At 45.0% G+C, this 68,208-nt stretch overlaps 2 protein-coding genes across 6 annotated transcripts; one reads left to right on the top strand and one right to left on the bottom strand.

Annotated features, from left to right (window-relative positions):
• Positions 1-35,859: 35,859 nt before the first annotated feature.
• Positions 35,860-47,571, bottom strand: LOC145351963 (nucleophosmin-like). Its single transcript, XM_080201802.1, has 11 exons — positions 47,466-47,571; positions 45,730-45,812; positions 44,369-44,488; positions 42,958-43,051; positions 41,561-41,694; positions 41,109-41,146; positions 39,860-39,908; positions 38,831-38,926; positions 37,908-38,006; positions 37,112-37,183; positions 35,860-35,978 (listed from the first exon to the last, which is right to left on the bottom strand). Exons 1-11 carry the CDS (start codon positions 47,521-47,523, stop codon positions 35,931-35,933), a joined length of 891 nt encoding a protein of 296 aa, XP_080057928.1. The 5' UTR covers positions 47,524-47,571; the 3' UTR covers positions 35,860-35,930.
• Positions 47,572-57,876: 10,305 nt separating this feature from the next.
• LOC145351962 (nucleophosmin-like) lies at positions 57,877-67,681 on the top strand. 5 transcript variants are annotated; one of them, XM_080201799.1, is made up of 11 exons: positions 57,877-57,965; positions 58,367-58,449; positions 59,305-59,424; positions 59,884-59,977; positions 60,428-60,540; positions 60,889-60,926; positions 61,332-61,374; positions 62,372-62,467; positions 62,828-62,953; positions 65,412-65,486; positions 67,545-67,681. In XM_080201799.1, exons 1-11 carry the CDS (start codon positions 57,905-57,907, stop codon positions 67,590-67,592), a joined length of 897 nt encoding a protein of 298 aa, XP_080057925.1. In that variant the 5' UTR covers positions 57,877-57,904; the 3' UTR covers positions 67,593-67,681. The 5 variants fall into 5 exon arrangements, with proteins under 5 accessions (XP_080057925.1, XP_080057924.1, XP_080057926.1 ...); XM_080201798.1 differs by having other exon boundaries at positions 61,329-61,374; XM_080201800.1 differs by having other exon boundaries at positions 61,326-61,374; positions 62,855-62,953.
• The last annotated feature ends 527 nt before the right edge of the window (positions 67,682-68,208 follow it).

The raw sequence follows: 68,208 nt of genomic DNA, 5'->3' as shown, positions 1-68,208 counted from the left end.
GTCAGAAACTTAATTTACATTCGCCACCCTGTCTAGCGTTTAGAATCAATATAAGAGCAGCGTGTAAAAGAGCTAGGAGTCCCACAGAGATCAGACTGAGAACCAGATCATACTGAGAACCAGATCAGACTGAGAACCGGATCAGACTGAGAACCGGATCAGACTGAGAACCGGGTCAGACTGAGAACCGGGTCAGACGGAGAACCGGATCAGACTGAGAACCGGATCAGACTGAGAACCGGGTCAGACTGAGAACCGGATCAGACTGAGAACCAGGTCAGACGGAGAACCGGATCAGACTGAGAACCGGATCAGACTGAGAACCGGGTCAGACTGAGAACCGGGTCAGACTGAGAACCAGGTCAGACGGAGAACCGGATCAGACTGAGAACCGGATCAGACGGAGAACCGGATCAGACTGAGAACCGGATCAGACTGAGAACCGGATCAGACTGAGAACTAGATTTTAAAGAGTTTAAAGAGCGGGAACACAGAGCATCGACAGTTGGGAGTTTGGGTGGTGAGGATGGCAGGTAGGGAGTTCAATGATCCTCTTGCAGAATGTGGGAGATAAGTGACCCTGCTGACTTTGTGTGTGGGTGGTGCACCCAGCTCCAGCTCCAGCTTCTCACAGACCGCCTTAGGGAATTGGAGCTGGAACTGGATGAACTTTGGATCATTCGGGAGGCAGAGGGGGATAATAGATAGCAGTTATCAGGAAGTAGTAACACCTAAAAACGAAGCTCGCTGGGTGACCGTCAGGAGAGAGAGGAGGGGAGGAAGCAGTCAGTGCAGGGACCCCCTGTGGTTGTTCCCCTCCAAAATAAGTATACCACTTTGGATACTGTGGGAGGGGATGACCTTCCAGGGGTAAGCCACGGTGACCAGGTCTCTGGCACAAGTCGGGCTCTGTAGCTCAGAAGGGAAAGGAGGAGAATGAGCAATAATAGCGGGGACTCAACGTTAGAGGCACAGACAGGCGATTCTGTGGGCACGAACGAGACTCCAGAATGGTAGTCTGCCTTCTGGTGCCAGAGTCCTGGATCTCCCTGAGTGGGTAGAAAGCATCCTAAAAAGGGAGGGGAATCAGATAGACATCATTGTCCACGTTGGTACAAATGTTGTAGGCAGAAAGAGCAGGGAGGTCCTGCAAGAGCAATTTAGGGAGTTAGGTAGAAGGTTAAAAAGCAGGACCTCTAGGGTAGCAATCTCTGGATTGCTCCCTGTGCCACGTGCTCGTGAGGCTAAGAACAGGGAGATTGTGCAGCTGAACACGTGGCTAAAGAACTGGTGCAGGAGGGAGGGTTTCAGATTCGTGGATAACTGGGAAGTCTTTCAGGGAGGATGGGACCTCCCTGGCTGGGAGGTTTGCTAATGTGGTTCGGGTGTGTTTAAACTAATATGGCAGGAGGGTGGAGATCGGAACAATAGGTCAGCAAGTGCAGAGACTGGGAAAGAGCATGGGACCAAGACAAGGCTATGTAAGAGGAAGAGCAATCTGGGGGAGGATGAACTCAGTGGGCCTGGAGGTCTGGAGTGCATGTGCTTCGATGTAAGGAGCATAATGGGCAAAACAGATAAACTTAGAGCCTTAATGCATGATTGGATGTGATTGCAATGACAGAGATTTGGTTTAAAAAAGGGCAGAACTGGCAGCTGAATATTCCGGGGTATAAGTGATTTAGGCGAGACAGAGGAGGGGTTAGAAGAGGTGGGGGAGTAGCAATATTCGTTAGGGAGCATATCACAGCAGTACAGAGGGTGGACAATTTGAAAAGATCATGTAATGAGACAATGTGGGTAGAGCTCAGAAACAGGAAGGGCGCAGTCACTATGCTGGGGGTTTTCTACAGGCTCCCAACAGCCCACGTGAAGTTGAGGAATGGATATGTAAGGAGATTCTGGACAGGTGTAGAAAAAATAGGATTGTTGGAGTGGGAGATTTTAATTTCCCTCATATAGTCTGGAAATCTCTTAGGACTGCAGGTCCAGATGGGGAGGAATTTGTAAAATGTGTCCAGGAAGGTTCTTTGGAACAATATGTTGATAGTCCAACTAGAGAGGGAGCTATACTGGACCTAGTACTGGGGAATGAGCCCAGTTTCAGTGGGGGAACATATGGAGAACAGTGACCACAATTCTGTAAACTTTTGGATAGTCATGGAAAAGGCTAAGTGTTGTCCTGTGGGTAAGGTGCTGAATTGGGGGAAGGCTAACTACAGCCAGATTTGGCAGGATTTGGTGGCTGTTGATTGGGAGAGGCTGTTCGAGGGTAAATCCACATCTGGCATGTGGGAGTCATTTAAGGAGCAGTCGATAGGACTGCAGGACAGGCATGTGCCTGTAAAAAGGAAGGATAGGAAAGGTAGGATTCGAGACCTGTGGATAACCAGGGAAATTGTGGGTCTAATCAAAAAGAAAAAAGAGGCATACATAAGGTCCAGGCAGCTAAAAACGGATGGAGCACTGGAGGAATACAGAGAGAGTAGAAAAGAACTCAAACGGGGAGTTAGAAGGGCAAAAAGGGGTCATGAAATATCCCTTGCAGACAGGATTAAAGAGAATCCCAAGGCATTTTATATATACGTTAGGAACAAGAGGGTTATCAGAGAAAGAGTCGGACCTCTCAAGAACAAAGGAGGGGAATTATGCTTAGAACCCAAGGAAGTAGGTGAGATCCGAAATGAATACTTTGCATCAGTATTCACAAAGGAGAGGGACACATTGATTGGTAGTGTCTCAGAGGAATGAGTAGACCCGTTAGAACAATTACAAGGGAGGAAGTGTTAGGTGTTTTAGGAAGCATTAAGATAGACAAATCCCCAGGGCCAGATGGCATTTGACCTAGATTACTGAGAGAGCCAAGAGATGAAATTGCTGGGCCTTCATTGAACACAAGTGAGGTCCCAGAGGATTGGAGGATAGCAAATGTGGTCCCGTTGTTTAAGAAGGGTAGCAAGGATAACCTGGGTAATTATAGGCCAGTGAGCTTGACATCCATGGTAGAGAAATTTTTGGAGAAGATTCTTAGAGGTAGGATCTATACACATTTAGAACAGAATAGTCTCAGTAGCGATAGACAACATGGTTTTGTACGAAGGAGGTCATGCCTCACAAATTTGGTTGAGTTTTTTGAGGAGGTGACGAAAACGATTGACGAGGGAAGGGCCATGGATGTCGTCTATGTGGATTTTAGTAAAGCATTTGATAAGGTCCCTCATGGCAGGCTGGTGCAAAAGGTTAAATCTCACAGGATAGAAGGTGAGCTAGCTAGATAGGAGAACTGGCTTGGTGGTTTCTGTGGATCACACTGGCATCCATCATATCCCATATGCTACAGCTGCAACCCTAACATCTTAAATAAAGATCTTGTTTTCAAGTTTTGAAATGTCACTCAAATAAATAAATTGTTAATCTTAACTCTATGCTTTTAGGTCCGTACTGTAACATAGCCCACAGTCTGTATTTAACCTTATTTCTCTGTTTGAATGTACATAAGAAATAGGAGCAGGAGTAGGCCATCTAGCCCTTCGAGTCTGCCCCGCCATTCAATAAGATCATGGCTGATCTGTCGTGGCTCAGTTCCACTTTCCCGCTTTCTCCCCATAACCTTTAATTTCCTTGTCTGTCAAAAACCTATCTATGATGTGGGTATGCCGGCGTTGGACTGGCGTAAACACAGTAAAACACAGGCGGCCTTCATGACACACGACAGCGCAGAGTCGCTGAACAGAGACTGATAGCCAAGTTCCGCACACATGAGGACGGTCTCAACAGGGATCTTGGGTTCATGTCGCACTATCTGTAACCCCCGTGACTTGCCTGGGTTTGCAAAACCTCACTTACGGTACTGTCTGGAGACAATACACATCTCTTTAAACTGTGATCAGTGCTCCTTCCACTCACATTATCAGCCACTTCAGGTCTTGAACAGCAGGTTAGGTGTAAAGATTCGCATTCTAATCAGTAATCTCTAAACTGTCTGTGCTTTATATGCTCTGTCTGAGGCCAGAACTCTCCCTTCACCTGACGAAGAGGGTGTCCCTCGAAAGCTTGTGAGTATATTATCAAATAAATAGGTTGGAGAAAAACCTATCTACCCATGACTTAAATATATTTAGCAAGGTAGCCTTCCCCACTTCAATGGGCATAGAATTCCAGAGATTCACTACCCTCTGAGAGAAGAAGTTTCTCCTCAACTTTGATCTAAACTACACCCCCCACCGCACCCCCCCCACCCCCTTATTTTGAGGCTGTGTCCTCTAGTTCTTGTTTCCTTTCTAAGTGGAAAGAATCTCTGCCTCTACCCTGTCTAGCCCCTTCATTGTCTTATATGTCTCAATAAGATCAGCCCTCAGCCTTCTAAACTCCAACGAGTACAGGCCCAATCTACTCAATCTCTCCTCGTAGGCTAACCCCCTCATCTCCATCACAAGCATGTAACAAGAATGTAAAAGCAACTCCGCATGTGCCCACCTCACTGAATTCCCTCACTTGTCAAACATCTGCTGAAATATGCTGTCAGGGGAAGCTGCTCTGTACGAATAATTTTACTATTAATACATTTCCTGTTTTATCCCAGGTTGAAATGTTTAATTTCCTGGCTCTTAGTTTAAAACACGGCCTGAGTTTCATGAGAGGAATGTGAACCAGTCACTTCTTTCATTCTCCCAGGAGATGGAGCTGCGCCTGGCGATCAGTGTTGAAGCTGGTATTTATTGCCCATCCCAAATGGGCCTTGGGGAGGTGGAGGTGAGACACTGCAGTCAACCAGGTTCAAATATGGTGGCACAGTGCTTAGCACTGCTGCCTCACAGCGCCAGGGACCCGGGTTCAATTCCGGCTTTGGGTTACTGTGTGGAGCTTGCACACACAGTGTCTGCGCGGGTTTCCTCTGATATGAAACGTTAACTGGAATTCCCTCTCCCACCTACTGACTATTTCCAGTGGACAATGCTGCCCTCTGGTGGGCTTAGTGCCCAATGACAGCACATCAGAAATCTCTCTCACATTTTCCAAGTTACCTGGTCTCAGTCAGTGGGGCAGTGGACGGGTCATAGTTTGTCCTTGTGCCTCTCAGGGAGAAGGAAAATCTGCCAGAGTTCTGAAAATGCCCAAACGTTGGCTAATTAAAGGGACACACTTTAATTAGAACCATAGAACTATAGAAAATTTACAGCTCAGAAAGAGGCCTTTTGGCCCTTCTTGTCTGTGCCAAACCATTTTCTGCCTAGTCCCACTGACCTGCACTTGGACCACATCCCTCCACACCCCCCTCATCCATGTACCCATCCAAGTTTTTCTTAAATTTTAAAAGTGACCCCACATTTACCACTTTATCCGGCAGCTCATTCCACACTCCCACCACCCTCTGCGTGAAGAAGCCCCCCTAATATTCCCTTTAAACTTTTCTCCTTTCACCCTTAACCCATGCCCTCTGGTTTTTTTTCTGCCCTAGCCTTAGTGGAAAAAAGCCTGCTTGCATTCACTTTATCTATACCCATCAAAATCTTTAATTGTGACTGAAATTCCTGTCAGCATTCACTGTCTCAATTTGTGCTTCATGAAATGTTCCAGTGGCTGACAGGCCACTCAGCCCATATTCCTCATGTTGTTCACCCTAAGCCACACAGTCTAATCCCACAGTCCCCAGGTGCTTTCTTTTAAACATTCTCTCCCTCATAAAATAATTTACAGACTCAATCTCTATCATGGTTTTGGCAGAGAATTCAATATTCTCACTATTTCCTGAGTCAAGGAATATTTTCTAACAAAGCTTTTATTTATTTTTTTGAGGTGAATATCAGGAGTTGTGTGGCTCAGTGAACACTCAATGCCTCTGAGTCTCGACGTGGTGGGTTCAAGTCACCCCTCAGAGAGATCAGCACCGAATCCGAGCTGACACTCCAGCTACAGCTACTAAGGGAGTGCCACACTGCTGGAGGTGCTGGTTAAACCAGGCTGCTGTTTGCTCTCTCAAGTGGATTCAAAGCTCTGATGACACAGTTTTGAAGATGAGCAGAAGGTACGCTGCCTGATATCCTGGGCAATATTTGCCCGTTAACTAACATCATTCAAACAAGTTACCTGATCCTCTTTGTATTGCTGTTTCTGGGATCTTGCTATGTGCAAATTGGTTTCCAGATTCCTTCTAATTACGTCAGTGATTATTCTTCAAAATGATATTTCATTGCCTGAAAACCTCATTGGGCCATTCTGAGATTGCGAAGATACTTGCTTTCTGAAGTAGTTATGATGAAGGTGGCAGTGTCAATACAGGACTGGACATCCATTATAGGAGGAATCAGAAAATTACAGCATTTTGGGAGTTATTAGCCCATCAGTCATCTCTGCTTCAATGTGATTATGGAAAGAACCCAGATATTCCCAGACTAGACAAACCCAAAGAGGACAAACCCTGGTATGGATTTTTTAAAAATTCTTTCTTGGTATGTGGGTGTCATTGGCAAGGTCAGCGGTTCATTCCTAGTTGCCCATGAGAAGTTGGTGGTGAGCTGCCTTCTTGAACTGCTGCAGGTCTAGGCATACCCGACAGTGCTGTTAGGGAGCAAGTTCCAGGATCTTGACACAGCAAAGTGAAGGAACGGTGATATATTTCCAATTCAGGACAGTGAGTGACTTACGTTCAAGTGGTGATGTTCTCAGGTATCTGCTGCTCTTGTCCTTCTCGATAATCATGGTTGTGAGTTTGGAAATTGCTGCCTAAGTAACCTTGGTGTTTTCCTGCAGTGCAACTTGTAGATGGTACACACAGCTGCCACTGGTGGTGGAGGGATTGAATGTTTGTTGAAGGGGTAACAATTAAGTGGGCTCCTTTGTCCTACATGGTGTCGAGCTTCTTGAGTGTTGTTGGAACAACAGTGAATATCCCATCACACTCCTGACTTGTGCCTTATAGATGGCAGATAGGGTTTGGGGAGTCAGGAGGTGAGTTACACACTGCCTTAGACCTGCTCTTGTAACCACACTATTCATGTAGAACATAGAACATAGAAAAACTACAGCACAAACAGGCCCTTCGACCCATAAGTTGCGCCGAACATATCCCTACCTATTAGGCTCACCTATAACCCTCAATCCTATTAAGTCCCATGTACTCATCCAGAAGTCTCTTGAAAGACCCTATTGAATTCACCTCCACCATCACCAATGGCAGCCGATTCCACTCACCCACCACCCTCTGAGTGAAAAACTTACCCCTGACATCTCCTCTGTACCTGCTCCCCAGCACCTTAAACCTGTGTCCTCTCGTAGCGACCATTTCAACCCTGGGAAATAGCCTCTGAGAATCCACCCTATCTATATCTCTCAACATCTTATACACCTCTGTCAAGTCACCTCTCATCCTTCGTCTCTCTAAGGACAAAAGACCGAGCTCCCTCAAGCTATCCTCATAAGGCATGCCACCTAATCCAGGCAACATCCTTGTAAATCTCCTCTGCACCCTTTCAATAGCTTCCACATCCTTCCTGTAATGAGGTGACCAGGACTGAGCATGGTATTCCAAGAGAGGTCTGACTAGGGTCTTATAAAGCTGCAGCATTATCTCCCGACTCCTAAACTCAGTCCCTCGATTGATGAAGGCCAGTACACCATACGCCTTCTTAACCACATCCTCTACCTGCGAGGATGATTTAAGAGTCCTGTGCACCCGGACCCCAAGATCCTTCTGATCCTCTACACTGCTGTGGTTAGTCCAGTTCAGGTTCTGGTCAATGCTAACACCAGGATTGAGTTGAGTATAGGGCTAACGGGAGGACTTTGAATAGAGTGGAGGAGCAGAGGGATCTAGGTGTATGTGTACATAGATCCCTGAAAGTTGGGAATCAAGTAGATAAGGTTGTTAAGAAGGCATACGGTGTCTTGGCGTTTATTGGTAGGGGGATTGAATTTAGGAGTCGCAGCGTCATGTTGCAACTGTACACTACTCTGGTGCAGCCACACTTGGAGTACTGTGTGCAGTTCTGGTCCCCACATTACAGGAAGGATGTGGAGGCTTTGGAGAGGGTGCAGAGGAGGTTTACCAGGATGTTGCCTGGTATGCAGGGGAGGTCCTATGAGGAGAGACTGAGGGATTTGAGGTTGTTTTCACTGGAAAGAAGGCGGCTAAGAGGGGATCTTATAGAAGCATATAAGATGATTAGAGGTTTAGATAGGGTGGATGGTGATAGCCTGTTTCCTCGGATGGAGAAATCTAGCACGAGGGGGCATGGCTTTAAATTAAGGGGGGGTAGTTATAGGACGGATGTCAGGGGCAGGTTCTTTACCCAGAGGGTGGTGAGGGACTGGAATGCCCTGCCTGCTGCAGTTGTAAATGCGCCTAGTTTGGGGGCGTTTAAGAGATTGGTGGATAGGTTTATGGACGAAAAGGGATTGGTTTAGATTAGAGGGTCAATGTTTTTTTTTAAAAATAAGACTGGTCGGCGCAACATTGTGGGCCGAAGGGCCTGTTCCGCGCTGTAATGTTCTATGTTCTATGTTCTATGTTCTAGGATGTTGCTAGTGAGGTTTCAGCAATAGTAATGCCATTGAATGTCAAGGAGCACTGGTTAGATCCTCCTTGTTGGAAACGTTCATTGCTGGGCACTTGTGTAGTGTGAATGTTTCTGGCCATTTGTCAGCCAGAGCTTGCCTATTGTCCAGGCCTTGCTGCATTTGAACATGGACTATTTCAGTGTCTGAGGAATCAGGAATGGTGCTGAACATTGTGCAATCACCAGCTGACATCCCCATTTCTGACCTTCTGATGGAAGGAAGGTCATTGATGAAGCAGCTGAAAATGGTTGGGCCTAACCTGAGGAACTCCTGCAATGATATCCTGGAGCTGAGATGATTGACCTCCAACCACCACAACCATCTTCCTTTGCGCCGGGTATGACTCCAACCAGTGGAGAGTTTCCTCTCAATTCTCATTTTGCGAGGGCTCTTTGATGCCACACTCGGTCAAATGTGGCCTCAGTATCAAGGGCAGTCACTCTAACCTCACCTCTGGAATTCAGCTCTTTTGTCAATGTTTGAACCAAGACTGTAATGAGATCAAGAGCGGAGTGGCCCGAGCGGAACCTGAACTAAGTGACCGAGAGCAGGTTATTGCTGAGGAAGTGCTGCTTGATAACACTGATGATTACATTATACCTGGTTTATACTCCAATTACTCACCTTTCTTTCAAATCTCTAACACCCTAATCCAACAGTAAGAAGTCTGACAACACCAGGTTTAAGTCCAACCAATTTATTTGATAGTAAACTCACAAGCTTTCGGGGTTTCTCCCTTCGTCAGGTGAATGGAGAGTTCTGGCCTCAGACAGAACATATAACAGCACTTATAATGTGCATTTCCACATCATGACCCTAATCCAACACGAGTCTATCCAATCTGATATTGAAAACCTCAGCACACCTTCAGCAGTCACACCTCCACTGTCCTTGTGTGAAAATTCCTGAGTTGTGAAGCTGTAGCTTTAATCTGGAATATTCCCAGCAGAGAAAATGCTCTGTCTAATCTAACAAATCTATTTGTTATCTTTAACTTTCAAATTGGCATCAATACATTTCCCCCACCATTACAAGAATCTCTGCCCTGCTGTCATTGAAGATTACACATGGGTGCAGTGCCACTTCAGTAATATATTCACACAGGAGGGCGCTGCCAAAGGAGGGGAAACAGTCATCACAAACGTAACACAAGAATTGTGTGAGCCAGTTTGCACACAGCCAGAATCCACAATCAGCAATGTGATAAAGGACCTCTTTTAGTGGCTCAGAAATCAATATTATCAAGGAGATGCCTGCCTCGTTCTGTGAATAGTGACTCTGTGAATAATATATTACATCCACTTCACAGGGTGGATGGGTCTTGGTTAACTCACTGATCTGAAAGCTCAGGCATTGTGTGTTCTCCCCAGTGTCCTGGCCAGTATTGATCCCTCAATCAACACCTGGAATTTGACCATTTCCTCGACTTGCTGCTTATGGGATCTTGCTATGCTCAAATTGGCTGCTGCACTTCCTGCACGACAGCGGTGCCCGCTCTACAAAATACTTCATTGGCTCGAAAGCACTTTGGGACATTTTGGTCATAGAAGATGCTACGTAAATGCAGTCTTTCTTCCCCAGTAAGGAGAAACTCCAAAAGGTGAATCAGCAATGCTGTGTTTCCCACATGAAAGATGTTTTCATAGAACCCGCCAGTGCAGAAAGAGGCCCTTCAGCCCATCGAGTCTGCACCGAACACAATCCCACCCAGGCCCTACCCCCATATCCCTACATATTATACCCACTAATCCCTCTAACCTACACATCCCTGGACACTAAGGGGCAATTTCTTAGCATGGTCAATCAAACTAACCCACACATCTTTGGACTGTGGGAGGAAACCGGAGCAAACCCACGCAGACACGAGGAGAATGTGCAAACTCCACACAGACAGTGACCTGAGCCAGGAATTGAACCCTGGAGCTATGAAGCAGCAGTGCTAACCACTGTGCTACTGTGCAGCCCAAGTTTTAGAAGCTTGTGAAAGGCGCCATATCAATGCAGCTTCTTCCTTGCATTCAGACCATCGCAACAGAAGCTAACATTTTGAGCTATTCTGTCTGCACTAGCTCATGATGAGTTTAACACCCCCGGACCCCCACCCCACACGACTTTATGGGGGCTTCTCATTCCTGCTCCATGTGCTAGTAATGTCCGGAAGGTTCTGCCTTTCCAATGGTTTTTCCTTCTGGGAATGAGTGGTTGCCCACTGTATTGGCACTGCCACCTTTACCCTGTGTGCAGTGGGAGAGGTAGACACCCTGGGTATCCCAACTACCAATTCCTGTGGACTGGAAGCCAAGTACTGCCTACAGCGAAACAATCACTGCAGCACACCAGGCCCCTGGCAGCTGGGGTCTTCAGCCCAGGGGTATCTAGTTAGCCTGGAGGTTTCTCTCCTCCCTCTTTGTGACTCATCCACTGCTTCTCTGGCTAAGATAAGGTAACATGGAAAATGTGTGTAAATACCTTAGTGAGGCCACACTTGGAATATAGTCTTCAATTCTGGTCACCACACTACCAGAAGGATGTGAAGGCTTTGGAGAGGGTACAGAAAAGATTTACCAGGATGCTGCCTGGTGTGGAGGGCATTAGTTATGAGGAGAGGTTGGAGAAATTTGGTTTGTTCTCACTGGAGTGAAGGAGGTTGAGGGGAGACCTAATAGAAGTCTACAAGATTATGAGAGGCATGGACAGAGTGATAGTCAGATGCTTTTTCCCAGGGTGGAAGAGTCAATTACTCGGGGGCACAGGTTTAAGGTCCAAGGGGCAAGGTTTAAAGGAGATGTACAAGGTAGGTTTTTTACACAGACAGTAGTGGATGCCTGGGATTTGTTGCAGGGGAGGTAGTGGAAGCAGATACGCTAGTGACTTTTAAGGAGTGTCTTGACAAATAGAGGGCTACAGTAGGTAGGGAGTTTTAATTAATTCGGGCAGCACGGGGTCGGTGCAGGCTTGGAGGGCCAAAGGCCCTGTTCCTGTGCTGTAACACCTCTTTCTGTGAGGGGGTTCTGACATGCTGCCATTGAGCACAAAGCCCACCAGAGGGCAGCATTGCCTGTGTTCTGAGAATTTCTCTATTGAACAGTCTCCACAACCTCAGCAAGATCAGAATTAGGCCACTGAAGGAGGAACACAAATCCCTCGGGATCATCCTGGACATTCCCATCAATTAATATGCATCTCCTGGCACTGTCACCCAGGAGGAAATTCAGAGGAACATTGAAGAAAAATGCAAAACAAATGATTTCAGAAGTGAGAGGTTAGTAGGACAGAATGAATAAACTGAGTGGGGTTTTACTCCAAGGAACAGGAGAAATGGAGGCAGGTCTTTGAGATATAGAAAGGATTTTGATAGGGTTTGTGTAAAGACACTGTCCCAGTGAAGGGGAGACCAGAACTCGGGATCCATCAATATGATAGTCACTAATAAATCCAGTAGGGAATTCAGAAGAAACCTCTTTACCCAGAGACTGTCAAGAATGTGGGATTCACTCCAGTAAGGAATGGGGAGAATATGGGGGACTCACTCCCGTGGGGATAATGTGGGGGACTCGCTCCCGTGGGGATAATGTGGGGGACTCACTCCCGTGGGGATAGTGTGGGGGACTCACTCCCGTGGGGATAGTGTGGGGGACTCACTCCCGTGGGGATAGTGTGGGGGACTCGCTCCCGTGGGGATAGTGTGGGGGACTCACTCCCGTGGGGATAGTGTGGGGGACTCACTCCTGTGGGGATAATGTGAGACTTACTCTCACAGGGAGTGATTGAGGTGAATAGTGTTGATGTGTTTTAGGGGAAGCTGAATTAAGACAGGAGGATTTGCTCAACAGATCTGACAACATCTGTGGAGATAAAACAGACTAATGTCTCGAATTCTGACAAAGAGTCATGCAGACTCGAAATGTGAGCCCTGTTCTCTCTCCACAGAAGCTGCCAGACCTGTTGCGATTTTCCACCACTTTCTGTTTTTTGTTATAGATTCCAGCATCTGCAGTAATTTGCTTTTATAGGCGGATATGATGATCGTCTGGGATGATAGAGTGGGAGGAAGCCATGGAAGATAAACAGTCACACAGGCCGGATGGACCCAGTGGCCTGTCCTTCAGCTGTGGTCATTTTATTGAACATTCTCACTGCTTTGGAACAGAGATGGAGAAAGGAGCTGTGAAAGGTTGGGTGATGGGAATGTGGTTACAGTGAAGATTGACAGATTAGCTGGCCAGTGGTGGGAGCCTGGAGGCAGGGTGGTTGGAGATCAGGTGATGAATAGTCCAATCAGAACAGGGAACCCTGCAGGGAGATGTCAGCCCCCATCCTGCTCTCAAATTTCCGCAGTGAGACTTGAAGCTGTGACCTGGGTTTAGAATCTGAGCAGCAGAGTCAGAGTCACCAGCACTTCCTCTGTGAATCAGAGCATCAGGAAAACCATCGTCCAGGATCACAGCTCAAAACAGCAACACTGGCTGATGCTGCCCTCATGAGACATAGGAGCAGAATTAGGCCTCTCGGCCCAATGAGTCTGCTCCACCGTTCAATCATGGCTGATATTTTTTCATCGAAAGAAGTCTGACAACACCAGGTTTATCGATAAATCAGTTGGACTTTAACCTGGTGTTGTCAGACTTCTTACTGTGTTTACCCCAGTCCAACGCCGGCATCTCCACATCATTTTTTTCATCCCCATTCGCCTGCCTTTTCCCCATAACCCCTGATCCCCTTATTAATCAAAAAACTATCTATCGCTGTCTTAAGGACACTCAATGACCTGGCCTCCACAGCCTTCTGCAGCAAAGAGTTCCACAGATTCACCACTCTCTGACTGAAGAAATTCCTCCTCATCACTGGGCGCAGTCACTCTGCTTCAGTTCAAAGCTCTTCATTGCTGTGGGTCTGGGGGACAGTTTGCTGATAACACTGTCACTGTGCTCGCCGGAATCATTATCTATATATTAGCTGGAAGTTTTACACACTGCCAGCAACACACCAACCACATAATCAAGACACAATCCTTTTAAAATGACCAGAACTTGTACAAAATCCCCAAGTTGTGTTTTTGTTTAAGTATTAAGCAATGCAGATTGACAGTCCCTTTGATAAGGTTTGATAAGGTGCCTCACAGAAGTTGCTGCAAAAGATTGGGGTGCACGGAACTGGGGGTAAGGTGTGAGCATGGATCGAGGATTGGTTATCTAACAGGAGGCAGAGAGTTGGAATCAATGGGTGCTTTTCTGGTTGGCAGTTGGTGACCAGTGGAGTGCCGTAGGGATCGGTGCTGGGGCCTCAACTGTTTACCATTTACATAGACGATCTGGAGGAGGGGGCTGAGTGTAGGGTAAGGAAATTTGCTAATTCGTTAGCAAATTTCAAAGATGAGTGGAAAAGCAAATTGCGTGGAAGGCGCGGAAAGTCTGCAGAGAGATCTGGATAGGCTGAGCGAGTGGGCGAGGTCCTGGCAGATGGAGTATAACGTTAGCAAGTGTGAGGTTATCCACTTTGGTAGAAATAATAGTAGAAGGGATTGAGCAAATTGGGGCTGTTTTCCCTTGAAAGACAGCGACTGAGGGGGGATCTAATAGAGGTATATAAGATTATGAAGGGTATAGATAGAGTAAACAGAGGTAAGCTATTTCCTGTGTTAGAGACACACAGTACGAGGGGCCACAGGCTTAAGGTGAGGGGGGAGAGGTATAACACAGATATCAGAAGGAGGTTTTTCACACAGAGGGTAGTGGGGGTACAGAATGCTCTGCCAAGTAAGGTGGTGAGGCAGGCATGCTGGAGTTGTTTAAGAGTAACTTAGACAGGCACGAGTGGGTTGGAGATGGGAGGATATCGGAGATTGTTTTAAATAAAGTTCATTAGTATTGGGACGTCCCTGGTAATGTAAAAGGATATGGTATGATAATGTTTTTTTCTCTTTTCATTCACAGGTTTTAAGTTGGTCCGCCTTGTTGTCCAACGAGGGGCGTACACGCGATGGGTCGTACTTGGGCTGCTCTTGGTTGTTCGAGAGTGGCCTAGTGCTTCATGTCGTTAGTGTGTGTTTAAACTGGACCAGATGCTGGGCAAGACGACAGCTCAGTGACTATCACTGATTGCTGTACAGACACATGGATTTGGGCCGGTGTCTGTGGGAGTTTGCGCATTCTCCCCGTGCTTGCGTGGGTTTTCTCCGGGTGCTCCGGTTTCCTCCCACACCCCAAAGATGTGCTGTTAGGCTGATTGGCAGTAATAAATTGTCCCTAAATTAGTTTCCCTCAATGTGGATGGCCATAAAACAATAGATAAGGGTCATGGGTGGAGGGGGGGACTAGTAATGTTAAAATGGCGGCGTGGGCTCATTGGGCCAAAGGGCCTGTTTCCCAGGCTGTTTTTGTTCTTTGATTATTATTTAAAGGGCGAAAAGCTGCAGCATGCTACGGTGCAGAGGGACCTGGGGGTCCTTGTGCACGAATCGCAAAAACCCAGTCTGTAGGTGCAGCAGGTGATCAAGACGAAAGTAATGATGGCCTTTATAGCGAGGGAGGTCTTGCTGCAACTGTACAGGGTACTGGTGAGGCCGCAGCTGGAGTATTGTGTACAGTTTTGGTCACCGCATTTGCGAAAGGGTATATTGGCCTTGGAGGGAGTGCAGAGAAGGTTCACTAGGCTGATACCGGAGATGAGCGGGTTGGACTATGAAGAGAGACTAAATAGACTGGGTCTGTACTCGTTGGAGTTTAGAAGGCTGAGGGGGGATCTTATAGAGACATATAAGATAATGAAGGGGATGGATAGGGTAGAGGTAGAGAGATTCTTCCCGCTTAGGAAGGATAGCAGAACTAGAGGGCACAGCCTCAAGATAAGGGAGGGGGGGGCAGTTTAGATCAGAGTTGAGGAGGAACTTCTTCACTCAAAGGGTGGTGAATCTCTGGAATTCTCTGCCCATTGAAGTGGTGGAGGCTACCTCGCTAAATATATTTAAGTCACGGGTAGATGGATTTCTGATAGGCAAGGGAATTAACGGTTATGGGGAGAAAGCGGGAAAGTGGAACCGATCCACGTCAGATCAGCCATGATCTTATTGAATGGCGGGGCAGGCTCGAAGGGCTAGATGGCCTACTCCTGCTCCTATTTCTTATGTTCTTTACAAAACTTGTTAGTGATTTATTCAATCTGTAACAAGTCAGAATTCATTACAACATTATATTCCTGCATTTTTACTCAATACTTTACACAAATCTTTTCCAAAAGTCCTACTTGTTCTAGGTTGTGTTCCTCACACTCCAGCAGACTGTGTCATTGTTTATTTACCAGGTAACCTTGCTTTGTGGAGTTGGTAGATGAGGCTGGATCCTAATGGAGTTTCTGTTTTGATTGAGAATCAAAATCTTCCTAAAATTGGATGGTGTGCATGTTTACTGATTGACTAAATCTCTTCTCAATACATGTCTGCAGATTCATTGAAACGTCCGTTGGGAGGGCCCACTGCGCCCTCCATCCCACCCTCAGCCTGGTGCACCCCCTATTGCGCTGCAGTCCCCATTCCCTAAATACAGGGATTGTGTGGCAAACAAGCAATTGATCTAATCGAAAACCATGTTCCCCAGGTCCATCCTATATCCCACTTTCTGCTCTCAGCAACTATCTCTAAATGTTCCCAAGTGTCTTCCATTTAAGAGTGTGCGCTGTTCTATATCTAACTGATAAAAACTTAAAAACTAGGAGCAAGAGTTGGCCATTTGGCCCCCTTGAGCCTGCTCCACCATTCAGTAAGAACATGGTTGATTTTTCTCATGGACTCAGCTCCACTTACCTGCATGCTCATAATAGCCTTTAATTCCTTTACTATTCAAAAATCTATCTATCTTTGCCTTACAAATATTCAATGAGGTAGCCTCAACTACTTCACTGGGCAGGAAATTCCACAGATTTGCAACCCTTTAGGTGAAGAAGTTCCTACTCAACTCAGTTCCTCAGGGGAACATCCAAGTGGTGGTGTTCCCAGGTATCTGCTGCTCTTGTCCTTCCAGATGGCAGAGGTGGCGGGTTTCAGGAGTAGAAGTGGATTCATAATCAGAATGATTTGCATCCCACGCTGGATCCAGTACCAGTTCTTGTACCCCCACCACAGGCGAGACTAGCCAACTGCTCTCTACAAAATCACCCCCTATGTCTGCAATAGTTTTCTGAAACAATATTTTTTGGAATCATAAGGAGGCAGGCCATTTTCACTCATTTATTTTCAATAATCTTTCAGTTGTTATTTATATTATACATTGTCATGTATACTGAGGCAAACTGTAATATGAGTTTGTGAGTATAATCTTACTGTGCAGCATGACATCCATTAGGAAAAACAACCAGAAATTAGCACAATCTGGGAGAGTTCCCAACATTTTAATTCTCATCCTTGTTTTCAAATCTCTCCATGCCTTTGTCCTTTCCTTTCTATGTAATGTCCTCCAACCTCACAGCCCTCTGAGATATCTGCATTTCTCTGATTCTGTCCTCTTGAGCATTCTTGATTTTAATCACTGCAACATTGGTGCCTGTGCCTTCAGCTGTGGACAACCCGAGCTCTGGAATTTCTATTTTTCTAACCAAAATACGGTTTTGCAAAATCAATTGTTCAGCTTATGAATTGGAACACGGATGCAGTGAAAAATAGAAATATTCCCTACCTCAAATTAGTTTATTAATGTTGATCTGCCTGGTTTGAACTTAAATAAAAGCTTGGGAGCTTTTCCATGGTGTTTCCACATTTACTGTTCCATGGTGCATTGTCCATGACAATGCCTCCACCAGTCAGAGTTCACTTGCCAATCAATCAGCATTCTCTTCTCATGCAGTATAAATTGTTGTTCCCTTGGAAATGAAGTATCCAGTGAATGTTTCATCACATGCAAACTGAACAGCAAAAAAGCAAAAATGTTTTGATGCCACACAATCAAATGTGGACTTGATGTCAAGGGCAGCCACTCTCACCTCACCTCTTTTTTTCCATTGGTATTCTTGAAAATCTGTCCTAATGAGTGTCAGCTTCAACAATATGTCTCTTTTTTCAGTAATACTCAAGTGCTGTACACCAAGCAACTGATTAGCATAGTCTTCTAAAATGAAAAGATTTCTTACAACACAGCACCATGAAGTACCTAGCTTCACTTCCTGCGCAGAACGTGGGTCTGAATAGGGAATGTTTCCATTAGCAGTAATTTTACACAAGTTTACTTCAAACTTTTTAATCATTTCAATGACAGGGAACTTTTCTACAAAGCTGTCAGTTATTTAAACAAGCCCGGTACATTGTCCTGTTTTACTTTGTAATTTTGCCATCTGACAATGTACTGTCAGCTCAGAAAAATCTCCTCTTTACAAGAAGTGAGCAAAGTTGAAGACTGTTTGAACTGCCATTGTCTTCCAAACCTGCATGTAGTAAAGGACTTGACCATGTTTTGCACTCCAAGCTGAAAAGTGACCAGTGCTCGTTCAATATGTTATAGGACTACTCCTTATCTTGTACCCACAGCCTGTACTGGGAGTGTGTTCAGGTGATACTCTACAAAAGGGGGTTGAAAAATAATTCCAGTGCATGTCAAAATTAGTACATTAGCTACAGATACAATTTTGTCTTTTAAAAAGCATTTAGATAGTTACATGGATAAAATGGGTATAGAGGGATATGGGCCAAATGCGGGCAATTGGGATTAGCTTAAAGGTTTATAAAAAGGGCAGCATGGACAAGTTGGGCCAAAGGGCCTGTTTCCATACTGTAAGCCTCCATGACTCTAGTATAATTGACATAGCTTTTTAAAAAATATTCAAAACATTCAAGATATATTTGCAGCAATCTTTAGTCTATATACACTTGTAATTTGGAAATGATGAGTGATAAGAAACATTACAGTCGACACTTCATCACACACAAAGTGAACTGCAAACAAGCAAAAATGCCTTGATATCACACTCAGTCAAATGTGGCCTTGATGTCAAGGGCAGCTGCACACCTCTGGAATTCAGTTCATTGTTCCATGTTTGGATCAAGACTGTAATAAGGTCCAGAGTTGAATGGCCCTGGCAGAAACCAAGTGAGGTATTGGTGAGCTGGTTATTGCTGAATAAATGCTGCTTGATAGCACTGTCAAAGACTCCTTCCATCACTTTGCTTGAGAATAGGATGATGGGGCAATAATTGATCGGATTGGATTTGCCCACCTTTCTGTGGACAGGACATACATGGGAAATTTTCTACATTGCTGGTAGTGCTGTATTAGTTGGCATAAATGCATAAATAGAGGTGAACAAAGAGTATGTGACACCAGAATACTGTGTTTTTTTCTAAACATTTACAGACATAGTGCTGACATTGATTGCATAGTCACTGTTCACTGGATAAAGCATCAAATTTGAATGATGATAATAAAGTGAGGTGAGAGTAACTGCCCTTCACATTAAGGCAGCAATTGACTGCGTAATGGGAAAAAACCCATAAAGGTGGATACCTGGCATAAAAATAGCTGCCCGGCACATGAAGGGTTAAAAGACATGAAGCAGGCACTGACTTTTAATGCAGACAACTACTTGAAATTTAAATTACAGGACAGACAGTTATTTGAATTAAACATACAGGGAGCAAATACTGCAGGAAGCCAGGCACCTTAAAAGATAAAGATAGTCCTGGGACAATGGGGTCTGATAGGGAGATTAGCCACAAGTAGGAACAGGAATACACAAATGCAGGAAAACCAATTACTGTAAGAATAGACTGAAACTAAGTCATTGATAAAGAGGAAATGTGTCCATTCATGGAACAATGCGATATTGAAATGCTCATATCTGTACCTGTCCATAGTGATGTGTTAAACAATGTTCACCTATTTGATTACAATGATGTGTTAAGTGTCCAGTCCATCTATTATGTAAAGGGTATAAAGATGGACCACTCCTATTGTATCGTTGAGAGAAGGTAGCTGCCCAGTACTGCAGAGTGCTAATGCCTTTTCTCCACGAAGCTTCATTAAATAAAACTGTATTGTTGCCGCTCCAGTCTGACTCCAAAGTGGTAATTTTCCTACAATTGGCGCAGTCGGCAGGATCCTATTAGGGGTGAGATCGATTGGCCACGATCGGCACTAGGGTAGAGATCACTGAATCTGTGAGAGTCAGACAGGGTCAAGAATACAGTTTGCAAGGGGTTAAACTCAAGAGGTTAATAGCGATGAGTACTAACTGCTTGCTGATAGTGACTTGTGCTGACCAATAAGAGGACAAGGTAGTGTCTGTCTCTGAACCTCACCTTAGACTGGACATTAAGAGGGGAAATCCCCCATGCTAAGATCAGGTATTGAAGTAGAGAAAGAGACACCAAGGGCACTTAGGATTGTGAAGCACAAGTGGCAGAGGTCAGTTAACGTCAAACTCTGTCATGGCGAACAAATGCAGAATTGCCATCTGATTGCATTAAAGTTTGTGAAGTTAGGAACTGTACTGTCAAGATTGTGAAAGCAGAGCAGAAAAGGAGCCTGATCAACTCTGACCTAAACCGGACTCCGGTGGAGAAGCACAGTGCCGAGGTGGTAACAGTGGACACCGTGAGTATAAATTGAAACCCTGTAACAGCAGTGAAACACGGTGCTAGAGTAGTAATAGTGGCCGGGGGTAGCGAAATCCCTACGGTAGAGAGCACACTTTACTAGGGAATAATCATGGCCGGGGTAGTTGAAGTCTGCGGAATGGCAGATAGCAAAGTTAAAGGGGAATCTGCAGGTTCCCTCATTGAAGTTTACTTGACAGATAGGAAACAGTTAATAAAGAGAATGCAAAAAGATAGCTGGGATAGTTCTCAGACCTTACAGCAGCAGAGAAAGTGGATAGATAAAGAAAAGAGAAACAAGACAAAGAATAAAGGAGTAATGTTAATACATCAGTTAGCTGGTCTAATTGAGCAAGTAGTCACCTCTACTAAGAAGTGGAGTGAAGATAAAACAAAGATTAAAGAATTAGAATCCCGATTGAGGGAACTGGAGAAACAAAACCAGGTATTAGAAGAGAAGCAATGGAGAGGGGAAACTATTCCTCTACCTCCTTATGAGTCCGCACAACAGGGACCAACCACTCCTCCAGAGGAGTGGGAAGCGTTAGAGAACACAACTTAGTGCCAGTAACCCGAGGGGGAACAAATGCGCAGCCAAAGGCAAATTATAAACCCTTCACCCCAGGTGAGAGACAGCAGATAACGGCTTCCCTGGATAAATTATAACCTAGAAGCGCAAACACTAAATTCTGGGAAGAATTAGACACAATCTGGGTAGGACACCAATTACACCTGAGAGTCAGGGCAGCCTGTCCAGCGGATAAACGGAGGCAGGTAGCAGGTGGATCCGCCGCTTCTCCAGCACAGGATTATAGTGGGGGACGGTGGACACATGTAGTTCCCCTAACATCGGAGATAGATGCCCAACAGGCACCCTTCACACAGTTTAAAGCAGAGATTCAGAGGGTATTAGGGAATGCTCCCATTAACTGGAGCAGAATAACCACAACAAAACAATTAAAAGGGGAAGGAGCTTCTGAATACAGGGAACAATTGTTCCAAGTGTATCAAGAGTGCCCAAGACAAGGAAACCCAGGTCATGGGGATCGAGCATTCATCCAGGCTTTTAAGGATGGGTTCTCTAGCGCTCACTAAGCCATCCTAAAAATGAGAGAGATTATGTCCCAAGACTACGATAAGTTGGTAGAGTGGGCTAGCAGCATACCGGGAGAAGAGAAATCCCAGGCAAGAATAAGACTAGAAAGAGTAGCGGCTTACAGTAACGGGAATGGAACAAAGTCTAAACTGAATTGCCACAATTGTGGATGGCAAGGGCACTTTGCGAGGGTTTGCGGGGCCCCACAGAAAGGGAACAGATTTGGGAATAGTGGAAAACCTTGCAGCCACTGTAATAAATGTGGACACACAAAAGCAGTGTGTTGGGATAAGCATGGGAGACGCCCAAACCGATCCATGACCACAGCAGAACCGGAGGGACCACAGGACCTCCAGAGTCAGCAAGATTGATGGTCTGCAGCCCCCATTCATAAGGGTAAGAAGGAGGGAAGGATCGATGTGTCAGCACTAGTAGGGGGCAGGCAATGTGAGATGCTAGTGGACACAGGAGCATCCATATCTGTCACCGACCTACCCTTAACCACTACAAATAAAATGATTTACCTGAGCAGGATAGGAGGGAACAAAACACCTGAGGGAGATCACGTTAGTAGAGATAAATAATCTGTATGTACCAAAGAGGTTTTATGTGTGCAAGAATAATGAGGGTACAATAATGGGAAACGATTTGATGAGAGAATATGAGATTCTGATAGATTGTGGGAAGGGAAAATTAATCTGGCCCAGACAGGACGGTCGGAAAACTAGAATAGGGAAACTCAAGTCACCTCGAAACCATTAAGGTCACCACCAGAAATTGGGAATTAGAGACAGGAGGGTTCAGAGCCATCTGTGCTTCCGTCCCCGGGTGTGGGCTGAAACCAAGTTAGATACCGGTTTGACTAAACCAGACCCAATAAAGGTACCGGGAACGGAGCATAAGCCACACCGACAATACCCAATAAAACCAAAGGCAGAGAAAGCTGTAGTGGAGGTAGTGAAAGGGTTAGTGGAAAGGGGGATTCTGAGAGAGACCACAAGCACTACTAACTCCTCCAACATGGCCAGTGAGCAAGCCTGACGGAAGGTATAGGCTCACAATAGATTACACAGGACTCAATAAAGTCACCCCATTGTAGCAAGCCCATCGACAATCCTGAATGGACGGTCACAGGAGCACAAAATATTCACAATATTGGACATAGCCAACGGATTCTGGTCCCTATCCTTGGATCCTGAATCCCAAGATAAATTCGCCTTTACAGTGGGAGACAAACAGTACACTTTACCACAGGGATTCCACAACAGTCCCGCTATCTTCCATCGAATAATGAGTGAATCCTGAACGGGGTAGAACTGCCAGAGGGTAGTATGATTCTACAATATATAGACGACATCCTAGTAGCTTCGGAGTCCAAGTCGAGACATCAAGAAGCCTTATATTTAGTACTGACTGAATTAAAAACCGCAGGGTTAAAGGTATGCCCCAAAAGGCACAAATTGGGAAAACACAGGTCCTATACCTAGGACACCTTATATCCCAAGGATTTAAAGAAATGCCAATGGACTGAAAGAAGGCGATACAACAAATGCCGTGACCCGTCACCGTAAGAGGGGTCAGAAAGGTGCTGGGATTATTCAACTATAGCCGGAGTTTCATCCCAGGGTTCGCAAAACTAGCAGAACCCATACAGAGATTAATCAAAGGGGGAAAACCAGCTTTAGATCCCGTAGAATGGGGCCCAAGCAGGAAGAGGCTTACAGTAAACTAAAAACAGAATTAATATCAATCCCTGGACTAGGATTACCTGATTCTAATAAGGACTTCCATATAAGAAATAGGAGCAGGAGTAGGCCATCTAGCCCTTCGAGCCTACCCCGCCATTCAATAACATCATGGCTGATCTGTCGTGTCTCAGTTCCACCTTCCCGCCCTCTCCCCATAACCCTTAATCCCCTCGCTTATCAAAAACCCATCAACCCGCGTCTTAAATATATTTAGCGAGGCAGCCTCCACCACTTCAACGGGCAGAGAATTCCAGAGATTCACCACCCTTTGAGTGAAGAAGTTCCTCCTCAACTCCGTTCTAAACCGCCCCCCCTTCATCTTGAGGCTGTGCCCTCTAGTCCTACTGTCCTTTCTGAGCGGGAAGAGCCTCTCCACCTCTATCCTATCCATCCCATTCATCATCTTATATGTCTCAATGAGATCTCCCCTCATTCTTCTAAACTCTAACGAGTACAAGCCTAGTTTATTCAGCCTCTCCTCATAGCTCAACCCCCTCAACTCTGGTATCAGCCTAGTAAACCTCCTCTGCACTCCCTCCAAGGCCAAAATATCCTTGCGTAAGTGCGGCGACCAAAACTGCACACAGTACTCCAGCTGCGGCCTCACCAGTGCCCTGTACAGTTGCAGCAAGACCTCACTACTTTTATATTCAATCCCCCTCGCTATGAAGGCCAGCATCCCATTCGCCTTCCTGACCACCTGCAGGCTGGGTTTTTGCGACTCATGCACAAGGACCCCGAGGTCCCTCTGCACCGTCGCATGCTGCAGTTTTTTGCCACGTAAGTAATAGTCCTTCCTACCATTATTCCTACCAAAGTGGACAACTTCACACTTGCCAACATTAAATTCCATTTGCCATTTCCTGGCCCATTCGCCCAGCTTATCTAGATCCCTCTGCAGACTCTCCACACCCTCCGCACAATTTGCCATTCCACCAATCTTGGTGTCATCAGCAAATTTCGACACCATACACTCGGTTCCCTCCTCCAGATCCTCTATATAAATGGTGAATAGCTGAGGCCTCAGCACCGACCGCTGGGGCACTCCACATTGTAGCAATGAGGGAGGGTTCTATTCCACAATGGTAACACAGGACCATGGTGACAGAAAGAGACTCACAGGGTATTATTCCACAGCAGAAGGGCTGGTAGTCACTGGACTGCCAAGGCGCACAGCCGCCTTGGATTGCGCTGCCTGGGCTGTAAAGGTTAGCAAGCTAGTAATCATGATGGGGAATATAAGCCTTCACACAAAACACACCCTGGTGGAGATGCTGAACACGGGAAAACTAAGGTCAGTCTCAAACTTGAGAAGGGCTAAGTGGGGAGCTGTCCTCCTACCTCCAAGTAAGTCTGTGACGATAATAAGGGATACAGGGGATAACCCAGCAGAAGGGATTTTAGACATGGGAGAGCTGCACAATTGTGCAGATGTAGATATGGCCGAAGGAGAGGGTAGGATAAAGGATATGTTCTTAGTAACATATGAGGAGACCCTTTTTGTAGACGGGTCATGCAAATATGTGGAAGGATCAACCTGAACAGTGTGGGCAGTAGTGAATGACAAATTAGAAACAGTAAGGTCAGGAAGAATTAACGGAAGTCTATCCGCCCAGGTAGAACTAGTGGCACTCAGAGTTATCTGAAGGTAAAACGGTAAACATCTATTCAGATAGTCACTATGCGTTCGGGGTTATACATGACTACATGACAGCTTGGGGAAGAAGAGGGTTCATAACCACAGGAGGAACCCCTATTAAGTACCAGCAAAGAGGGCGCCGCACCTGCGCAAGGATATTTTGGCCTTGGAGGGAGTGCAGAGGAGGTTTACTAGGCTGATACCGGAGTTGAGGGGGTTGAGCTATGAGGAGAGGCTGAATAAACTAGGCTTGTACTCGTTAGAGTTTAGAAGAATGAGGGGAGATCTCATTGAGACGTATAAGATGATGAATGGGATGGATAGGATAGAGGTGGAAAGACTCTTCCCGCTCAAAAAAGACAGTAGGACTAGGGGGCACAGCCTCAAGATAAAGGGGGGGAGGTTCAGAACGGAGTTGAGGAGGAACTTCTTCACTCAAAGGGTGGTGAATCTCTGGAATTCTCTGCCCGTTGAAGTGGTGGAGGCTGCCTCGCTAAATATTTTTAAGAAGCGGGTTGATGGGTTTTTGATAAGAGAGGGGATTAAGGGTTATGGGGAGAGGGCGGGAAAGTGGAACTGAGCCACGACAGATCAGCCATGATCTTATTGAATGGCGGGGCAGGCTCGAAGGGCCAGATGGCCTACTCCTGCTCCTATTTCTTATGTTCTTATGTTCTTATGTTCATTATTGAGTGCCAGCAAGAAACCTAGAGAAGCCGCAGTAATTAAAATTAAAGCACACCAGAAAGAACCAAAATATAACCTGGACTGGTTCAGTTTCAAAGGAAACCAAGTCGCAGATAGGGCGGCAGTTAGCCTTAGGACAGGAGACAATTGGCAAGCTGTCAATAGCAGTGATAGACAGGAGACGAGTTAAATATTCGGGACTTACATGAGGATGTCGCAAAAGAGAAAAAGGAGAGATGGGAAACACAAGGAGCAGTCAAAGGAACTGGAGATTTGAAAATAGGGTAATAGATTCAGCCTTACAAATCTGGTAGAATTTTTTGAGGAGGTGACAAAAACGGTCGACGAAGGACGAGCCGTTGATGTCGTCTATATGGATTTCAGTAAGGCGTTTGACAAAGTCCCTCATGGTAGGTTGGTAGAAAAGATTAAGGCTCATGGGATACGTGGCCAGGTATCTAGATGGGTAGAGAACTGGCTTGCAAAGAGGAGACAGAGAGTAGTAGTGGAGGGGTCCTTTTCTATCTGAAGGTCTGTCACTAGTGGTGTGCCGCAGGGCTCAGTACTGGGACCTCTTCTCTTTGTACTGTATATAAATGACTTGGAAGAGGGAGTAAGTGGTGTGATCAGCAAATTTGCTAATGACACCAAGATGGCTGGATTGGCAGGCAGTGAGGTGCAGTGTCTGGCAATACAGCGGGATATTGATAGGCTGGTATATTGGGCAGATATATGGCAAATGGAGTTTAATCCGGATAAATGTGAGGTGATGCATTTTGGCCGGAATAATGTAGGGGGGGAGTTATATGATAAAGGGTAAGCCCATAAGGACTATAGAATTGCAGCGAGACCTGGGGGTGCAAGTGCACAAGTCTTTGAAGGTGGCAGTACAAGTGGACAAGGTTGTGAAGAAAGACTATGGTATGTTAGCCTTTATAGAATATAAGAGCTGGAGTCTAATGTTACAGTTGTATAGAACGTTGGTTAGGCCGCATTTAGAGTACTGTGTCCAGTTCTAGTCGCCTTACTACCGGAAGGACGTGGAGACTCTGGAGAGAGAGCAGAGGAGGTTTACCAGGATGTTGCCTGGTATGGAAGGACTGGCTTATGAGGAAAGATTGAACAAATTGGGGCTCTTTTCCCTTGAAAGACGGTGACTGAGGGAGGATATAATAGAGGTATATAAGATTATGAAGGGTATAGATAGAGTAAACAGAGGTAAGCTATTTCCTATGATAGAGACACACAGGAGGAGGGGCCATGGGCTTAAGGTGAGGGGGGACAGGTATAATTAGAGGGACGTTTTTCACACAGAGGGTAGTGGGGGTATGGAATGCTCTGCCAAGTAAGGTGGTGGAGGCAAGCACGCTGGAGTTGTTTAACAGTAACTTAGAGTTACAGTTGGAGATGGGTGGATATAAGAGATTGTTTTAAATAAGGTTCATTAGCATTGGGGCGTCCCTGGTAAAGTAAATGGATATGGTACAATAATAATGTTTTTTCTCTTTTCATTCACAGATTTTAAGTTGGTCCGCCTTGTTGTCCAACGAGGGGCATACACGCGATGGGTCGTACTTGGGCTGCTCTTGATTGTTCGAGATTGGCCTAGTGCTTCATGTCGTTAGTGTGTGCTTAAACTGGACCAGATGCTGGGCAAGACGACAGCTCAGTGACTATCACTGATTGCAGTGCAGACACATGGATTTGGGCTGGTGTCTGTGGGAGTTTGCGCATTCTCCCCGTGCTTGCGTGGGTTTTCTCCGGGTGCTCCGGTTTCCTCCCACACCCCAAAGATGTGCTATTAGGCTGATTGGAAGTAATAAATTGTCCCTAAATTAGTTTCCCTCAGTGTAGATGGCCATAAAACAATAGATAAGGGTCATGGGTGGAGGGGGGGACTAGTAGTGTTAAAATGGCGGCGCGGGCTCATTGGGCCAAAGGGCCTGTTTCCCAGGCTGTTTTTGTTCTTTGTAGCACCAGAGTGCATACAAAACACACTATTGGAACTATACCATGGAATCTCACATGTGGGTAGAGGCGCCATGATGACTAGTATAGGAAAGGAATGAGAAGAGACATAGCCCAGCACTGTCACCGATGTGTGACATGCGTACAACACTACCCTGGTTGACCCATAAAAATTAAAATGGGACACCAGCCCTGCCCAAAGGGACCTTGGAGACATTTGCAAATAGATTTCACAGGGCCATGACCACAATCTCTTGGCAAAACCTATTGTCTGGTTATTACAGACAAGTTCACCAGGTGGATAGGAGAGTTCCCTACTACAAATTGTATTGTTACCATGGTGGCTAGAATATTGGCAGAAGAGGTAATCCCTAGATGGGGAATACCCCTACAAATCGATTCAGACCAAGGGACGCACTTCACCGGAAAGGTGGTAAACAGTGTGTCAATTAATGGGGATAAAACAAAAATTTCATATCCCTTACTACACACAGAGTTCTGGAATAGTGGAACATATGAATAGAACACTCAAAAATGTGCTAGCTAAAGCCAAACAAACTTTGGGAAAAATGTGGATAGAGGTATTGCCCGCTACACTAATGAGATTAAGAGCTACCACAAACTGGACAACCGGATTAACCCCTCATGAACTAATGACAGAGGACGGGCGATGCAATTATCCGAAAGCATCTTAACAGGCAGGGCCGATGTAGGTCCACTAAAAGATAATATCAGGAGATATGTTTTGGAACTAAGCACCCAACTAAAAAGGGATGCGCAAATTGGTAAGTAGTAATCAGGAACAAAGAGATGCAGAGAGAGAGTTTGAAATGCTCCCAGCAGTAGGAAGTCACATCCTAGTAAAAACATTACCTGACAAACCAGGGTTTGTGCCAAAATGGAATGGGCCATATGAAGTTATGATTGGTGGAGACACCTGTGTGTGTATAGACATAAGAGGGAAAGGCATATGGAAACATTGGACACAGCTGAAACTACACAAAGAAATACATGAATGACTGAACTAGTGAGCCAACAGAACTGCTTTCCTCAACACAGGCAAAGACTGCAAGTAAGGACTGGTGAGTGTGGGTCAATAGATAGTATAATTTTTGGATATTATATATAGTGTTAGGTTTGATATTTGACCATTGCGAATATGTAATTGTGTATGTACTTTACGTTGTCACCACTGTAAATTTGACTGGATTGGAGGATAATCTATAAGACTCACATACATTTACACGGGAACCGAACTATATGTCACCCGTTAGCAGTCGGTAGAAGCCCTATTTGTAGCCACCCCTGGGTGGACCCCTCATGACCTATATAGAACATACAGACAAACAGGCCCTTCGGCCCACAAGTTGTGCCGATCACATCTATACCTACCAAGCCATAGAACTATCTGTAACTTCCAATGCCATTAGATCCCATATACTCATCCAGAAGTCTTTTAAAAGACCCCAGCGAGTTTGCCGCTACCATCACCAACGGCAGCCGATTCCACTCACTCACCACCCTCTGAGTGAAAAACTTTTCCCTAACATCTCCTCTGTACTTGCTTCCCAGCACCTTAAACCTGTGTCCTCTCGTAGTGACCATTTCAGCCCTGGGAAATAGCCTCCGAGAATCCACCCTATCTATTCCTCTCAACATTTTATAAACCTCTATCAGGTCGCCTCTCAACCTTCGTCTCTCCAGGGAGAAGAGACCTAGCTCCCTCAACCTATCTTCATAAGGCATGCCTCCCAATCCAGGCAACATCCTTGTAAATCTCCTCTGCACCCTCTCAATAGCTTCCATATCCTTCCTGTAGTGAGGTGACCAAAACTGCACACAGTACTCCAAGTGGGGTCTGACAAGGGTCTTATAAAGTTGCAGCATTATCTTCTGACTCCTAAACTCAATCCCTCGATTAATGAAGGCCAGTACACCATACGCCTTCTTGACAACATCCTCCACCTGCGAGGCCGATTTAAGAGTCCTGTGGACCCGGACCCCAAGATCCTTCTGCTCTTCAACCCAGCTAAGACTCCTACCCTTGATATTGTACTCCTGCATCCCATTGGTCCTGCCAAAATGGACCACTACACATTTATCCGGGTTGAAGTCCATCTGCCACTTCTCCGCCCAGTCTTGCATCCTATCTATGTCATGCTGCAACTTCTGACATCCCTCCAGACTATCCACAACACCACCAACCTTCGTGTTGTTGGCGAACTTACTAACCCATCCCTCCACTTCCTCATCCAGGTCATTTATGAAAATGACAAACAGCAAGGGTCCTAGAACAGATCCCTGGGGCACTCCACTGGTGACCGACCTCCATGCAGAAAAAGACCCATCCACAACCACTCTCTGCCTTCTGCAGGCAAGCCAGTTCTGGATCCACAAGGCCAAAGCCCCTTGGATCCCATGCCCTCTCACCTTCTCAAGAAGTCTTGCATGGGGGACCTTTTTAAACGTGTTGCTGCAGTCCATGTAAACCACATCCACCGCTCTCCCTTCGTCAATGTGTTCAGTCACATTTTCAAAGAACTCAGCTAGGCTCGTAAGGCACGACCTGCCCTTGACAAAGTGTGCTGACTATTCCTGATCATTTTAAACTTCTCTAAATGCTCATAAATCTTGTCCCTCAGAATCCTCTCCATCAACTTACCAACCACTGAGGTCAGACTCACCAGTCGGTAATTTCCTGGGATATCCCTCTTCCCTTTCTTGAAACTAGGAACCACATCCGCAATCCTCCGGAACCTCTTCCGTCTCCATTGACGATGCAAAGATCATCGCCGGGGCTCTGCAATCACCTCCCACAATAACCTGGGGTACATCCCATCCGGTCCCAGCGACTTATCTATCTTGATAGAATTTAAAAGTTCCAACACATCCTCTTTCTTAATTTCCACATACTCAATCTTTTCAGTCTGCTGCAAACCTGTAGTACAACCTCCCAGCTCACTTTCCACCGTGAACACCAAGGCAAAGTACTCATTAAGCACCTCTGCCATTTCTTCCAGTTCCACACAGACTTTTCCCCCTTCACCTTCTATAATCCTATCCCTTCTTTTCTCATCCTTTTACCCTTCACATATTTGTAGAAAGCCTTGGGATTGTCCTTAATTTTACCCGCCAAGGCCTTCTCATGTCCCGTTCTGACTCTCCTAATTTCCTTTTTAAGCTCCTTTCTACAAGCCTTATACTCCTCTACATCCTTAACATCTCTTAGCTCTCTGAACCTTTTATACACCTTTCTTTTCTTCCTGACCAGGTTCACCACAACCTTCATGCACCACGGCTCCCGCGACCTACCAAAACCTCCTTGTCTCATCGGAACGTTGTTGTGCAGAGCTCCAAATATTCCTTGAAAATCCGCCACCTTCCTTCAGTACTTTTCCCCATGAACACCGCCTTCCAGTTCACTCGTCTAATTGTCTGCCTTCTGTCATATTTCCCCTTACTCCAGACAAACACCTTCCTAGCCTGCCTGATCCTATCTCTTTCCAATGCTATCGTGAAGGAGATAGAATTATGATCTCCATCCCCAAGATGCTCTCCCACCGAAAGATCCGTCACCTGTCCTGGTTCATTAGCCATGACCAGGTCAAGTACAGCCTCTCCTCTCGTAGGCTTATCCATGTGCTGTGTCAGGAAACCCTCCTGAACACACCTAACAAACTCCTCCCCATCCAAACCCCTCACCATAGGGATATTCCAGTTGATGTTTGGGAAATTAAAGTCTCCCGTCACGACAACTCTGTTATTACTACATCTCTCTAGGATCTATTTCCCTATCTGCACCTCAACTTCCCTGTCACTATTGGGCGACCTATAGAAAACACCCAGCAAAGTTATCGACCCTTTGCTGTTCCTAACTTCTACCCACAGAGACTCTGTAGATAGTCCCTCCACGGCATCCACCTGCTCTGCAGCCATGACACTGTCCCTGATCAACAGTGCCACTCCGCCACTCTTTTGCCCCCCTCCCTGTCCTTCCTGAAGCATCTGAATCCCGGCACCTGAAGTACCCAGTCCTGTCCCTGAGACATCCAAGTCCCTGTAATGGCCACCACATCACATTCCCAAGCAGCAATCCACACCCTAAGCTCATCTACTTTGTTCACTACACTCCTGGCGTTAAAATAGACACACCTGTACTGTATAATAGACACACCTATACCATAGATACACCAGATGCACCCTATAAGGGACATATTAGCATACATAAAAGAGGTGCACAAGGGAGATGTATGGGACTTGTAAACGCCGCAGATCCTGTGTGCAGGAGGATCCAACAGGTGGGAGGGAAAGCTTGGTCAGATACCGCAAGCTGTCCACTTTGTTTTACGGGGCAGGGCCTATGCCTTGACCCTAAGAATGATTCCTGTGTGCAGATGCAGTGTGTCCGTCAACATTGTCAGGTTAATAAGGCACAGGTTACTTGCACCTGAGGAACAAATGTCTGAATTTAACTGCAGGAAGACAGCTCATTTGTGGACATGCAATGGAACTCACATAAGCTCAGTCAAATGGACATACCCATTTGGGACTTACCAAGTGGTGGGATCAAATGGGGAGTCAAGTAAACCGAACAATTAGCAATATGAACAAATTCATAATCAAGACACTGTTACCGGGCTAAGAAGGGATATGTGTTCCTCTTCAATGGTACTTATATGACAGAAACATCAAACCTCCCAAACTGTTTTGCAGTAGGAACAATTGGACTACTGACTGTTCCATGTCCTCAGAAGGGGCATATACAGAGAATAGTAACCAGGCTATCAGCAAAGAATTTTGCACCAACTTGTGGGCAGCACAGTGGTTAGCACTGCTGCTTCACAGCTCCAGGGTCCTGTGTTTGATTCCTAGCTTGGGTCTTTGTCTGTGTGGAGTTTGCACATTCTCCTCATGTCTGCGTGGGTTTCCTCCCACAGTTCACAAATGTGTAGGTTAGATGCGTAGGTTAGAGGGATTCATGGGTATAACATGTGGGGATATGGGGGTAGGGCCTGGGTGGAATTGTGTTCAGTGCAGACTCAATGGGCCAAAGGGCCTCTTTCTGCACTCTAGGTTCAATGAACTGGGAAGCCCCAGGCACAATGGGGTCCTCACTGGGAAATGGGTTCCTTGGAGCCTTATCTCTTTGGCGGGGGGCAGCGGCAGGAGTGATTAGTGCAAAGAATAGGAATCATATTGTTTGTGGTCCAACAGTCCTGGGAAACAGCACTTCAAAAGCACTGGAGGCTGTTAACCAAGAAATGGCTGAACTGAGATTGTATGCACAACAAACACAATACGCAGCAGACTACCAGTTAGCACAACAAGGGAGAGTGTGTACAATTATAGGCAATAAATGCATAACCCATGTCACGGACGAGTCTTATAACATTACACAAGTCATCAATGACATTTTCAGAAGGCGTTTGACAAGGTACCTCACAAGAGGTTCTTGCAGAAGGTCAGGGGACATGGAGTTGGGGGTAGGGTGTTAGCGTGGATAGAGGACTGGTTGTCAAATAGGAGGCAGAGAGTGGGGGTCATTGGGTGCTATTCGGATTGGTGGTTGGTGACTAGTGGAGTGCCTCAGGGGTCGGTGCTGGGGCCTCAGCTATTTACCATTTATACAGATGATCTGGAGGAGGGAACCGAGTGTATGGTGTCGAAATTTGCTGATGACACCAAGATTGGTGGAACGGCAAATTGCGCGGAGGGTGTGGAGAGTCTGCAGAAGGATCTAGATAGGCTGGGCGAATGGGCCAGGAAATGGCAAATGGAATTTAATGTTGGCAAGTGCGAGGTGGTCCACTTTGGTAGGAATAATGGTAGGAAGGATTATTACTTACGTGGAGAAAAACTGCAGCAGGCGACGGTGCAGAGGGACCTCAGGGTCCTTGTGCATGAGTCGCAAAAACCCAGCTTGCAGGTGGTCAGGAAGGCGAATGGGATGCTGGCCTTCATCGCGAGGGGGATTGAATATAAAAGTAGGGAGGTCTTGCTGCGGCTATATAGGGCATTGGTGAGGCCGCAGCTGGAGTAGTGTGTGCAGTTTTGGGCGCCGTACTTACGCAAGGATATTTTGGCCTTGGAGGGAGTGCAGAGGAGGTTTACTAGACTGATGCTGGAGTTGAGGGGGTTGAGCTATCAGGAGAGGCTGAATAAACTAGGCTTGTACTCGTAAGAGTTTAGAAGAGGGGAGATCTCATTGAGACGTATATGATGAATGGGATGGATAGGATAGAGGTGGAGACTCTTCCTGCTCAGAAAGGACAGTAGGACCAGGGGGCACAGCCTCAAGATAAAGGGGGGGCGGTTTAGAACGGAGTTGAGGAAGAACTTCTTCACTCAAAGGATGGTGAATCTCTGGAATTCTCTGCCCGTTGAAGTGGTGGAGGCTACCTCGCTAAATATTTTTAAGACGCGGGTTGATGGGTTTTTGATAAGAGAGGGGATTAAGGGTTATGGGGAGAGGGCTGGAATGTGGAACTGAGCCACGACAGATCAGCCATGATCTTATTGAATGGCGGGGCAGGCTCGAAGGGCCAGATGGCCTACTCCTGCTCCTATTTCTTATGACATCAGAAAACAACTTGATAGCTTCGGACAGGGACCCAAGAAAGGATGCAACTGGCTGGAAGGAATCTTACTTATCACATGTTCACACTCATTTTCATTGTAATTGTCTGTTGTCTGATTGTTGGATGCCTAAAAGTCTGCTGCCAGGTTATGATAACCAGAATTGTCCAGGAGCCAGTGTATCCATCGTATAAGAAACCATGATGAAAATCACCAAAGACCTCCAAAGAAACAAAGGAAAACCACCTATGTATGTGAAGATGCAGCTGTTGGTCTAGGGATTATTAAGAAGTCATCTGACCAAAAGAGGGGACTGTAATGGGAAAAAACCCATAAAGATGGATACCTGGCATAGAAATAGCTGCCCAGCACATGAAGGGTTAAAAGACATTAAGCAGGCACTGACTTTCAATGCAGACAAGACAACTACTTGAAATTTAAACCACAGGACAGAATTATTTGAATTAAACATCCAGGGAACAAATACTGCAGGAAGCCAGGCACCTTAAAAGATAAAGATAGTCCTGGGACAATAGGGTCTGATCGGGAGATTAGCCACAAGTGGGAACAGGAATGCATAAATGAAGAAAACCAATTACTGTAAGAACAGACTGAAACTAAGTCATTGATAAAGAGGAAATGTGTCCATTCATGGAACAATGCGATATTGAAATGCTCATGTCTGTACCTGTCCATAGTGATGTGTTAAACGACATTCATCTATTTGATAACAATGACACATTAATAGTGTCCGGTCCATCTATTATGTAAAGGGTATAAAGATGGACCACTCCTATTGTATCGTTGAGAAGGTAGCTGCCCAGTACTGCGGAGTGCTAGAGAGACCTCAATCCTTAATGAGCTGCCAAACCCTTTAACTTGTCACCAGCAAAACCACCTATGTCCAACTCTACAACACTGCAGTCTCTGTCTAAGTGGGGCCAAAAACCTCAGCCATGGTTGTTATTCCAGATTCAACTATTCTAATGCTCTTCGTCTCCCATCTTCCTGAATGGATTAGTAAATTTGCTGACGACACCAAAGTTGGAGGAGTTGTAGACAGTGAGGATGGATGTTACAGTTTGCAGAGGGACATAGATAAGCTGTAGAGCTGGGCCAAGAGGTGGCAGATGGAATTTAATACGGAAAAGTGTGAGGTGATTCACTTTGGTAAGAATAACAGTACAGAATATAGGGCTAATGGAAGGACTCTTAGTAGTGCTGACGAGCAGAGAGATCTCGGGGTACATGTGCATAGCTCCCTTAAAGTTGGCACCCAGGTTGATAAGGTTGTTAAGAAGGCGTACGCTGTGTTAGCTTTTATTGGTAGAGGGATTGAATTTCAGAGCCGTGAGGTCATGTTACAACTGTACAAAACTCTGGTGCGGCTGCACTTGGAGTATTACGTACAGTTCTGGTCGCCACATTATAAGAAAGATGTGGAGGCGTTGGAAAGGGTGCAGGATATTGCCTGGTATGGTGGGAAGGTCTTATGAGGAAAGGCTGAGGGACTTGAGGTTATTTTCATTGGAGAGAAGGTTACGAGGTGACCTGATTGAGGCTTACAAGATGATCAAAGGATTGGATAGGGTGGACAGTGAGAGCCTTTTACCTCAGATGGTGATGGTTAACACAAGGGGACATAGCTTTAAATTAAGGGGTGGTAATTATAGGACGGATGTCAGAGGTAGGTTCTTTACTCAGAGGTTAATAAGGTCGTGGAATGACCTGCCTGCAGCAGTTGTGGACTCGCCAACTTTAAGGGCGTTCAAATGGTCAGTGGATAGGCATATGGATAACATTGGAATAGTTTAGGTTAGAGGGTCATTAGATTGGTTCCACTGGTCGGCACAACATCGCGGGCCGAAGGGCCTGTACTGCGCTGTAATGTTCGATCAACTTCAGTTCAAAGCTCTGCTGCTGGATCCTAACTCACATCAAAATCACCATCACCCATTATCCTGTGTTTATGATCTCCATAGGAGCAGAAAGCATTGGAGTGCAATAGACAGCATTGTAAAACAAACCGTTTTATTTACAATGACAGATGCATGTAAACAGATTCTGCAGATAAAACTCTTCTCTCTACTTCCCTTCCATGGATTGTCTCCAAGTCCAAAGATCTTTGATGATCTAGAAAACAGAAATATAGTTACTATCTTGCAGAGAATACTGCAGCACAGAAACAAATCATACACTCCAACAGGTCTACACAGGTGTTCGTATTCCACAGCCTTCCACCTTCCCTCATTCTTTATCAAATCTTTGTTCCTTTCTCCCTCAAGCATACCTACCTTCTTGATATACACCTGTTATTCGATGCCACCACTTCATCGGGTAGAATTTGAACATTAATGTCAAAAACCCATATCAGGTTACCCACAATCTTCTTCCTCTGGTTCATGGATGAGAGGGGTGAGGAGGGATATGGTCCAAGTGCAGGTCAGTGGGACTAGGCAAAAAATGGTTTGGCACAGACAAGAAGGGCTGAAAGGCCTGTTTCTGAGCCATTTTCTATGGTTCTAAAGACACCCCAGCCTGTTTGAACTTTCCTGATAATTAAAACTTCTCAATATCATCCATGCCAAAATATTTTCCACTTATCCAGGGCCTCATCATTTTCTAATATTGAAACCAAAAGTGTTAACAGTACTTTAATTTATAGAAGTTTCATAAAACTTGACACTTAGAACCTTATCCATGTACAGCTACTTCTGCGAATATGAACATACAATCCCTTTCAAATCATTTCTCCATCTAGTTAGTTAGAATTTACACATCCATTCTGCAAATGTCTCCATTTGATTACGAAGCAATGAAACTCCACTCAGCAGTTGCTAATACAGGACAATACTCTCACTTGGCCCAATCTTGGCCCTTTAGTAGCTCATGCTCACTTACTGAAAACTAATTATTTTTCTACCTTTCCTCGGTTCTGATGCAAACTCACAGGCCTGGAACATTAGCTGGCTTTTCTCCGCACAGACCCTGCCTCAACAAACGAGTATTCCCAGCAGTGTGTTTTTCCGGACTTGCTAGGATTCTATGGGTTATGAACAATGCTCCTGCCAGACTTCACACATTTACTCCAACAATAAGCAGCAATAGGCAACACTAGTGGACTGGGATCAACATAAGAACATCAGAACTGCATTTGCAATCAAAACGGTCAAATTGACACAATAGCTGAGAAACAAGTAAGCTGGCTACAAGGTTAATATCTTGGCACAGTCTGAAATAAAAACAATGCTGAAACAAACACTCACCTTTGCGTCCTCTGTCTTGAAGGCATTTTTAATGTAGTTCACAAACTTTGCCTCCACTTTGGGCAGACCACTCTGTGAAGAAGAGATACAGCATGACGTTCAGCACACCTACAGTATTGAACCTGAAATTCTGGAATGAACAGTTACTCCCACACTGGACCCTTGTGTTTAATGAGTAAAATGATTAAACAGAAGTGATTATATTGTAGGATCCTGAATCTTACAGAACACCACTCAGTCCATGTCACTTAGTGCACTTTCCCTATAACTTTGCAAATGCTCTATGGACGAGGCAGTGTATTCTGCATCTTAACACGCTGCAAAAATTCTACTCACCCTACTAATTCTATTGACAATTACTTACTGAACCACCAACTGAATATTTCCCACTACGTACTTGTATCAAACCCCTCAATTTTGAACATTTGGGATTCTATTCTGAGCTTCTAGGTAACCCCAGAAATAGAACTGGGAGAATTCTACTGTTCAAACATTTCACACATCAAGGGAATGAACACTGTATTAATACATACAGAGTACATGAAGGTACTAGGATCGAGCTGTCATGCAGCCAGTCTCCAGTATCGTGAGGAATAGTCACTATGCTGGACATTAATGCAAAACTCAACCTTAAAGAGCCAGTTATTCTTGAAATTAATGTCAAACAATTCAGATCAGACTCTTGCTTTCTAATGCTTTCTGTATTATACATTTTCTGTTTCACAACATTGGATTCCCATTTGAAGCTGATTATATATGCCAATGCTTGAATTGGTACGGCTTTCTCTCTACTCACTTTCTCCATTGAAATTTTCAACCTGGCCCTGATTTCTTCAAGAGTCAGGGGGGGCTTTGGGGTTTTGGGTGTCTTGGGTTTACTGCTGGATTGTGGCGTCTGAAAGGGAAAGAAAACAATAAGCACAGCACTACCCCAGGAAAAACACTATTTACCACACAGCCAGACTTGAACATGGAAATTGCAGCAAATGGTCAAAATGCCTCAGAACACTGCAGCGAACAAATTCAATTCCCCCAATCACTTGCAAAGGTAGTTTCACCATTAGTCTATCTTCTACATCTTGATAAAAAACTAGGCAGTGATCTTTTGTCTTGGACTGAAATACCTCATTTAATAATAACATTTCCTCGTGGTACGTAGGTGTCAGCTAACTAGGCCAGTATTTGTTGCTCATTCTTAGTTGCCCTTGAGTCACCTTCTTGAATTGCTACAGTCTGCGTAGTGGAGACACACCTACAGTGCTGTTGGGGAGCAAGTTCCAGGATTTTGATGCAGCAAGAGTGAAGGAACAGTGACATATTTCCAAGTCAAGGTGGTGTGCAAATTGCAGCTGATGGTGTTCCCATAGGTTTGTAAAGTACTGTCTATGAAGCTTTGGTGAGTTGCTGGAAATGGAGTGTATTCCATCACATTCCCGACTTGTGCCTTATAGAGGTGGAAAAGGCTTTCAGGAGACCGGAGCTGAGCAACTCACCACAGAATTCCCAGCTGTTGATCTGCTCTTTTAGCTCCACGAAGCTATTTATATACAAGAACTCTAAATTTGTGCTACAAGTCAATGTAAAGCAACAGCTGAAATGCAACTAAATTCCACCTGAAATTCACTTTCAAGCATCGCCCAACAGAACACTATCTGACATCTGTTAGGCAAGTTGAACAGAAGAAGCATCATTGCAAATGACTGAGTAAAAGTCACTAACCTTTGGTGGTTTGTTAGCTGGTGTGGATATTGTGGGTGTTTTGCCATTTTGCTTGGGAGTCTCCTTTGATCCAGGGGTAGCCTTGAGGGGAGTTTTCTGCAGAAGATGCAAACACAATTGAAAAAAATAACAGCATTAATCTCAGGTTTCAGGTTGGTAATCTCATTAAAACTGAAACCCTGTGGTCCAGCTTACTTCCCGACTTCCTGATAATCTCCAGCTCAATTCTTCAGTATCCCTCATCTCACCACTAACATCGTTGAGGCCCCATGCTGTGCAACACCCTCCATGAACCCCTTAGTCTGTCTCACCTTTTAAAACCATTGACAAATTCCAGCCCACCTCCATCCTTTCACAATAACTCATTCCATAGATCCATGTTAGCTTTTGTCAAATTATGCCCTTGTGAAATGCCTTGAAATTTTATTTTAATATCAAGGTGCTATATGAATGCAGCTTGTTATAATACACCTAGAATCAGTCACATTGTGGCACCCAAGTGAGAGTTCCTGACCACATCCCAAGTCCCAGCTGGATCCTGACTCAGGAATAGGAGTGGGCCATTCAGCGCCACCAGTTGTTCTACAATTCAATGGCATCATTGTTTTCACACAATAATCTTGTCCAGCAAAAAAACTAATTGATTTTTAGATTTAAAATGAATTGAGCTCACATCAACTTTCTTTTGTGGGATACTTCCACATTTCTATCACTCTTGAAAATTGTCTGGTCGGCTACCCTTTCATAAATTATATGCTTTAACTGTCAAAGTTAACAGTGGGAAGGTGGTGGCACAGTGATATTGTTGCTGAACTGGTAATCCAGAGATTCAGGGTGAAGCTGTGGGGACCTGCGTTCAAATCATAGCAGATGTGAAATTTGAATTCAGAAATAAATCTGGAATACAAGTCTAACAATGACTGCGAAACCACTGTTAATTGTCGTAAAACCTATCTGGTTCACTGACATCAATGCAGTCTCCACAGGTCACAGCTCTTAGCATTTATAAAAGTTGTTTACCAGCCATACCTTTTTTGCTGGGGTCATGGTCTCCTCCTCATCTTCATCATCGTCCTCCCTAGAATAAAGAAACTCCTTTAGTGAGGTGCATTGTACAACTCATACACTGGATACATTCCCATGTCTGAACAGTGCATGCTGTCAGACATGTCTGTCGCAAACCTTTACCTTCTGCATCACTGATATTAAGCAAAACTTTCAATGTCAAGACCTTCAGTGTGAGGTTATCCACTTTGGCAGAAACAATAGTAGGAGGGATTATTATTTAAAAGGCGAAAAGCTGCAGCATGCTACAGTGCAGAGGGACCTGGGGTCCTTGTGCATGAGTCACAAAAACCCAGTCTGCAGGTGCAGCAGGTGATCCAGAAGGAGAACAGAATATTGGCCTTTATAGCGAGGGGGTTAGAATATAAAAGTAGGGAAGTCTTGCTGCAACTGTACAGGGTACTGGTGAGGCCGCAGCTGGAGTACTGTGTGCAGTTTTGGTCGCCGCACTTGCAGAAGGATATACTGGCCTTGGAGGGAGTATAGTGGAGGTTCACTAGGCTGATACTGGAGATGAGGGGGTTGGACTATGAAGAGAGATTGAGCAGACTGGGTCTGTACTCGTTGGAGTTTAGAAGGATGAGGGGGGATCTTATAGAGACGTATAAGATAATGAAGGGGATGGATAGGGTAGAGGTAGAGAGATTCTTCCCGCTTAGAAAGGATAGCAGCCTCAAGATTGGGGGGGGGGGGGGAGCAGTTTAGATTAGAGTTGAGGAGGAACGTCTTCACGCAAAGGGTGGTGAATCTCTGGAATTCTCTGCCCATTGAAGTGGTGGAGACTACCTTGCTAAATATATTAAGTCACAGGTAGATAGGTTTTTGATAGACAAGGGAATTAAGGGTTACGAGGAGAGAGCGGGAAAGTGGAACTGATCCACTTCAGATCAGCCATGATCTTATTGAATGGTGGGGCAGGCTCGAATGACTAGATGGCCTACTCCTATTTCTTATGTTCAGCTATATCCTATGATCAATATGGAATAAATGTAACTAAAAAATTCTTCATACTGTAGCAGCTAAACATTGATATTTGGAAAGGAAGTAAACTCCTTCCTAAACTTTTCAGTTTAACTTTTGTTACTCAGTTCTTATTTCAGCTGCCCCCAGTGCTGTTGTCAGTTCATGCCAGGAACAAGACAGATCAAGAACTTTGCCATAGACATGACAATACTTGCCAATGAGGCCACATAAAAAAAATTATAACACTCACTCATCGTCGTCATCGGAGTCTTCCACTTTCATTTTTTTCTGTTGATCAAAACGAGATGTTTTAGGTTGGTAACTCTAATATTTAATCGCTGATACTGTAATGCATGAGGGAGGAGAAAGGGAAGTGATGGGGCAAGAAAACCTGATAAGGAAGCAAACGCACTTTCTGGAAATATTTTCATCTGGACAGGTAACACTTCTGTACAGATCTTCTGCACCCACAGATGCAAAAGAAGTACCGAGTTTACACTACTCAAAGATTTGAATTCCCTCATGTCCAGCAGACAAAATGGCTGCATGCAAGGTAACACTGCTTTCAATCTGGTCAAGTTTTCAACTACAAGTCAAACTGAAACAATCAAGCTGTGCTGGAAAAAACAGGGAGTGATCTGCTTTATCAGAATAGTGACAGATAAATTTGCCACCACTCTCTGCTGCAGCGAATGCACTTACCGGCATCACTTTGGATGGCCCAACAGCTGGTCGTTTTGTTGCTGGTTTCGGTGTCGCATTCTTCAGCAAGCTGTCATTTTCATTATCAGATTCCAAATCCTCATCATCTGAGTCCAAATCCTCATCACCCAAAGCTTAAAAACACAAAATGAAAGGAACTGAAGTCACCATGATCAAAGTCTCCTGACTGCCCCAGACCTGCACATACAGGAGCCACAACACTACCCTAGAAACTTTTCTAAATAAGGGGAGGGATGGAAGGTATGTAATGTGTCTACCATCACCTTCAGAAAACCTGTTCAATACAGTCAGATGGAATTCTTAGATTCATACTGAGATGTATTGGAAATATAGCGATCGGTGTTTAATCCAAAATAGGGTCAACCCTTAGCTCATAAAAATATCAGCCTGGAAATCAGTTTCCACGTTTGCATAAATACTGCGCACACTGCTTCCAATCAACAGTATCGGATAGCAAACTGTCATTGACTTCAGGAAGCATAATGGAGAACATGCCCATCTACATCAACGGGGACAAAGTAGAAAGGGTCAAGAGCTTCAGGTTTCTAGATGTCCAGGTCACCAACATGTCCTGGTTCCTCCATGCCAACACTATAGTTAAGAAAGCCCACCAACACTTCTACTTTCTCAGAAGGCCAAGGAAATTTGGCATGTCAGCTATGACTTTCACCAACTTTTACAGATGCACTAGAGAAAGCATTCTTTCTAGTTGTATCACAGCGTGGCATGGCTCCTGCTCTACCCAACACTGCAAGTAACTTCAAAAAATTGTGAATGTAGCCTAATCCATCACACAAACTAGCCTCCCATCCACTGACTGTCTACACTTCCCGCTGCCTCAGCAAAGCAGCCAACATAATTAAGGACCCCACGCACCCCTCTTCCACCTTCTTCATTCGGGAAAAAGATACAAAAGTCTGAGGTCATGTACCAACCGACTCAAGAACAGCTTCTTCTCTGCTGCTGTCAGACTTTTGAATGGACTTATCTTGCATTAAGTTCATCTTTTTCTACACTCTAGCTATGATTTTAACACTACATTCTGCACTCTCGTTTCCTGCTCTATGAATAGTATGTCTTATCTGGATAGCGCATAAAAAAAGTACTTTTCACTACATCATACATGTGACATTAATAGATCAAATCAAATAATACTAACTGTGTCTTAGAACAGAAACATTAAATACATCTTTGTCTTCAGATATTCCCCACGTGCTTCCAACAAGATGGTGGCCTAGATTTGAATTATCTCACTCCCTGTCCCCTCAATCTTTCAGCACTTTAAATCTAAATGTGAAATCAATTATTTGGTTGCACTCTGATACTCCACTCCTCACACGCCCTTGTCCAACAGATAAGCTCTTGAGCTCACTTACCGATGAGGTGCTGGCCACTGATATGCACAGGACCTGCTCCAGATTTGAGTCGGAATGTCACAGGTGGTGTGATTTCAAATCCTCCCAAACTAACCTGCATGAAACAGAAAAGTAACGATCACCAAGAAAGAAAATGCTTCTGTCATGTAAACCCAACAACACCAGAGAATACCTGCACAATTTATGTTTTAAGCTGCTTGGAGCATTCAATCCATTATCCATATAGCAGTCTATAGACCATTTCTGGCCAATACCGCAACAGATTGAGTCGCAGTTCAGGCTACGTCTTTCGAATTGCAGTTTGACTAGTTGGTTGGATGTGAATTTTTACTCAGCCCCCAGCTGGGCATGAAAGGTTTGTTAGTCTTTAGTATAGGAGCTTTACCAATAGATGTTAAATCACTTTGATCAGTTCCTATGTGCTTAATCAATGCAAATTAATGTGTATTGTAGCTTCATTGTGGTGCTAAATGTAAGCCTACTTGTGACACTAACAAACAAACATTAAAAAATATTCATTAAAACTTAAATGTGGAAGAGCTTCCTGACCATTATGTCCAATCAACATGAACATGAGGAAGAACTCACTAAACAAAAGCATGACAATTTAAAACTTTGATGACTGGCTGTCGAACAGAAAATGTTGAATTCCAGCTCAAAAACATTTGCAGCCTGATCTTAACCTGCAACCAACTGAAAATCAAGGAGTACAGCATGGCGGCTGGAAACATGCTCAATTAGTGTCTCCAGAATGTTAACTACAGAATATCAAATATCTTTTGGGTGCAACATAGTCCAATGCACTCAAAAGACTCTGCATCATGTTTCCTATCTTACAAGACTACCTACGTTTCAAGGTAGTCACTGATCTGTAATGAGATTTAGAATATCCTGATGCATGGTGGCACGTGGTTGGCACTGCTGCTTCACCTGGGTTTGATTCCAACCTTGTGTGGCTGTGGAGTTTACACATTCTCCGTGTCTGTGTGCGTTTTCTTCCAAATCCAAAGATGCGCAGGCTAGGTGCCAAATTGCCCCTCAGTGTCCCAAGATGTCTAGGTTAGGGTGATTAACAGGGTAAATACATGGGCCAAAGGGAATAGGGCATGGAGTGGACTTGGGTAAGATATTCTGCCGTAGAGTTGGTGCAGAATCTACAGCCTGAAAGACCTCCTTCTACGCTGAAGGGATTCAATGGTTCTACGTTTCAAAATATGATATATAAATGCAAGTTCTCCCTTTTACAGCAGACAGCCAAATTAATATTGCAAACAGTTAAGAGGTTCATTCAAAGAGTCTGATGTAAAATATCTAGCACTGGCCAAATTATAACCATCACAAGTCTTTGTCCCAGAGTTTCTCAATCTATCTTTGACGCATTAATCCAACTGATTATAAAGTGGATACTCACCATCGGCTGTACTGACAATTTCAAAGCTGCCAAAGTGACCTTCACATTTTTGCCATCAGCATTTAAGCCTTCTGCTTCGATCAGATGCAGATCATCACTGGCACCAACACCAAGGCAAACCTGGAAAAAATCAGATCAGTAACAGTCCCATCGAGAGTTTAAGAAGCTGTCACATTAGAAATTACAAAATGCAATCAATCATATCAAACTGTACTTGGGTTTAACATGCAAAACAAAACCCAAACTGACATTCACCAGTGCCCTGTGGGATAAATATCTGGGGGGGGGGGGGGGAGAAATGTAATGGTAATATCATCAGAGTAGTAATAGTGACCAGAACCAATTCCCTGGGGACACAGGTTCAAATCTGACTACAGCTACTCCAATTCTGAAACATAAAGCTACTCTCAATAATGTCATTGATTGTCATAAATTCACCAATATTTTATGGAATAATTTATGGAAGGAAATCTGCCATCCCAATATATTGTCTGGCCTACAACACAATGTTGACTCTGAAACTTTCGAGCAAAGCAATGGCAATTAGTGATGGGCAACAAATACATAACATAAGAACATAAGAAATAGGAGCAGAAGTAGGCCATCTGGCCCTGCCAGCTGTAATCTTATTCCATGGAAGATTAAAAAACTGAAAATAAGGACAAGTTTTGGCCAACAATCAAAATTCACCAATTATACATTCAAATTTTTGAATAACACATCATTATGCACCAATAAATATCTGAAAATGAGGGATATATACTCAAAATATTAAATTTCCTCATTACATGGGGGCAGCACAGTGGCAGTGGTTAGCAGTGCTGCCTCACTTGTGCCAGGGACCCAGGTTCAATTCCTAGCTTGGGCAACTGCCTGTGCAGAGTCTGCACATTCTCCCCATGTCTACATGGGTTTCTTCCAGGTGTTCCAGTTTTCTCCCAGAGTATGAAAAACTAGCTGGTTAGGTGAATTGGCCATGCTAAATTCTCCCTCTGTACTTGAACAGGCACAGGAATGTGGCAACTAGGGGTATTTTCACAATTACTTCATTGCCATGTTAATGCAAGCCTACTTATGAATAAACATAAATTTACATTCACTAAGTGACCACCTATACAATTCCTTTAAGTGCTGCTTTGTAGCATCCATGCACCCCCATCATCAGCAAGCAGATTTGCAGCCATTACATGAATTTTAGGAAAAATCTGCCCATTAAACTGGTTAAAACCTGCTCTGATCGAAAATTCTGCTGTGGCATTAGAAAAGGCTCTTGGGTTCAGGGCAAGTCTTTATTTGGTAAAGTGCTGTAAACATTTTCTGCAGCTGGCCAGTAATATGAAAAAGGTGACAAAAACACTCACCGTTCTCAAAGAAAGCTGATGCTCAGACTCATCTTCCTCAACTTCCATCTTGTATTCTTTCTCAGCCGCTCTGAGTTCACATCCTGGAGAAAAATGTCACTCACTGAACAAAGCCATGATATGAACACACGTAATGTCTCAAACCTTCACAGAGAAGGAAAAGTAACTGCATCACCGAGACAGCAGTAATTCACCTAGTACAGGTTCCCCCAGTTGCACTGTGTAAGACCATGTAGACTTTGTTTAATCAGAACATGATTACAAAGGATTTTAAACAAGAGGCCATATTTTTCAGTTTGCTCTTTGTTCTCCTTTCTTCACGATGGATTGAAATTTGTTGTTAAATTCCGATCCCCGATCATAGCCAGCACATATCCATTCTCCCTGAACGCTTTCTCTCCGTTAAGAGTCTCTCCTCCAACTCCCTCTACCCTCCTCTCCCGGGGCCTGAGGCCAGGGATCCGAAGCTGCTATCCCAACACGTGGCTCCATCTCCACGTGGTGGCGGCGGATCCGCTCCGAGAGCCGGGGGGCGCCCCCTGCCCCATGACAGGATCCTTGCAGTACAGAAAGAGGCCATTTTGCCCATCGAGTCTGTACCGATCACAATCCTATCCAGCCCGATCCCCACACATTTATCCTACAACACCAACACTAGAGGTAATTTAACACGGCCCATCAACCCAACCCACACATCTTTGATTGTGGGAGGAAAGCGGATCACCCGGTGGAAACCCCCCACGCAGACACGAGGCGAACTCCACACGATGATCGGAGGGCGGAACTGAACCCTGGCTCTGTGAGGCAGCAGTGCTAACCACTGTGCCGCCAAATCCTGAAGCGATCCCCTCAGTTACAGTTCAAGTGCTGCTGCTAGTCAATGTCTCTCAGCCTTATAATCCCCTGGGAATATAATATGGCCCTCGCCTCAATACATCCTTAAAGGACAATTCCAAAACCGAACTAGTAGCCCTTTGCTGCACTAACCCCAATTTAAATACAACTGTAACGAGGACACCAAAACATCATACATTACAGATATGGTGTGAGCACTGCCTTCTAATCGAAGTAAGGCTTCTCGACTCTTCTATTCCAATTCCCTGGTCATAAAATCTAACATACCATTTACTTAACGAATTCCTTGCTGAGGCCGACATGACTGCAGTATTCCATGCTTGCAGTAATTCTGAGCAATAATGTTTTGGCCAACACCTTCTCGAATGCATTTTGAAATTCTAATTTCATCATTTTATTAACCAGATCTTTAAAACAATACTCAAGACAAAATTGTCAAAAAATATGCCTTGTGTAAAACAACGTAGACTTTGTTTAATCAGAATATGATTAGAAAGGATTTTAAACAAGAGGCCATGTTTTTTCAGTTATCAGACTAATTGCTCTTTGTTCTCTCTTCTTCACACCATCGATTGAAATTTGTTGTTAAATTCCGATCCCCGATCATAGCCAGCACATGGCCATTCTCCCTGAACGCTTTCTCTGTGTTCTCTCCCTCTACCCTCCTCTCCCGGGGCCTGAGGCCAGGGATCCGAGGCTGCTATCCCAACACGTGGCTTCATCTCCACGTGGTGGCGGCGGCGGCTCCGCACCGGGAGCCGGGGCCTCGGGGCCGGGGCCTGAGCCTGTACCGACGGACTGATCTCCGACAGCTAATGCCCAGCTCCCGTTAGACATAATTTCCCTCCCCCCAGGCCCCAATTCTCAGTCACATCTCTTACCGAACAAGAAGCTCTGCGGCCTCAGGGGCGCTGCACTCTCCAGATCGCAATCTGCCATTTTGATCTCCTTCTGGGCCGATCCCCCCTTGTCCTCCGCTTTTTATACCCCAACGCGGCCCCGCCCCCCCTTTCACTTGCCCGCGCTTCCACCCAAACCCCTGAGAGTGAGGCGCGGAAGCCCCGCTTCCTCCCTCGAGCCCCGCCCCCCATAAGCTCCGCCCCTCACATCTCCGTATCCACGCAGCCTCGTCTCAACACTGAGTCCCCGCTCTGTTTGGCCCCGCACGCAGGCGCACAGGCCCGCACCCAGCTCCGCCCCTTTCACTCAGCCCCAGAACTTCCACCCAAAGCCGCCTCTTCAGTCAGCCCCGCCTCTTCGCAGAACTGTCCGCGCCACTGGGCTCCGCCCCCCAGTTGTCAATTACAGGCCACGTGCCGGGCCAGCGCCTGCAAAGGATGCCGGGAGTGGGGCCTAACTTCCCCTGATGAGCATGAGTCTTCACGTGGGGAGCAGCTATGGAGCGTTAACATGTGGCTTGTGAAGCAAGGGCTGTTTGGAGAGTCTGGGTCAAGCTGCACACAATGGTTTGGTATTTTAGTGTAGACTGTAGAGGAATTATTCACTCAGTGAGTGGCGTTAGTATTTCTTGTCAGCTCTATGGTCACACTTAGTATCTTTTCTCTTTGTAGGGAAGGGAAGTGAGACAATTTCAGAGGTTGATGTGGTTATAATATGACAGCCTGTTGAAGGATGTTTAGAGCAACCTGAGTGAGTGATACACTGAGTTATCCAACACACTCCAGAACCTCGCATAAACACCAGGGCAGGACTGAGGGAGTATTACCCTGTCGCACGTCTCATCCTTTGGATAGTAAACCCAGGCTCCATCCACCTCTCTAGCGAATGTAAAGGATCCCAGCATTGTTCCAGGGAGTTATTCCTGGTGTCCACATTTCTAGCATCCAAATTAGTATGGATGTTAGAAATGTGGCATAAGTGCTGAAAATGCTTGCAGAGAGAGAAACAATTAACGTTTTGGGCTAATGGTCTTTTTTCAGAACTCAGCAGTTTAAAATAAAAGCAAAATACGTGGATAGGGTTGCTAGAATCTTGAGCTAAAAACAGAAAATGTGAGAAAATCTCAGCAGGTCTGACAACATCTATGGGGAGAGAACAGTAAGAAGTCTCACACACCAGGTTAAAGTCCAACGGGTTTATTTGGTTGCAAACGCCACTAGCTTTTGGAGTGCTGCTCCTTCGTCAGGTGAGTGCCAACATTTTGAGTCTAAGTGACCCACCTGCTGAGATTGTCCAACATTTTCTGTTATTGTCTCAGTAGTTTAAACTTGCACTGGGTTTCCTGGACCTTGGGGATGTTGCCACAGCAACTGAGGACAGCTTCAGAGAAAACATGCAGCATTACTTGTGAAGCTAAAAGAGTAAGAAGGCATCCTCTTAGTCCCCCAAAGCTTAACCTTCATTGCTGTCAGAATCTTCAGCAACCTTGTTCCTACAGTATGTGGGAAAACATGTACTCCTGGACTTCCTGGACTAGACTCTTTTCCCCTTCTCCCAAAATGTACCTGGTGATCTTATTCTACCTTATTTCCTACCAGAATGGCACAGCACAATGGCAGACTGGTTAGCACTGCTGCCTCTCAATGCCTGGAATTTGGGTTTGATTTGGATATTGAGTGACTGCCTGTGTGGAGTTTGCACATTCTCCTCATCTGTGTATTTCCTCCTGGTGCTCCACTTTCCTCAGTCCAAAGATGTGTAGATTAGGTGGATTAGCCAGAGTGGGGTTACAGGGATAAAGCAGAATCGGGGTGGGATGGGATGCTGTTTTAAAGTGACAATGGGATTAATGGCATCTTTTTGTACTGTAGGGATTCTGCTACATATTTACTTATGTTCAAGTTGACATTCCAATTACCCATCCTGCAAGTTTTAAAGGTAAAGTTGCTATAGTCCCAGACAACCATAAGCTGCTCCCCTCTTTGAAGAGAAGAGCTGACTGGTAACAATTTAAGCCAAGGATCACTATGCCTCAGGAGAGGGGCAGGGTTGAGAAGATGGAGCTTTCATGCATAATATATGTACATGGCAAATAGCAGGTTCCCCTCACTGATTGCTGTGGGTGAACACTTATAGAATGGTTACAGCACAGAGGCAGTTTGACTTCTTGTGTTGTCTGTGACAGCTACATGCAAGAGCAGTTTAGTTTGTTCCACTGCCCCAATTTTATGCCATAGCCCTGCAGAGCTTTTTCTCTTTGGGTGCTTATTTTGAAAGCCACAATTGAATCTGCCTCCAGCTCTATTTCATGCAATGCATTCCAGATCCTAAGCACTTGCTGTATAGAAAAAGCTTTTCCACATGTCCCTGCTTATTGCTTCGCCTGTCCTAAATCAGTGTCCTCTCCATTTTCCAATCTGAATTTTTGCTACTCCTTTTTATGTATTTTGTCTGTTTATTATAAAGATTGTCACAGGGACAGGCATACATTTTCCCCAACTGTAACCATATAAAGTACTCCACAAACTTGAAAAGCACTGAGCAGCTTTCATTTCTGTCTAAATGGGAACAGTGAGAAATCATTCTGCCCATCTATTCTTTAACAACTAAGTGTAATCTTTTCACCGCCATAGCTTATCTCAGCAGGTAATAAGGGTTGTGCAGTTTAGCAAAGTTGGAGGAAGGAGTTACAGATAGACCTAGGGAAAATTTCAGCCCCCTGCACCCCCCCCATCCACAAAGTATACTTTATTCATAAACATCATATTATACACAATATATTACAGAACAGTTTACATTTTGCATTACATAAAATGCAATACAGATCAGTTTCTTTCCATATGGTCCTATGAGGAGAGGCTGAGGGATTTGGGGTTGTTTTCGCTGGAAAGAAGGCGGCTAAGAGGGGATCTTATTGAAACATATAAGATGATTAGAGGTTTAGATAGGGTGGATAGTAATAGCCTTTTTCCTCTGATGGAGAAATCTAGCACGAGGGGGCATGGCTTTAAATTAAGGGGTGGTAGTTATAGGACAGATGTCAGGGGTAGGTTCTTTACCCAGAGGGTGGTGAGGGATTGGAATGCCCTGCCTGCTGCAGTTGTAAATGCGCCTAGTTTGGGGGCGTTTAGGAGATCCGTGGATAGGTTTATGGATGAAAAGGGATTGGTTTAGGTTAGTGGGTCAACGGCGCAACATTGTGGGCCGAAGGGCCTGTTCTGTGCTGTTATGTTCTATGTTCTATATAGAGGGTCTCATTCCATTTGCTATTACTGGCAATAATGACAAAAGTTTATTTACATCTCATTCACCACCTTTAGCATTTACTGCCCCCACTACTGACATTGTGATAGCAGTTTTTTTGCCATCTATAAGATACCCTGCATCAACTCATCAAGGCTTCTTTGAAAGCATTTTCCAAACCCATGACCATCTAAAAGGACAAGGGCAGCAGATGAATGGAAGTACCACCACCTGTAAGTTCCCCTTCAAGCCATACACCCCACCATGTCACTATTCCTTTACTGTTGCTGGGTCAAAATCCTGGAAGTCCCTGTCCAACAGCACTATGGGTGTATCTATACCACACATGGACCGCGATGGTTCAGGGCGGCAGCTCACTACCACAAAAGAATGCTTGATCTTTCCTTACTCTTTCATGGGATTTGAGCATCTCTGGCTAGACTGGCAATTAGGGACGAGCAATAAATTCTATCCTCTGATGCATATAGTCCAAAGGGATTTCTAGAGTTTACAGTTACTTGGTATATTATGGTATGGGGTTCTTGGATAGTGGCTTTTTCCCACTGACCTTTAAGCTGCTAGTGTCTGAAACCTCTGACTGGTCACAGACATTTCTAGAGCAAAAGCAGTTTAGCCACGTGCACTAGTTTTAGTAAAAAATACTTCAAACACAGTAGTAGTAAAGTAACTTCAATGTGTAAATCATACACTTTGGAACATGCCAGTCTGCAACACTGAAAACCAAACAATCTGTAAGCAAGTACAGAGTCAATAAAAGATCAGTGAACAGTCTGCTTGAGTTCACTACAGTCTCATTGTTCTGCAATGAGCAGCAGAGAATGGTGCCAGTGAGGAAGCAATGGATTATAAGTCTTCAACCTAGAGCCCGGGGCAAACTCCCCGGCCTTGGGGTAGACCCACCTGGAGCAGCCAGCACCCCAGACCCACTGGTGCACACCAGAGCCTCTGGAACATTCCGTGACACCCCCCTCTGCCCCAAAACTGGTCCAGGTTGATTGCTATCTTCCTCCTCTCTCTCTCTCTCCCTCCCACCCCCCAACACCTTCCACTCTTGGCTTTGGCAGGAGTCACATGAGGTTGGGTGGGGGGGTGGGTTGGAGGTAGGAGGAAAGGAGTGGGTAATTACCCCCTAGCCTCACCTCACCTCCCCCCCTCCCCAGTACCCCTCAATCCTACCTTCTCATATGAACATAAGAAATAGGAGCAGGAGTAGGCCATCTGGCCCCTCGAGCCTGCCCCGCCATTCAATAAGATCATGGCTGATCTGTTGTGGCTCAGCTCCACATTCCCGCCCTCTCCCCATAACCCTTAATCCCCTCTCTTATCAAAAACCCATCAACCCGTGTCTTAAAAACATTTAGCGAGGTAGCTTCCACCACTTCAACGGGCAGAGAATTCCAGAGATTCACCACCCTTTGAGTGAAGAAGTTCCTCCTCAACTCCGTTCTAAACCGCCCCCCTTTATTTTGAGGCTGTGCCCCCTAGTCCTACTGTCCTTTCTGAGCGGGAAGAGTCTCTCCACCTCTATCCTATCCATCCCATTCATCATCTTACACGTCTCAATGAGATCTCCCCTCATTCTTCTCCCCTGTCCAACCTCTTTCTCCCAACAACCCAGAACATTGTCGCAATGGCTTATCTTTGACAGTCATGAGCGACGCAGTCACAGTCCTCGGGGCGAGAGGCGGTGGAGTCTCGGGGGCCAATTTCCCCAACACCCCATCTCAGCAATCGGCAGAACAATGCACAGAATCTATTCCTTCTCGAATAGGAAGGACGCGGAGGCTTTGGAGAGGGTGCAGAGGAGGTTTACCAGTTTGCTGCCGGATTAGAGGGCACAAGCTGTGAGGAGAGGCTGGACAGATTTGGGTCGTTTCCTCTGGAGAGGCAGAGGCTGAGGGAGGACCTGGTGGAGGTTCCTGAAATTGTGGGAGGCGTAGATGGGATGGACAGTCAAGACCTTTTCCCCCCCAGGAGTTGGAATGTCCAACACTAGTGGGACGCACTCAAAGTGAGAGGGGGAAAGTTCAAAAGAGATGTAAGGGGCAAGTTTTTAATACGGCATAGAGATTTACAGCAGGGAAACAGGCCCTTTGGCCTAATATGTTCATGCCATCTCTTTCTTTCTTTTAAACCCCTAAGTTAGTCCCAATAGCCCGCATCCCTTTATACCCATCGTACCCATGTAACTGTCTAAACATTTTTTAAAAGACAAAATTGTACCTGCCTCTACTACTACTTCTGGCAGCTCGTTCCAGACACCAACCTCTCTGTGAAAAAATTGCCCCCTCTGGACCCTTTTGTATCTCTCCCCTCTCATCTTGAACCTATGCCCTCTAGTTTTGGACTCCCGTACCTTTGGGGAAAGGATATTGACTGTCTAGCTGGTCTGTGCCACTCATTATTTTGTAGGCCTCAGTGGGATCACTCCTCGGCCTCCTACGCTCCAAGGAAGAGGGTCCCAGTCTGTCCGGCCTCTCCTTATAACTCAATCCATCAGGACCTGGTAGCATCCTGGCAACTCTTTCTCGTTTAATAATACCCTTTCTATAGTAGGATGACCAGAACTGTACACAGCATTCCAAGTCTTGTCCAACTTCAGCAAGACGTCCCAATTCCTGTATTCAGTGTTCTGACCAATGAAACCAAGCATGCCGAATGCCTTTTTCACCACTCTGTCCACTTGTGACTCCACTTTCAAGGAGCTCTGAACCTGTCCCCCTAGATCTTTGTTCTGTAACTTTTTCTGTGACGTTTTCCCAGAGTTTGTAATGGCTCGGTGGCGGGGGCGGGGAGGGTTCAAAGGAGATGTGAGGGACAAGTTGAACAGAGAGAGGTGTCAGGGTCTGCCAGGGGATGGGGTGAAGGGATATTTAAGGGGCTTGGAGATAAGACAGGAACATGCAAGAAATAGAGGGATATAGACCAAAGTGGGCGGAGGGGATAGGTTTAATTTGATGTTAATCTTACCTAGGGTGGAAGAGTCGATTACTAGGGGGGCACAGGTTTAAGGTGCGAGGGGCAAGGTTTAAAGGAGATGTACAAGGCAAGTTTTTTTTAGACAGAGGGTGGGGGGGGGTGCCTGGAACTCGTTGCCATGGGAGGTAGTGGAAGTGGATACAATAGTGAGTTTTAAGGGATGTCTTGACAAGTCCATGAATAGGATGGGAATAAAGGGATATGGTTCCCGGAAGGGTAGGGGTTTTAGTTCAGATGGGGGAGCAGCGTGATAGGTGCAGGCTTGGAGGGGCCGAAGGACCTGTTTCTGTGCTTTAATTTTCTTTGTTCTTTGTTGTTCTTTGATGTGCCGATCCAGTTTAAGTAGCAGCAGCTTCTCGCCCATTGTTTTACTGGTTCCTGCAGCTTCCATTCTTTCTATTGTATTAAAAGCTGGTCTCTCCTGTAGCCACCTCTAACCATCCCTGGGAGACGTATTTTCCACTTATTGAGAGCCTGGTGATACTGCCTCATTTATTATTTCCCCAATTTCTCAATCTCGCACGAGTTTAATCCCACTGTGTGTGTTGTGAAGGCCGCCTTGGGGTAAGCATTTTCCAAGGCGGCCTTCATGATACGCGACAACACAGAGTCGCTGAGCAGAGAATAATAGCCAAGTTCCGCACACATGACGATGGCCTCAACCAGCATCTTGGGTTCATGTCACACAATCTGTAACCCCCATAACTTGCCTGGGCTTGCTAAATCTCACTAACTCCTGGCTGGAGACAAAACATATCTCTTTAAACTTTGCTTAACCCCCTCTCCACTCACATTGTCTGTATTTTTAAGACTTGATTAGGTGTAAAGACTTGCATTCCAACCATTATTTCGAAAATTGAGTTTGTCTTTATATGCCCTCTTTGTGAACTGACCTGATGAAGTGGCAGTGTTCCGAAAGCTTGTGGATTGTGCTACCAAATAGCCTGTTGGACTTTAACATGGTGTTGTGAGACTTCTTAGCGACAGCAGGGCCAACGTTTCTCTATTTTCTCTCCACAGATGCTATCAGACCTACTGAGATTTTGCAGCATTTTCTGTGTTTGTGTTTTGATTCTTTAAAATTGGGTTGGTGTAAAATCCATGTGTTGCTGTTTTGTTCAAACATAAACCAATAATGATTGACAGTTGCTTTACAAACTTCATTAGTAGCCTATGAAATCTCTTGTCAGAATTCTTTCCAAAACTATATCTGAAAAACTCCAAACTCCACTTTCCTCCTTTCTGATGACACTCCTTAATACTTATCTGTTTGAACATGCTTTCCAGTCATCTGCATTAATATCTCCTTATGTGGGTCAATATCATGTTTTGCTTAATAATCTCTGCCAAGCACTTTGGGATGTTTAATTACATTGAAGGTACAAAATAAAGGTTAATCACGGTTGTGCATTCAATCCGAAGCCACAAATCATCAAGCTTTTTCTCATCAAGCTTTTTCCCCACACCATCCTCAATTCCAGCATCCACAGTATTTTGCCTTCATCCTCGTCCTTGGCCTTCTCTCAGCAATAACTGACGATAAGGAAATCTAAAAAAACAAAATTCTGGAAATACTCAGCAGATATCTTGCAGCATCTGAGAAGGAAAAAAATGAGTTAACATTTCAGGTCAAGTACTTTCATCAGAAGTTATGGATGTACTTTGACAGGTTAAGGGGTGGGAGATAGGGTTAAAAGAACAAAAATGAATGTCTGTGATAAGATGGAAGACAGGAGAGAATAAATGTTAGATGATATGTGACCAAATAGATTGGTATTGGGATGGCAGCAGAGCAGTAACATTACTGGATATTGCAGAAGCCTGGACTAAAGCCTAAGAGACATGAGTTCAAATCCCACCATTGGAGCTGGAGGAATTTAAATTCAATTAATGAATCTGGAACAATATACTAAAAATGTCATTAATAACGATTGTGAAATTAACAGATTTTAATTAAAATCCATCTAATTCACTCGTCCTACAGGTTATCCAGACTGAGGTACATAACTCCAGACCAAGTATAAGCAACTCTCGTGGAGCAACTCTTGTGGAATGGGGGTCTGTTAAGGAGGGGTAGGCGTTAATCTTGCTGCAGGTGTGTGGGGTGAGGGGGAGTGGGGGGCGAAGGAGGGAGTGGGGGGGGAGGGATGGACCAATGCTCGGAGAGGCTGCTCACATTCTATGAAGGAAGAATATAAAGATGTAGTCATAAATCCCCCACAGGGCAGCAGGAGGCCATTCTATCCACAAAATCAGTACCAACAGGAAGGACTATTACTTACGGGGCGAAAAACTGCAGCAGGCGACGGTGCAGAGGGACCTCGGGGTCCTTGTGCATGAGTCGCAAAAACCCAGCCTGCAGGTGCAGCAGGTGGTCAGGAAGGCTAATGGGATGCTGGCCTTCACAGCGAGGGGGATTGAATATAAAAGTAGGGAGGTCTTGCTGCAGCTGTATAGGGCATTGGTGAGGCCGCAGCTGGAGTACTGTGTGCAGTTTTGGTCGCCATACTTACGCAAGGATATTTTGGCCTTGGAGGGAGTGCAGAGGAGGTTTACTAGGCTGATACCAGAGTTGAGGGGGTTGAGCTATGAGGAGAGGCTGAATAAACTAGGCTTGTACTCGTTAGAGTTTAGAAGAATGAGGGGAGATCTCATTGAGACGTATAAGATGATGAATGGGATGGATAGGATAGAGGTGGAGAGGCTCTTCCCGCTCAGAAAGGACAGTAGGACTAGGGGGCACAGCCTCAAGATAAAGGGGGGGCGGTTTAGAACGGAGTTGAGGAGGAACTTCTTCACTCAAAGAGTGGTGAATCTCTGGAATTCTCTGCCCGTTGAGGTGGTGGAGGCTGCCTCGCTAAATATTTTTAAGACGCGGGTTGATGGGTTTTTGATAAGCGAGGGGATTAAGGGTTATGGGGAGAGGGCAGGAATGTGGAACTGAGCCACGACAGATCAGCCATGATCTTATTGAATGGCGGGGCAGGCTCGAGGGCTGGATGGCCTACTCCTGCTCCTATTTCTTATGTTCTTATGACTTGCCAAAAGAGCATCTTATCAATGGTAAGAATTAGCATGGAAAGTTACAATAGGAGAGGGAGTGTTGAAGGTGACTAAGAGGACATGGTGATGGCAGCATGCTGGAGGTGCCAGAAATAATGGAGGATAATCCATTGAATATGGAGGCTGCTGGCGTGGAAAGTGAGGACAAGGCAACACCTATTATGATTCTGGAGGGAAAGATTAAGGGTAGAAATGTTGGAAATAGAAACACAGAAACTAATTCAATGAGTGCAATTCCCCCGCCTTCCCCGTGTAGCCCTGCAAATTCTTCCTTTTCAGTTTGGCATGTGCATTTGGTGTCTCGCACCCAGTGTGGATCTCAGGATGCAAAGTCAACTTTTGTATGTTTACTTGTCTCATTCGCTCTCCTTTTAACCAAACACTGTCAAACCTTTTGTCAATTAATCTCTCCTGTACTCCACCTAATTCAGACACCCTTTTAGTCATTTTTTCCACCCTCTCCACTTTCAGCAGCTTAAAACCTATCACATTTCCAACCTTTCCTAGTTTTAGTGTCAAAGACCTGAAATGGTAATGGTTTCTCTCTCCACAGATGCTGCTTGACCAGTTGAGTATTTCCAGTATTTTCTGTTTTTGTTTCAGTTTTCCCACATCTCCTTCTGCTATAGCCTGTGCATTGTCTGCAGTAGAATATACCTGTCCAGTCACTGAGCACCTTTGTTATTCTTGCCCCCAGCTCTTGGCACAGTGTAATTTTGGCATGTCTCACCATTGGCAGATCCCATTTCAGGGGGACCAAAGGGATCTGGACATAGAGTTGGAGTGGGAAGTTGGGAGATTGTGGAGACTGGCTGAGTGTCAACACAAAAAGGACGAGCCGAATGGCGTAATTCTGTGCTGTAACCATTCTGATTAATTAGCTGGAGTGTGATGGGAAGATCTCAGCTTCTTCCCCCCGCCGTGGCAGAGCAGGTAGCGAGACACGTGTTCCCAGCTGATTGACAGCCGGGTCACGTCCCTAGGTTGATGACGCTTTTCCCCCTGATAGGCAGCTGCTTGCGGCCGGATTCTCGCGAGAGTCAGTGAGAGGGCGGGGCCATTTCCGGGTATTTAAAGCGGGCAGAGGGCCAGCGCTGCGTAGAAAGCTAACAAGATGGCTGATTCCGATTTGGAAAGTGGTGCAGCACCTCTGAGGCCGCAGAGCTTCTTGTTCGGTAAGAGCCGGGCCTGAGTGCGCACTAGGCCCTATGGAGCGGGGAAGGGAATTATGTCACCCGGGAGCCGGGCCGCTCTTCCCCAGATGCGTTCCGTCAGCTCCCGGTGCTGTGCGGTGCCGCTACCGCCGCCATGTGAAGATAGAGCCATGTTGGGGTAGCGGGAGGAGGACAGGGAAGTGACGGCCCAGGAGGGGGAAGTGCAACTGGTGCTTATGTAAATCACAAAGCGTGGATCCTGGTAACCGGGGAGTGGGAATCGCCGCAAGATCTTGTGGAAATGAGCTTCAGTGACAATCATCAGGTTGATTGTATGAGTTACTTCTCTGCTTGAGGTTTACTACATTCTTTATTATGGATTTTGTTCAATTAAAGATTTTTTTATTCTCTTCCCCCTCCAGGATGTGAGCTCAAAGCTGGTGAGAAGGAATACAAGATGGAAGTGGATGATGACGAATCTGAGCATCAGCTTTCTTTGAGAACGGTGAGTGTGTTTGTCACCTGTTTCACATTACTTGCCACCTATAGAAAATGTTTACAGCACTTTACCATATAAAGACTATCGTGAACCTGAGAGCTTCTGGGTGGTTGACACTGCTGCCTCACAGTGCCAGGGGTCCGGGTTTGATTCCCGGCTTGGGTCACTGGAGTTTGCATGTTGTCTCTGCCTGTGTAGGTTTCCTCCGGGCGCTCCAGTTTCCCTCCATGGTCCAAAGATGTGTGGGTTAGGTGGATTGGCCATGCTAAATTGCCTCTGTGTCCCAGGATGCATAGGTTAGAGAGATTAGTGGAGTAAATGTGTGGGGTTACAGGGGTTAGGGCCTTGCTGGAATTATTGTCGATTATAGACTTGATGGGCTGAATGGCCTCCCTCTGCTCTGTAGGGATTCTATGATTCTTTTAAAACCTTCTGCGTTTACCAGATGTGTTAACAAACTTGATGGGCAGATTTCTCCTAATTTTACATTAATGTCAACAAATCATCCTGCTGAAGATGGGTATGGTGGTTACAAAGCGCATAGGGATTGTGCAGGTGGTCTGTTAGTGAGCATAGCACTGGAGCTTAATGTTTAGTGTATGTATTCTTGATAATTATGTATTTTATTCCTACACAATGGTATAAATATTCATAATTTTGAAGAGATGTTGATTATTGGTCAGTGTTTATTGGTATTCAGTTTTAAAAAATTATCTCAAGGTAATGAATTAAACTCAGTTTGTTTTGATCTGCATTTTAAACCTGAGTACAATTTTATATTGATTTGCATTTTGTATTTTCTAATGCGAAAGCTTCTTAAATCCTATTTTTGTGGGGCTGCTATTCGTTGGGTTTTTCCAGGTTTGCCTTGGTGTTGGTGCAAGTGATGACCTGCATCTGGTTGAAGCAGAAGGCTTAAATGCTGAAGGCAAGCACATGAAGATCACTTTGGCGGCTTTGAAGTTGTCAGTACAGCCAACAGTGAGTATCCACTTTATAATTGGTCTAATTACTAGTTCAAAGGTAGATCAAGGAACTTTGGGAAAGACTTGTGATGGTTATAATTTGGGTCAGTGCCATATGTTTTAGATAGGACTCTTGGAACAAACCTGGAGGTATTTGTAATATTAATTTTGTGGTTTCTCCTAAAAGGAGGGATCTGGCATCCTTTCAAAACATCAGGATGCCCCAAATCTGATTACATTCCAAACCCACCTATCTTTACTCCTGTTGTAAGGTAGGAAATACAACAACCAATTTGCATTTATTGAGCAGCTAATAAGTGATCAAAGTGCTTTGACTTTGACATTTGACTTATTTTGGAAACCAGAAAGTCACTGAGTTTTGCTCCGATCAGCTTGACTTGTAGATTATTTTCTGGGTGTAACACAGCAGAAACATTTTCTTTTGTAGTGATCTGTACTTTTCTGTTTTATACAGGTTAGTTTGGGAGGATTTGAAATGGCACCTCCTGTGACATTCCGACTCAAATCTGGAGCAGGTCCTGTGCATATCAGTGGCCAACATCTCATCGGTAAGTGAGTGCGAGGGATTATTTGTTAGATATGGGGTGTATGAAGAGTGGAGTAGCAGAGTGCAGCCCAATAATTGATCTCATATTTGGATTTGCAGTGTTGGATGATTGGGATTCTGGGCCATCATCTCGTTGGAAACACTTGGGGAATGTTTCAAGACAAAGTTGTGTTTAATGTTTTTGTTCTAAGGTATAGTTAGTTAGCAGCATTGTCTAATACTGTTAATTGGAAGTAGTATGCCCAGTATTTATACAAACGTGGAACGATACTGATTTTCAGGTGTGTTTTATGTTTCTATTCTAAGTCTCAGTCTGATCGTGTGACATTGTTGGGAGTGGAAAGGTTTCTTGGGTAGTGTTGTGGCCCATGTGTATGCAGATCTGGGGCAGTCAGGAGACTTTGAGGTGAAGATCAGGGTGACTTCAGTTCCTTTCATCTTGTGTTTTAAGCGTTGGATGATGAAGATTTGGACTCGGATGAAGAGGATGACAGCATGCTGGAGGACATCTCATTGAAACGAGCTATAAAAAGACCAGCTGCTGGCGCACCCAAAACAATGCAGGTACCTATCTGAGATCACTTGAAAGGTGTACACACTGAGATTACCAAACTTCTATCTTTCAGCAAGGCTCTCCATTGAGTGCTGATACTTGAAAATTCAAAAACCTCCATAAACCCACAAACAGTTGTCTGGGAAACCTGACTAAGCATTGTGAAATTGTTTGCTACACATTCTCAATTTGAATGTTGTGAAGTGGATGCTGGTTCTTTATGGATACTGAAGATCTGTTCAGAATTTTCCAGAGAAGTAGTTTTTCCTTTTTTCCTGCCCCATCACTACTACTTACATTAGTGTCAGCAGTAAATGTTATGGTGTTACCAACCTAAAACCTTTTGCTTTGTTCAACAGAAAAAAATGAAAGTGGAAGACTCTGATGAAGATGAGGAGTGAGTGTTATGATTTTTTTTCTTGTGGCCTCATTGGGAAGTACTTGCATGTCTGTGGGAAGGTTCTTCACCTGTTGTGTTCCAGACATCTACAGACTGGGGGAGCTGAAATAAGAATTCAGCAGCAAAAGTTAAACTGAGGAGGTTTAGTAAGGAATTTGCAGTTCAGAGTTCAGTTCTAGGAGCTGTAATGTTTGTGTTGCAGATTTTTGTTTAGATTTTGCTTCATATTGATCAATGATCTTAACATTGCAAGCTTAGCTTATCAGTGATATCAGGTTTGTGACAGGCCTGCCTGCCAGCAACATTAAGATATAAGAATCTGTCCTTCTGGTGTAAGAACATGAAAATGTAACCATAGGATTGACTGTCTCACTAAAGAAGATTTTTTTTTTCCAGTGATGATGATGATGATGATGAGGAAGAGGATGTGACTCCAGCAAAAAAGGTAAAAACTGGTCAACAACGTTCACAGAAGCTATAAATTGACCCAAGAAGACTGCGCTGGCAGATTATTGTGACTGTCAAAGTATATAACGGGAGAAGTAGCCAACCAGATCATTCTCAAAAGGGTCATTGCAACTAAAATAAGCTATCCCACAAAAAGCAATTGATGCTAAGTCAATTTTAAATCAAGATTGATTTTTTGCTAAACAAGGGCACTGAAGGCCAAGGTGGATGGCTGGAGTTGAGATGTTGATCTCCATGATTGCGTTGAATAATAGAACAGGTGAATGGCCCACCCCCTGTCCCTGAGTCAGGATCCAATAGGAGAGCTGAACAAAAATATTGTGGAGTTGAACTTGTGATGAGGCAGGAATTCACACTTGGTACCACATTTTGACCGACCTCAACAACCTGCATTCAAAAAGCACCTAGACATTAAAAGTGTGTGGTCAGCTGAGTGTTGACGTGGATCAATGGGATGAGCTATGAGGAGGGATAATTAATGGCTTTCAAGGAAGGTACAGCTTAGGAACAGGTCCATCAAGCCTGTGCTGATCATGATGTCCTAGCTTTAAAAAATCCTTCTGTCCTTACTCAATCCATATCCCTCTATTCTCCTTGTTCATGTACCCAATTAGATGCCTCTTAAATGTTGCTAATGTGCCTGCTTCTGCCACCTCCCCTAGCAGTGCATTCCAGGCACCTACCACTCTCTGCATGAAAAGCTTTCTCCACACGTATCCCTTAAATGGTCCTCATCTCACCTTGAACCTGTGCCCCTGTGTAATTGAAACTTCCACCCTTGTAAAAAGCCTCCTAACTATCCACCCTGAATATGCCTCAATTTTGCAGGGTTATGGAATGAAATCCAGGTGTTTGGAAAGCTGATGAGGAATTTGAACACCGGAATGAGTGTTAGAATTGTACCCATAATGGGATATTCAACTGCAGACCACACGGTTTTTTTTTTCGAATTTTTATCTTTGCACCCTTTTCAGAAAACTCCTGCCAAGGCTACCCCTGGATCAAAAGGGAATCCTAATCAAAATGGCAAGACACCTAATAAATCCACACCAGCCAAGAAGCAGGCCAAGGTTAGTGACCTTTACTCCTAACTATTGGATGTTTCTTTCATTCAACTTGTCTAACCAATGTTGTGGTGAAATTTAACATTGCATCACTGACCATTTGTGTCCAGAAATCACTGTCTGGTAGTCTTTTACCATCAAGATGTAGAATATAAAATAATGGTGGAGTAAAATGCTTGTGTTGCTTTGTGTGAAACTACTTTCTTGTGACCCAATTGCAGGTGGCAAATATTTGAATTTCTTAACTGCAGTGTTCTTGTTAAAGACTGTGTCCTTTTTTTCTTCATGGTTCAACCTGTGTGTGGAGTAAATGGTCATGTTATTTTTCTTGGCAGTGCTGTGCTCACTGTTTACTTTCTGTTTCAGACACCAGAACACAGTAATAAACCGAAGACACCAGAACACAGTGATAAACCGAAGACACCCAAAACCCCAAAGACCCCACTGACTGTTGAAGAAATCAAGGCAAAGTTGAAGGCTTCAGTGGAGAAAGTGAGTAGAAAGCTGTACCAATTCAAGCACTGGCATAGCTTCAAATGGGGAGTCTGATCTTGTGAAACAGGATGTATAATACAGAAAGCATTTGAAGGCCAAGTCTGATCTGCTTTGTATTTGACGTCGCTTTCAAGGATTACTGGCCCTTTAAGGTTGAGTTTTGCATTAATGTCCAGCATAGTGACGATTTCTCGTGATCCTGGTGAATGGTTGCGTTACAGCTTGATCCTCTCCTTTTTACTCCATGTACTCTTGCAAAGTCATTCCCTTGACTTGAGATGCCTGAGCAGTGGACTTCTAATAAATTAGAATCCTAAATGTCCAAAATTGAGGAGTTTGACACAAATCTATAATGGGAAGTCTTAAGTAAGAGTCTTAAGAGAATCAGTAGGTGAAAAGAAATTTTAATGCAGCAGTTTAAGATGTGGAATACACTGCCTCAGCTAGAGCATTTGCAGAGTTGTAGGGAAAGTGCACTAAGTGAAGTGGACAATGGTATTAAGAACAAAGAACAACACAGCACGGGAAACAGGCCCTTCGGCCCAACGAGCCCGCGCCGCCGTCCCATTGTCTCAGTGACCTATTCATGATTTTAGTCTACGCCTAATGTGCGAGGATCAGGGAGGTCCTTCAATATAGGGACAATTTGTTACCCAATCAATCAGCCTAAAAGCGCATCTTTGGGATGTGGGAGGAAACCGGAGCACCCAGAGGAAACCCACGCAACCACGGGGAGAACGCGCAAACTCCCACAGACACAGGCCCAAATCCATGTGTCCGCACAGCAACAGAGATAGTCTCTGAGCTGTCATGTTGCCCTCGAGATGGTCCAGTTTAAGCACACTAACGACATGAAGCAATAGGCAACTCCCGAAGCAACATCCAAGAGCAGCCCACTACAACCTGCCGCATGCATGCCCCTTGCTGGTCAACAAGGTGGACTTAAATGCCTGTGGAGACAAAAAATTCATTATTAAACAGGCAAAGACTGTAACATCCCTGAGGCAAAAACGGAATCCCAAGCCTACAATGTTTAGTAAGGCCTGCTATATCCCCCTATATGTAGACCGCTCATGTGGCTGTCTAAGTGACTCTTAAACAACCCTAGCGTGCCTGCTTCCACCACCTTACTCGGCAGTGCATTCCACACCCCCACTACCCTTTGCGTGAAAAACTGCCCTCTAATATTTGTCTTATACCTAGCCCCCCTCACCCTAAGCCCGTGACCCCTCGTTCTATCCATTTCTAATAGCGGAAAAAGCTTACCACCATTTACTCTATCTATCCCCTTCATAATCTTATAAACCTCTATTAGATCCCCCCTCAGCCGACGTCTCTCAAGGGAAAACAGCCCAAGTTCGTTCAATCTTTCCTTGTAAGACAGCCCTTCCATACCAGGCAGCATCCTGGTAAATCTCCTCTGCACTCTCTCCAGGATCTCTACATCCTTCCGGTAGTACGGCGACCAGAACTGGACGCAGTACTCCAAGTGAGGCCTAACCAACGTTCTATACAACTGCAACATCAGACTCCTACTCTTTATATTCTATACCCCTTCCTATGAAGGCTAACATACCATACGCTTTCCTCATCACATTCTGCACCTGCACCGACACCTTCAGGGACTTGTGCACTTGCACCCCCAGGTCTCTCTGCGTATCTATACTCCGGATAGTTCTACCTTTTATCGTATAACTCCCCTCCACATTATTCCGGCCAAAGTGCATCACCTCGCATTTTTCCGGATTAAATTCCATTTGCCATCTATCTGCCCAATCTACCAGCCTGTCTATGTCCTGTTGCATTGCCAGGCACTGCTCCTCAGTACCCGCCAATCCAACCATCTTAGTGTCATCAGCAAATTTGCTGATCACACCACCTACCCCCTCTTCCAAGTCATTAATATATACTACAAATAGAAGAGGTCCCAGTACCGAGCCCTGCGGCACACCGCTGGTGACAGACCTCCAATTGGAAAAGGAGCCTTCCACTACTACCCGCTGTCTCCTCCTCCCAAGCCAGTTCTCCACCCATCTACATACCTGGCCTTGTATCCCATGAGCCTTCACCTTTTCTATCAGCCTACCATGAGGGACCTTGTCAAACACCTTACTGAAATCCATATAGACGACATCAACGGCTTGTCCTTCGTCAACCGTTTTTGTCACCTCTTCAAAAAATTCCACTAGATTCGTAAGGCACGACCTCCCTGTCGTGCCTTACTCTTTAATTTAGCCACTGACTTCTCCTACGCACTTAGCAGGAGCTTTCCCCTCTTCCTAAAATGTTGCTGGTTCCAAAGTACCAACAGGATCACCACTGGAACAAGATGTAATCACTGTTCTGTTTCATCACATCACTTGGTAAACACAAGGTAGCGGGTTGGGGAATAACGGTTCATCCAGAAGTTCAGATTTGCTATTGAATGTGTGCTGAAAGTCACATCTCTTCACAGGGTGTTGGTCTGCCCAAACTGGAGCCGAAGTTTGTAAACTACATTAAACATGGTTTCAGGACAGAGGACCCAAAGGTGAGTTCTTGTTTTAAGATTTTAGGCTCATTGTTGGGGTAAATGTGTGAAGTCTGGCAGGAGCATTGCTCATAGACCCATGGAACTCTAAAAAGATTGGGCGGAGCCTAGGTAAAATAGTACAGATGCTGAACCCAGAAGCACACAATGCGGGGAATACTCAGCCATTTCAGCAGCATCTGTGCAGAGAAAAGCCAGCTAATGGTCTAGGCCTGAGAGTTTGCATCAGAACTGAGGAAAGTTAGAAAAATAATTAGTTTTCAGGAAGTGAAAATGAGCTGCCAAGTGAGAATATTGTAACTGAGTGGATGGAGAAATGATTTGCAAGAATTTACAGGATGCCATAGTGGTTTGCCCTCCTGCCTCACTGCGCCAAGAACACTGGTTTGTTTCTGACCTTGGGTGACTCACTGGGTACGCCAGTTTCCCCTCATGGTCTAAAGATGTGCAGGTTAGGTGGCTTGGCCATGTTAAATTGCTCTTGTGTAGATTTGGCTCATTAGCAGAGTAAATATATGCAGTTACGGGTTAGGACTTGAAGCAAGCTCTGTCAAAGGGTCTGTGCAGACTTGATCAGCCAAATGGCTTCCTCCTGCACTGTAGGGATTCTATGTACTTTGTATTCACAGAAGTAGCAGTTTGGGTTAAGAACATAAGAAATAGGAGCAGGAGTAGACCATCTAGCCCTTCGAGCCTGCCCCGCCATTCAGTAAGATCATGGCTGATCTGTCGTGGCTCAGTTCCACATTCCCGCCCTCTCCTCATAACCCTTAATCCCCCCCCTTATCAAAAACCCATCAACCCGCGTCTTAAAAATATTTAGCGAGGTAGCCTCCACCACTTCAACGGGCAGAGAATTCCAGAGATTCACCACCCTTTGAGTGAAGAAGTTCCTCCTCAACTCCGTTCTAAACCGCCCCCCCCTTTATCTTGAGGCTGTGCCCCCTAGTCCTACTATCCTTTGAGCGGGAAGAGTCTCTCCACCTCTATCCTATCCATCCCATTCATCATCTGATACGTCTCAATGAGATCTCCCCTCATTCTTCTAAACTCTAACGAGTACAAGCCTAGTTTATTCAGCCTCTCCTCATAGCTCAACCCCCTCAACTCCGGTATCAGCCTAGTAAACCTCCTCTGCACTCCCTACAAGGCCAAAATATCCTTGCCGTAAGTACGGCGCCCAAAACTGCACACAGTACTCCAGCTGCGGCCTCACCAATGCCCTATACAGCTGCAGCAAGACCTCCCTACTTTTATATTCAATCCCCCTCGCTATGAAGGCCAGCATCCCATTCGCCTTCCTGACCACCTGCAAGCTGGGTTTTTGCGACTCATGCACAAGGACCCAGAGGTCCCTCTGCACCATCGCCTGCTGCAGTTTTTTGCCACGTAAGTAATAATCCTTCCTACCATTATTCCTACCAAAGTGGACCACCTCGCACTTGCCAACATTTAAATTCCATTTGCCATTTCCTGGCCCATTCGCCCAGCCTATCTAGATCCTTCTGTAGACTCTCCACACAATTTGCCGTTCCACCAATCTTGGTGTCATCAGCAAATTTCGACACCATACACTCGGTTCCCTCCTCCAGATCATCTATATAAATGGTAAATAGCTGAAGCCCAGGATAGTAGAGGGATAATGTTCAAAGTGTGAAGTTATATTGAACTTGTTTTAAACCATGATTTGATCATAAAGTACTGTTCAGACTTGTGGTTTCTATTTTAGAAAATGATGGGACCCTGGAGAAGGTGCTAAGTATATTGATATCAATCTGAGAAGTTTTAATTACCAGGAAAGTTCAGGCTGTGGTGTCTTTCTGGAGGAAGAAAATATTGTGGGCAACCTGTTGTTTTTGACAATGTTCAATAGGGCAGATTCTACCCTGGGGTGATGGTGTTGAATAACAGATGCAAATTGGGAGGAGGGAGAAAGGAACAAAGATTTAATGTGAAACAAGGGAAGCTGGAATATAAAGTGTAGACCTGTTGGGAGTGTATGACTTGTTTCTGTGCTATAATATTCTCCAAGGTATTAACTATACTTTTGTTTTCCAGATCATCAAAGAGCTTTGGAAATGGAGACAAACCGTGGAAGGGAAGTAGAGGATCTGTAGGCGTTTTAACTCAAACTTGTGAAACATGTACTCTGTTCTTGCATCTGTGTTTTTGTAAATAAACCAGTTTGTTTTACAGCTATGTCTCATTGCACAAGATTGCTTCACTCCCACTGTTATCAACCGGCACCATTATGGAGGCAGAAGTTGCTAGTTTGTCTGGAAAGTATAAGTGAGGCTAGTTCATTCTCAGACAATGGCCAGAGAGAGGGATGGGTGTCAATGAATAGGGAATGGAGTTTGCAGTCAGCGTTAACCAAAGGGTTCCAGAGGCTAGCTGTCCTCTTGTGGACTAGAGAAGAAATGGAGGAATTGCCCAACAAACTGTTTCCCTTTGTCTTACCCACCCTTGTTAAATTGGAATGTTGATCTATAGTCCATTACAGATTGATCTGAAGCCCATTGTAAGAGTTTGGTTATGGCATTGGAGCCAATTCCTACTGGTGCCAGAAGGAATCTTTTCTGAAAGCGTAGGCAAATGCCTATCAGAATTCACATCCCCTGATCCAGGTAATTATACATAAACTTGCCACGGTTAGGAGAAAGGTCACTGTTTTGGTCACTAATGTCCAAAGCTCCCATATTATACTGAGCGATTCTCTTGC

This window comes from Carcharhinus amblyrhynchos, chromosome 13 (genome assembly GCF_965287045.1).
Source record: "Carcharhinus amblyrhynchos chromosome 13, sCarAmb.v2.hapA, whole genome shotgun sequence".
Lineage (NCBI taxonomy): Eukaryota > Metazoa > Chordata > Chondrichthyes > Carcharhiniformes > Carcharhinidae > Carcharhinus > Carcharhinus amblyrhynchos.
Note: the sequence above shows the minus strand (reverse complement) of the source record. Positions and strands in the feature narration are given on the sequence as shown.

What these genes read in the sequence shown, in the direction of transcription:
- LOC145351963 (XM_080201802.1), bottom strand. Translation starts at nt 47,523, where the DNA reads ATGGCAGATTGCGATCTGGAGAGTGCAGCGCCCCTGAGGCCGCAGAGC. An exon ending in AATTGTCAGTACAGCCGATG is followed by an intron (nt 43,052 to 44,368) that starts GTGAGTATCCAC and finishes TGTTTCATGCAG; the next exon opens with GTTAGTTTGGGAGGATTTGA. An exon ending in GGCCATCCAAAGTGATGCCG is followed by an intron (nt 41,147 to 41,560) that starts GTAAGTGCATTC and finishes TTTGATCAACAG; the next exon opens with AAAAAAATGAAAGTGGAAGA.
- LOC145351962 (XM_080201797.1), top strand. Translation starts at nt 57,905, where the DNA reads ATGGCTGATTCCGATTTGGAAAGTGGTGCAGCACCTCTGAGGCCGCAG. An exon ending in GCCGCAGAGCTTCTTGTTCG is followed by an intron (nt 57,966 to 58,366) that starts GTAAGAGCCGGG and finishes TTCCCCCTCCAG; the next exon opens with GATGTGAGCTCAAAGCTGGT. An exon ending in TCAGGACAGAGGACCCAAAG is followed by an intron (nt 65,487 to 67,544) that starts GTGAGTTCTTGT and finishes TTTGTTTTCCAG; the next exon opens with ATCATCAAAGAGCTTTGGAA.